We start from the raw sequence: 71,057 nt of genomic DNA, 5'->3' as shown, positions 1-71,057 counted from the left end.
GGTCCTCCAGCAAGTGATTTAATCTTAAATCACTTAATCTTAAAGCTCTCCGCTTCCTTAACTCCAAAATGGGACCGTCTTGTGATTTGGGGATTGAATGCTTATGACACACCGGGTCTGCTCAGGGTGAAAATCTGGGGTCCTGTCCTCCAGCTCCCATCTCCACTTCTCACACATGCAGAGTCTGGGCGATCACAAAGGCCACCACGACCCTTTGGGTCAGAATTTCTTTTCCTGGGCACCATCTCACCTGTAAGCTTCTGAACCTGCTCTGTAGCCTGTTTGCTATGCCAGGACCTATGCCCCAAAGACCCCCTCAATGTGGGTTCTGTGGAGGATCCACCAGGTCAGCTAGCTGGAAGGAGCTATTCTGTGCCCCTACCCCCTAGAGCTCTGCCCAGACCACCTATCCTCTTGTGTACAGAGGGCTCTAATCCTCCACAGACTTCTCCACAGGATGCAAAGTGAAAGAAAGGCCCAGTTTTCCTGCTATGCTTATTTTGTCTAGAACTCAGAACCAGTTATCCCAACAATCCAAGCTAACTCACACTTCCTGGACATGTTCTGTAGGCCCAGACCTTCCTGGCATCAGTTCCAACCCTGGGCTTCTGGTGGGGTCTGTGTTGCCCATTATGTATGTTACAAGATGCATTTGCATGGCCCACACTTGGGCTATCATTTGCTTAGAGATGGTAGATGGTGCCACCTGTCCAGCTGGACATGAAGGCCTGGGAATGGAGATTGAATAAGCTCTTCATTCTGATATGATGCCTTGGGCCACACTCTTGGCTCTGGGTACTTTGTGCACTCTGACCTTCGGACCTCAGGCTTGAAAATCTCTTCTGGGCAGAACCTCAGGGAAGTATAGGCCATATAGCCACATGAGATGTCCTAGATTCATCCCAGAAGAGCTCTGAGTGGGTGGAGGCCATGGGTAGAGCTGTGGGTTAGGGCAGTCACTTGGGAGCCAGGCTGAGAGGGCTGGGGCCAGATGCCAGTGGGGATGGTGTTGCCCCGGGGCAGCAGAGCTTTGGTTCCACAGGGCTGCAAAAGGCTGTGGGGGAGAAAGGCTAGTCTGCAGGGGATTAAGGAATGGGCAAAGGTGAGGAAATATAGAGTAAGTGTGGTCTACAGGTGTAGACAGTTAAAATCCTTCACTGGGTGGGGGACAGAGAGAGAGTTGAGTTGCTGGCCCAGTGGTGACACCTTGGAAGGCACCCAGATGCCTTTTGAGGTGAGAGGGGACATTATTGGTGTAACCTGCCTCATTTCACACCCACCTGTCAGTCTGGGGTCCAGGCACCCTCCTGAGCTGCCTCCTCACAGGGCTACTGAGTGGCAGGACTGGGCCCCAGGCCCATAGCTTCTCAGCCTTGCCTGCCCCGCCTGCCCTGCTTATGGCAGGTTTATGATGTTTTTCTCCCTCCTGAGTGGTGTTTGGCTTTTGGTTTCTATGGTGAAGCAGGAATTTCCTAATGGCCTGTTTCCCATCTGGGCTGGGCAGACACTGGTGATGACTCTGCCTGCAGCAGGAGGGGAGGCGCACCCCTCAAAGCCTTTATTTCACCTCCCCCAGAGCCCATGGATGCCTGACCTCCATGCCAGGCCAGAGGGTCTGGATGGAAGAGGATAAGTAAATGGGCTCCTAGCTGATCAATGTGTGAGGCCTGGCTCGCCCTGCTATGAGCTCGCCCTCTTTATGCTGAGGCCACAGAGAGGGTGAAAAAAGTGGGGAAGCTGCAGGGCTTCTGTTGCATCCTCCCTGGGAATGAGACCAGAAAGGCATGGAGCAGCTGGTGGGGAAAGAACACACAGCCCCACCCTAAGTGGGTGGCTGACCTGGAGCTCTATCTCCTGCCGTAATGACCACCATTCTGGTGCAGGGGCAAGTGCTGCAGTGGTGTCCTTTGCCGTGCCCGATGCCAGTCCTGGTCCTGGGGGGCTCTGGGTCCAGAGCCCAGCCCCTCTTGGACCTGGTCCCAGTCATATTAGGCACACTAAGCAAACATATCTGACCATTCTAATTTCTGCCACAGGCCTGAAGGCAGGAGCTGGCCCAGTACCCCAGAAGACAAGGCTCAGGCACAGAGGATCCACATTGACCCTGAGGCCCAGGTATGTACGGACACCACCTGGCCTGGCCTGGTTCAGAGCGAGCCCAGGGCAGAGGGGCCGGGCCTGGTCTATGGGTTAAACTGCACTAGATGTCTTCACCATGGCTTTCATATGCCCAGGCCAGAGACTGAAGCAGCAGACTTCTCTAGGCCATGTCTGTACCCCATCCTGTGCTCCCCAGGTGATGGGCATCTGCTGGGGGCTCTGTCTATACTCTAGGCAGTCCTAGATTCTGAGACAAAGGGACCTCTAATGGGCAGGAACGGGGCCAGGCCTTGGCTCAACCCTACTACTCACCCAGCCGGGCTTTACTCTGGTGCCTAGTGATGCCAGACCAAGAGGAAGTCACCAGGCTTGGGGCTGGGGTGGAGGGAAACGTTGAGCCGTGGAGTGACTTCAGACTATTTAGGTTCTCTTCTGTCCCATCTTAGCCTTGGATGCCTGGCTAGAGCCAAACTCAGGCCTGAAGACTGACTTTAGAATATAAGGCACTTCCTTGCCCTATCTAAGACTACAGTTTTCCCCTGGATGGCCTGTGATTGCACCTAGCAGACCTCAGTCTGCTCAGTCACCTCTCTGCGTATGATAGGACTCTTAGCTATGATACTGTCCTCAAGTGGAGGAGGGGGGCAAGGAGAAGCTGCTCTAGGGCTTGTTTTGCCATGGGCTTGAGGGGTAGCCAAGTGGACAGGGCTGAGGTATCCAGAGTCACCTCAACATCTCTGGGCCACAGAGTTTGGACCAGGTGGAGCAGGACTAGTCTTTGATGGTGCCAGAGCTGTGGGACTCAGCATCTGGGGCTACGGCCTCCTGGGCCTGCTTATTCTACTTTCTCGCCACAGAGGCTTCACTATATAGAAGGAAGGATCCGCTATGGCCTCTCCCTCACCACGTATCCCAGTCCTTATCTTGCTCTGATATTTGTTCCCTACCTTGCTTTTGCTGGAATCTCTGAGGCCAGATGCTTACTACATTCCAGGGAGTGCCCATTCTGAAAATGGAGAGGCATTTAGCAATTCTCGGATGGCAGAAGCCAGGGCCAAAGGAGTCCAAAGTAGGCACATTAGTCACCCAAGGGTTCAGAGAGGGCTCCCTGGAGGAGGGGGTATCCAAGCCAAGATCTGAAAGACTAGGAAGAATAAGTCCGGCAAAGGGGCATGGAGAAAGGAGGTGTATGAGGAACCACAAAGGCCCAGAAGTGAGATTGTGCATCATAGGTTCAGAAAAAAGAAAGCTCCTAGGTGGGAGTGCAGAGGCAAGGGATGAGGTGATAAAGCAGAACCACAGAGACTCTCTCGGTTTCCTTTCTCCAGGACCTCAGCTGTTCCTGCAGAGATTCATGGCCACACTTGTGTGTCCGAAGCTTGCCCTGGTAGTCCCTTGGACCTCAGGGGAGGTGCCAGGGGAAGGCAGGGGTTGACAAATTGACCAGACTTGACGTGGACCGGGGGAAGGCAGCAGCACAGTGTAGGCCCCTGGCACATATGTGAGGCCCAGCTCTCACATGTGAGTGCAGGATGGATAGAACAAGAGGGTCTGAATTTTGGAATTTGAAGCTCAGCTCTGTTCAGTCCTTCAGGAGAGGCTCAGGGCAGGTGGGCTTGGGGGCCAAAGAGCAGCTGCCCTGCCCCCACACTTTCCCTTTCTGACCTCCTTGAGGACTAGGCTGCCAGTGGCTCAGGCTGGAGTCAAAGGAATTTTCTACAAGCAACGGGGCTGCCCCTCAGCTGCTGCCCGCCCCTTGTACTTAAAAGTCATGAGCTCCGTGGGTGGCAACAGAAACACCCCCATCCAGCCCCCACAGGGCTATGTCCTCAGTAACACAGACACAGGGCTCATTGTCCCCAAAGTGCTCCCATCCTCCGCCTGCAGTGGGGAGCGGGTGGGCCCAGCTAGAGCCATCAGAGGAGGAGAAAACCACAATTGGCCCTGAGACCAGCACAAGGTACCCTGGCACGCACCCCCGAGTGCAAATAGGTCATGTAGGTCATGCAGGGTTATAGGAGAGAGACCGTTCTTCCTTCAGGCCTTACGTGGGAACACAGGAGGCATGTGGTCCAGCCCAGGGCTGAGAAAGGATTATGATAACGGAAGCTTTCCCAGAGAGGATGCCATTTAAGTTGAGAACCTGGTGATGGGTTAAGGCAAGCCAGGCAGAGCAGGCAGCCCTAGCACACCAGCCTGTTCTTCCCAGACCAGCAGAGAGCTGGAGTTTGGCCTCTAGGAAGTTCTACCTGCTCATCTGGATTCAGTACCCACTTCCATCCAAGCTGAGTGTCCCAGATTCTGACCACACTCATGTGGGAGCTGATGAGAAAGCAGGCAGTTACTCCCAATCTGCTGATTATCCCACTGAGGCTTCAAGAACCAAATCAACAGCTGACGGATACCCAGAGAGAAGGAGCACATGGTACCAAGTGCACCAGCACAGAGAGGGGGGAAACCAGGAATAGGAAGAGGAGCTCAGGAATGCCCACGATAGCCCTTTGTTCAACAAGCATTTGCTGTGTGCCAGGCAGTATGTGAAGTGCTTTGTATGCAACTGTCTCATTTTATCCCAAGGAATTTATGATATAGATACCATTACATTCCCCATTTCACAGACGAAGAAATAGATTCAGAGAGGTGATAGAGCTGGGACTCAAACAAAGACTGAGGTCACCATGTGTATCCTAACCACTGAGTTCATACCTAGAGAGGCGGCTGCATGGGAGGCCGTGGGAGGGGCAGTGGCTCTGATGACCCTGCATGGACTCCCACACCCTGATGGGTGAGTGAGGGCCTCCTTCCTCCAAGACCTTCTGACTCCCCTTCCTGTTGAAGCCTCCTCCATACCAGGCTCAGCCCTGCCCCCACAGCCCATGGCCCATCTGGTCCCCATTATAGGCCAGGCCAGCCTTGCCTGCCTGTCTGCCCTTCAGACACATGTGCAAAAGTGCTCAGGTTTCTCAGGGGCTTTTGTTCGGCCCAGTGGGGACAAGGGCTTTCCTACTGCTGTTTGCCTCATTGATGGGGGCCCACGTGGGCAGAGAGACCCTCCCCTTTGACTGTTGGGGTGGGGGAAATGGGGTTACCACGCCCACTCAGTGACTGGTCCACCCATTCCCCAGGCTCCCGCCCAGGTCAGAGGCTGCAGAAAAAGCAGGGGCAGTCAAGATAAAGCTCTGCAGCCTCCACTGTGCCCCAGTGCTGGAGGCTGTCTGGCATGGGCTCTTTCCCCCTAGAACAAACATCTAGTCTCTCCACCCCCACTGTAGAGCAGAGGAGAAATTTACATGTCATCTCCCAGGCTGAGGCTGAGACCCACCTTCATAGTCTGGACTCTTGTTCCTTATCCTAAAGTCAGACTGCTCTGGCCACCAATCTCATCCCAGCCATGGAGGCTACTATAGTCATCTCCAGGGTGACCAGCCCTGGCTCTGAGAATGTGAGACTGTGTATGTGTGATTAGGTGTATGTTGGTGGACTGGCTGGCACTTGTGTGTTGTCTTCGTGCATGTGTTTGCCTGTAAAAGTCCTTGTGAGAGTGTGCATACCTATATGTGCCTGCAAGCTAGGGGCAGATGGCCCTGGACTCTGCAGGGACAAAGATCCCCAGTCCCCATTCAGATCCACACCTATGGAGATACTGCCCTTTTCTCATGAGCTGAGGAGGCATTTTCAAGGCATTCCCTGAAATGTTTCAGCCAAGGGCACCAGGCTGGCCATGGGGTGATGGGGTGGGGATCCTTAAGCCCTGACCCAGCCGCTGCCCCTCATCTACTCTGCCTATAGAAATCCACCCATATTGTGCTAGGAAACATGAAATGGAAGCAAAGGTACAGACCTAAAGGGGGCTGACCTCACAATGACACCCTTGAGCCTCAGTCTGCTCCCACTCCCACTGTGTGCTTTGGGCACACAATGATTGATGACTCTTCCTGGCTGCAGGACAGGAGTTTGTTTTTCACGTTCACGACTATGGGCCCATACAGTACCCAGCACAGTTCTGGCAGGTAAGAAGGCTTGGCACCAGAACCATCTCTGCAAGGAAGCCACACACTTCGCTCCAGTCACACTGGCCTTAAAAGGCTTCTTGGAATGGTCCTACCCCAACACTATCCCTTACGGGCACTGGTGGTGAGAACCACCACACAGTTCATGTGCCAAGGTTGAATCTAAAGGCACTCAGATTTTTGTGTCTGCCTTTCCATGGTCATTTCTCACTTCTGCTGGGGTTGAACCAGTCCCAAGTTTCAGTCCTTCCCTGTCCAGGCACCACAGCCCAGAGATGCCAGAGCCAGGGTAACCAGCCAACATCTAGGAAGGCCTGGCATAACAGGGTAAGGGTGGGATGTGTACGTAATGGCCAGAGACACTACCCCAGAGGGTTTTTCAATGCTTAGGCCCCTCTCTCTTGTAGGATGGCAGTCCGGCGACCAGCAGGCGGCCCTCAGCCACTGGGATTGGGCTAGAAGATGGCAGGCCAGGCCTGGGACCTCCTTATGGGCAGCCATCTCACCTCCCATTGCATCACAATGGCAGCAACAGTGAGGCTACCTTAATGACTCAAATGAGCACCCTGCATGTGTCTCCACTTCACAGGTAGTACAGAGAGATGGCCTTTGAAGCCACACCCAGATCCCATCTTAATCCCTGATCCCTCAAATCTCATCTTGACCCCTGACACTTGATCTCTGGGTCTCAGCTGGTTTCACTCTGATCCATGAAACCTCACCAGACCCCTGAGCTGGCAGAGGGGAAGGTTGGTACCACAACCCTGTCCCTTGGTGCATCTTTTTCACGCAGCACTGACCCAGCCAGAGGCCTCCCGCGGAGCCGAGACTGCGGAGTGGACCTGGGCTCCGAGGTGTACAGGATGCTTCGGGAGCCGGCTGAGCCCTTGACTGCAGAGCCCAAGCAGTCAGGCTCCTTCCGCTACTTGCAGGGCATGCTAGAGGCTGGGGAGGGCGGTAAGACTCCTGCCAACTTGCCCCACCTGCCTTCCCACTCCCTCAGTTGCCTTGAATTGCTCCGCCCCCTCTCTTTGCGTCCCCATGCCCTGCCTCCCAGCTATCTGCCCCTGCCTTGTCTCCTCCCAGCGTTCCCACACCCCTCAATGCAACTGTGAGTGCTGATTCTCACTCCACCCTTGTCACATTCCCTGGTCCCATGCCCTCCAAACCTTATCCCCAGTCGCAGTGCTGGTGGTCCCTGAAGCAGGGCCCAACCCACACCGCGTAGAACTGAAGTTATTCCCTTTTCTCACCTCTGCACCTGGCTCATGCCACTTGCGCTCCGGCTTTCAGGGGAGCGGCCCGGGCCTGGCGGCCCCCGCAACCTCAAGCCCACCGCCAGCAAGCTGGGCACTCCGCTGAGTGGCCTGCAAGGACTGCCCGAATGCACACGCTGTGGCCATGGCATCGTGTGAGTACACACCCCTGCTTTCCCCACCCTGACCCGGGTACTCCCTTGGCCCCGCCCGAGGCCCTGAGGCCCCGGATGGGCGCGCTCACGAATGCGTCAATCAGTCGCCGGAAGCAGCCCTCTCCCCCCCCGTCTCCCCATCAGGGGCACCATCGTCAAGGCTCGGGACAAGCTTTACCACCCGGAGTGCTTCATGTGCAGCGACTGCGGCCTGAACCTTAAGCAGCGCGGTTACTTCTTTCTGGACGAGCGGCTCTACTGTGAGAGCCACGCCAAGGCTCGCGTCAAGCCGCCGGAGGGCTACGATGTGGTGGCGGTATACCCCAATGCCAAGGTGGAACTCGTCTGAGCTGCTCCCGGAACTTCCAGTCTCTGCTTCTGCTTTTAATGCCCCCACTCGGCCCGTGTAAATATGTTTGCCCCCTGCCTCTCTAATAAACTCCCTCAGCTCGGCCTTGAACATGTCCGTGCCCTGGCCTGCCTCCCTCTAGCACAGGCCATGACTCCCGAGTGCTGCCTCTATGTCCTAGGCACTGGGTGCATTGGTGAGCAAGACAGGTGCTGTGCTGCCTTCAAGGAGGCCACAGCCTAGATGGCTGGCAGACATAAATCACAAGGGGCAGTTATATTAGTAGGGAGGTGCGATCTGGGGTGCTATGACTGATGTCACACCAAGGGGTCTGATCTGGGTGGAGTCAGAGAAGGTGTCAACTGAGGACTATACAGAGAGGAATCGTGTGTGCAGAGGTATGGGACAAGTAAGCACAGAGAGGAAGGGTCTCCTCTGGCCACCAGCAGAGAGAGGGCAGCCCCTAGCAGCTGCAGGTGGGATTGCTGAAGGGTGGGGGGTGGGGGTGGGGGGTAGAAATCCCTGGGACTGCTGATGGCGGTACCTGCCCCCTGACCTTCCGCGTTCTCGGCGTTCTCCTGTGTCTCTCCCTCCCCCTGCCCACTATTCTTTCCTCGACCCCTTTTTCTTTCCCCTTCACCTCTCCCCCCACCAGGGGGCGCGCCTAGAGAGTGTTGGGGGAGGGCCTGTGAGAGTCAGGAGAGGGACTGGGGAGGGGGGGCGAGGAGGCGGAGAGGGAGAGAGAGAAAGGAGGAGGGCCTAGGACCTCACCCTTCACGCAGCTCCAATCTCCAAAGCCCAGGGTAAACACAACCCCTTCTCCAGACCTGGCGGTTGATTACCGGGTGGTGGGGCGACCTGGAGCCTTTAATGGATCGGTAGCTTATGCCGGTACAGACTGGCGCTTTTTAAAAAATATAAATGATATCAGAGTTGGTGAGTTGTGGCCGTTCACAGGCAACAAACTGCCCTGGACTCCAGGTCACACGGATCTGAGCTCTCCACAGCTTGCTCCCGGCCGGAAGCAGCCTCATTCGCCGAGTCCCCGTTTACTTAGCTAGCCCTCAGTAATGTACCTTTGTGCTATTTTCAATTTTGTACTGTCACAAAAACCACAAAAGATTTATCGTTTCCCCCTCTTACTATCAGCACACGACAGTGCCCGTTAACTCACGCTCTTGCTATCACAGGATAGTATCTCTCTCTCTTTTCATTTTTTGCCAACCTGATGAGTAAAATGCGATACGTGATTGCTTTAATTTGCATTCCTCTGATTACCGGTGATGCACATTCATTCGACAAATACTTCTGTTTGCTGTTGGGCGCTGAGTGAACAGCTGGGAACAGAATGGTCTTCTCCCTCCAAGACTTCTCCTGTGAATTGCCCTAAACCCTTTACTCATTTTTCAGAGACTCATTTACTTCTTGTTGATAGGACCTTTTCATACTTTTGCAGGGGTCTTTGTCACTTGACTTTATTCCACTATCACGTTGACTTAATTACTACTGTTGAAGAGTGTAATATGCCAATCTCTCCTTGTTCCTGGTTTTTACAAACATGTCAAGGCTGTTCTTGTACATTTCTAATTGTCGAGGTTTAGACTCAGGATGCCAGACTCGGAAAAACAAACAAACTTTTTTGAACTATGACCCTGACTCTCCAGACTCATTTGGCAAGAACTGGTGTAAAAGGTAGAGTCCTGTCCTGAAAGATACTGTAATCCGTGTTTACCCTGCATTTATTCAGGCATGGTGTACATAATCTCGTAAATTTTTATTTCTGCTTACTTCTTGTAGACATTGTGTTCCTGCTTTAATTTGTTCTCCTCCCGCCGCCTCCTCCCCACCCTGAGGGAACACAGGCCAGGACAGCGGACAGGTGCCCCCTGAGAACTGAGGGGAAAAGAGACAGGGCTGGAGTCCAGAGTCCTGGTCCTGCGGACGATCCCGGGTTCCGCCTCGCCCGCGTCTTCTGCTCCTCGAGGGGTCAACACTGAGCTCGCAGCCAGGCCGGGTCTGGAGCAGACAGAGGGTGGGGGCCGCAGGGCCGCACGCAGGAGCTCACTCGTAGGCCACACGGGAGTAGGGTGGGGCTGGTGGAGACTGCCGCTTTCCTCCCCACCCCGCCCTCCTGCAGACAAGGTCCCCGTCCCACCCTCTCATAGGCGGGAGCCGAAGGGATGACGGGCAGCCAGGGAAGCCATTCGGCAGCCAGGGAAGCCATTCGGCAGCCAGGGAAGCCATTCGGAGCTGGAGCCGGCGGAAAAATACCAATCCCCCATCCCTAGGCCAGGCTCAAACCCTGGAGACTCAGGTCCCCACTCCCACCCGCCTCTGTGCCTCCAGCAGCCACTTCGGCTAGCCTTAGTCCTGGGACGCGCAGTCACCTCCAAACCCCATAGGACTACCAGCTCACACTGAGAAGCCCTTGAGCCGCGGTGGCATCTTCTGCTCCCCCAAGACCAACATCTCCACCCTGCAGGGCTTGCAGCCATGACAGCAGCCTTTTTGCCTGGGAAGGCATCCTGGAGAGAGGTTGCGGGGACAGGAGCTAAGAGGTGTGTTGCCCAGAGCTGCGAGGGTTCTTTATCCTCTCCCGGTTTCAGGGCCCAGTCGCCCAACTACCTTCTGTGCCCAGGGGCCCTGACTGAGTCCATCATGGTGGGACAGGGTCCCTGCAAGGACAAGATTTCTGTGACCCGGGATCCCAGTTCTGAAATAAGGCAGCAGATGCCTTCTCAGGAGGAAACACAGATCCAGGACCCCCAACTCAGAGTGCCCCAGCCCACCTGGCCCAGATGGAGTGCTCATTATTGACCCCAAACCTGCTCCCCTCTCAGGTCCTTACCCCAGAGGACTTCAAACCAGAGATGTGGATATCATCTTCTGTATCCTAACCCCAACCATCCCATCCTACCCATCACTGTGTCTGGCATTCTGCCTCCTAACCGTTTCTGGGGCCTATTTCAGGGCAGCTGGAACATTCTCTCACTCCCTTGTCTCATGGACACCTTCATGGCCCTAGAGCCCTCAGGATAGAATCCCTGGTGTATCAATTGTAGGCTTAGCATTTAAAGCCTCTCTGACCAGGGACACCTGAGTGGCTCAGTCAGTTAAGCCTCTGACTTTGGCTCAGGTCATGATCTCAGGGTCCACAAGTTGGAACCCCGTGTTGGGTTCTGTGCTGACAGCTCAGAGCCTGGAGCCTGCTTTGGATTCTGTGTCTCCCTCTCTCTTTGTCCCTCCCCCACTCATGCTCTGTCACTTTCTCTCTCAAAAATAAACATTAAGAGAAATTAAAAAAAATAATAAAGCCTCTCTGACCTATGTTGCTGGCTGCTTGGTCTCACTTCCTCTGCTACACCAGACAGTCCACCATTCTCCAATCTGTCCTGCCTTTTCATACCTCTCAGATCTTACCTCAGACTCAAAATGCCTTTATTCTTTCTTCTCCATCCAGCAAACTACTACTCACTCTTCAAAGCCCAACTCCACTGTCCCCTCTCTTAGGGCAAAGCCTTGGCTCATCCATCCCCCCCACCCAGAGTCAGTAATTTGCATCCACATGTCCTCCACCCCACCCTGTCCATTCCTGCTCCATGCTTCTGGCATGACCTATTATCATCTCCTTTGTCAGAGCCTGCCCCAGACCTAATCCGTTTTGCCTAGACCCCAAGCCAGGTACAGAGAGGTGCGGGAACCCTCGGGCCAACACCCTGCTCCCCACCCACTACACACACATACACACATGCACACACACATTGTGGCCTCCCTGCTTCCTACCACCTTCCTCCTCACCTTGCTGTCCTGGTTTCTGCTGGCATTCTTCCTAAACCTTCAAGGGGAGGTAAGTCCTGGATCCCTTCTATATCCTCCACAGCCTCCCTCTGGCATTCTCAGCCTCAACTCACTCATTCAAGCAATTATTTACTAGGAATCTACTATGTCCCAGGCATTGTGCTTCATATATGGAAAACATTCTGAACAAATATAAAGTAAGTACAGATTATAAGCACTGCCACAAAGGAAATAAATCAGATATTACAGTAGAGAATTAGCGATCCCTTTGTATATGGAATTTAGAAAGATCTCACAGAGATGACATTTGAGCAGAGACCTGAGGTGATAAGGGAGCACCTGTGCGGGTATCCAGGGAAACTGCACTGCAGGCAGAGAGGGAAGGAAATACAAAGGTGCTATGTGGGGCGGGGGAGGAGATGCGTGCTTGCCATGTTCTAAGAACAGTGAAGAAATGGGGTGCCTGGGTGGCTCAGTTGGTTAAGCATCTGACTTGGGCTCAGGTCATGATCTCACACTCTGTGAGTTCAAGCCCCATGTTGGGCTCTGTGCTGACACCTCAGAGCCTGGAGCCAGCTTCAGATTCTGTGTCTCCCTCTCTCTCTGCCCCTCTCCTGCTCATGCTCTGTCTCTTTCAAAAATAAATAAACATTAAAAAAATTTTTTTAAATATGGCTAGGAGTAGTAGATGATATCAGAGAGATGAGGGGTAAGAAAGCTGACCATGTTGACCCTGTAAGCCACAGGAAGGACTTTGACTTTTATGCTGAGATGAGAAGCCAGAGGAGTGGCATGACCTGGACTTTTATGTTTTAACCAGAATCACTCTGGTTGCTCTGTGGAGAATAGACTGTAAGGGGCAAAGGTGGAAGCAGAGAGACCAGTTAGTAGGCATGACTGCATTCATCCCTAACTAATCCCTAACTAACCCTTTTCCCTCTGCCTCCACAGTTCTGGCCAGCGCCCAGGTCCCCACCATCTCTTGCCTGGGTGCTACAATAGCCTCCTGCTTGGCCTTGCTATCTTCTGTCTGGCCCCTCAATCCTTCCTCTGCAGAACAGCAAAGGGAGCTATTTAAAATGCAAATCTGATCATGTCACTCCTGTCTATTAAAACTTCCATAGCTCCCCATTGCTCTTAGGACAAAGTCTAAAGTCTCAATCCCAGCCCACAAGGCCTCATAAGCTGTGGCCCCTGCTGATCCCTGCTGACAGCCCCGCCTCATGCCCTAACTGCAGTCATGCTGACCTGTAAAGGTTAGGTTGTGAAGCTCTCCTCCAGACAACTGCAGCCTTCCTTGACCCTCCAAGGAGCTTGAAATGAAAATGGAGTCCCTCTCTCTAGTTCTCTGTGTAACAAGCTTTGTTTGCCTCACCTTCATCCTTGAGATCCAAGGAAAGGACTAAGGACAGGAGAAACCCACATGCTGCTTCATGCCAGCCCTCCCTCTGGGCCAAGGATCCAGGCCTTCCAGAGGGCACGAGAGCCTGGCCCTGAGCTCACAGCTGATGAACAACTGAGTTGGGGGACGTTGTGACCTGCGCTGTGATGACCAGATGACTAGGCTGTGGGCCCAGAGTCCCTCTGCCCACCTTGGAAGTGACCTGCCCCCTCCTCAGCCTTGGGGTCTCCCTGCCCAGCTTACCTGCATGCTGGCTCCATTTCAGACTACTCGTTTTAACCCAGGGTAACACTCTTGCCATTGGGCCCCAGGCCAGACCCTGACTTGCTCCTCACAAGTCTGAATAATTTCCTGATTTATCATTTTCCCACATACTATTCAGTATTTTTCCACACAATATTCCTCAGCCCCTCTGAATGGAGTTGGAAGTCTGACAAGGATTGAGGGTAATAAAGGGGTCTCTCTAACAAGCAAGGACTATCCTCCTGTGCCCCCTTTACCACAAGTGGGAAACTCTATTTGAGTCCCCACAGAAATCAAATTTCTTCTTTGCTTCTATCTAACATATGATTTGCAACCATTTGTGGTTGAAGGCAGAGGCTCAAAATCCCAGGAAAGGCTGCCAGAGGCCTCACCTGTTCCCATAGGGTCTGGGGTCAGCCTGAGCCACTTGGGCTCAGAAACCTGACTGACCAGCCCTGTGAGGGGGTCTGTCTCCCCAGTTAGCCACGGTTATTCAAGTTCTCAGGCTGAATCACTGCACCACACACCAGCTTCCTCACAGACAAAAAGCAGCCATAGAAGGACACTCAGCTGCTTTCCAGGGCATGTTTGGTCTAAGGGCATGTTTTCATGGGAAGCCAGAGCACAGCCACAGACTTAGAGAAAGGGATTCAGATTGTATAATAACTATAACAAAAGCTGATGTGTCCCAGGCCTTCATCCCAGAGTCCTTAGTGAACTGATATTACTCTTCTTTAATCCTCACATCAACCGGAAAGGAAGTATAGTTATTATGCTCATTTTATGGATGAGTGCAGAAATGTTGAGAAACTTGCCAGTCTCACGTACTAGTGACCTAATCTTGATGGCAAGGGCACTCAGGGTAACCACAAGTACTCATCTTCCCTGGAGAGCACTGCCTGCCCTACCAATGATCTGGTGACTCCGACTAGGTCACTTCTGAAGGGTGTTAATCTGTCCATCTACTACCCCCACATCAGAAATCTTCCCTGCCTCCTCTCCCTCCCTGATGCCCATATCCGGCTGGTCATCAAAACCTGCCCTTGCCACCTGAAAAGCTCCAGAATCCATCTTTCTTGGCCACTAGCACCACCACCCTCTTGGATGCCTACAACATTCTCCCTGATGTCTCTGCTTCCACCTTAGCTCCCTTCCTTGCATTCTCAATTTGACCACCAGAGGGAACTTTCTAAAACACCGATCTCATTAGGGTTTGTTCTGACTCTCCTTGGCCTCAGAATTAAAACTAACACCAAGTAACAATTAGGAACTTTTAGGGGCACCTGGGTGGCTAAGTTGGTTAAGCGGCTGACTCTCGATCTCAGCTTAGGTCATGATCTCACGGCGTGTGAGATCGAGCCTCACATCATGCTCTGTGCAGACAGCAGGAAACCCGCTTGGGATTCTCTCTTTCTCTCCCTCTCTCTGCCCCTCCCCTGCTCAAGCAAGTTCTCTCTCTCTCCCTTTCTCTCAAAATAAATTTAAAAAGTTCAAAAAAAAGTTTTTACAGTTTAGCATGTTCTAGCCACTGCCAACCTTTCCAACCTCATCCCTCTGCCTTCTTCCACCACTGGTTTAGTGCTCACATGGGCAAGGGTCTGAGCTGGTTCAGACTGTTTTGGTGCCAGGAAGTGGCCCAAGACACACATTTGTTGACTGCAGGCCCTCTTAAACAGAACCAGCAGAAGCAGGAGTTCATTCTATTAATGAGGCAGCCGGGGCCCACCTTTCTCATGCTCCTGAGCAGCATCCCACGAGGAGCAGCACAGGCTGCATCCTCCCCAGTCATCTCCGACTAGGATGACCAAACACGGCACCTCCTCCTTCAGCTTCAGATCCTCCAGGCCCCCTGCTCACTGCAGGCACTGAAGCGGCAGCCAGCTTTTCTGAGGTGGCCCGATCTCACTTCTCACGTGGTGCTCCTGGACTTCTCTGACACTGAGGCGTGGAACACACACAGAAACCTGCCCAACACTCACGCATGTGCAATCTGGAAGTGTGGGGGATTCAGCAGGCGAAGGGGCACCCCTGAGCCAAGAAGGGATCAAAACCTATGGATAAATGTTGCCTACTTCTGAACCTGAGAAAGACATTTCTGAGACACGTTCCTCCAGTTTCCCACAACCGTAAACACCCCTATGCTGTACACTTGCAGTTGCATTTCTTCCCTCTGTCACCCTCTGCAGTCCTTTACTCCTGTTCTCGTAGGTCCATTCCCAAATAGAAGGCAGACATGCAAGGGAGGGATTCTACAACTGGAACATTCACCTATCAAACAGGGTTAAGGAGTCACTTAACCATTAGTGAGTAGGCTGGTAATAATCCCCGGCATGGAATGCAAAACTCCTATCCATGGTAGATTAGAATGACATACAAGTAGAAAATGAAACATTTGGCTTGTATCAGTGTTTTTTAACCAGAAGCAGTTTTACCCGACAACCCCCTCCCCGCCCCGCCCCACTCCCCACCCCCTCCCCAGGGCACTGTCTAGAGATATTTTGTCATCACAACTAAAGGGCAGTGTTACTGACATCCAGTAGGTAGAGGCCAGAGATGCTGCTACACACCCTAAAATGCACAGGACAGCCCCCCCCCCACAACAAACAAGAATTATCTCCCAAAACCTCAATAGTGCCAAGGTTGAGAAACCCCAATTATGGCACACAGAATGCATGAGGACAATGGTGATTACAAGGATCAAAGAGTTGACTAGCTTTTGCTAAGTGCTTTAGAAGCCTTGAAAAAAGAAAATGATAGGCCCAAGTCAGGCAACTATAAACTCAAGGCACACTGTGTAAGCCAGGAAGTCTCCATGGCAGTTCCTAAAGAGACCCTCATCTCCTGCAGCCACAGGGAAGATTGTGCTGGAAATCAAAACCGGGATTAAACTGATTTAAGAGTAGGACAGCCACATCAAAAGGCTGCCTTTACAGTTTAGATGGATCTCCTGTGACAAAGTGATGGCCCTGATAGAAAATGCATAGGACCCTGGAACACAGAATAGAGACATTTGGGTAAATTAATGTGAGAATTTTGAATTCCTAGATTTCCCTAAATCTTCAAGGTCAACAGCAGCAGCTCTCTTCCCCTTGCTATAGGAGAGTAGCTTTCCTATCTGGGAATCCTGCCAAGACTCCTCCTGAGGCAAGTAGCTCCAAAGATGATGCTTATCCTCCTCAAGATCCTCCCCTGCCCACCCCTCACCCCCCAACTGCCTCCAGACCAACAACCAAGGTGAAGTCTCAGCACAGCCTAGGTGGGAGAGTATGATCCCTGATCCACAAGGAAACGGCATACACACTGAAAAAAAAAACAAAACAAGACCTGTGTTTGGGTGGAAACAGGGGTAACATGTGGGACTTTATTAACCTAGGAGCACTCTCTCATTATTCTGGGTTTAACATCCAAGCAAGGATGAAGAAAAACACCTTCATTTCCTTTGTCAAAGATGGCTGTTTGACACTTGGACACAATTATGGCCTACAGAAATAAGGTAGAGAAGCCAGAATTTTCTTGACACTCTATGAAAGGAGTCAGAAGGCTGAGGGGAGTGAGCATATATTTATCATGCAAGACCAGAGAACCTATCATCAGACTGCATTCCCAAGGCAAGTACAGCGGGTGACTCCCTTCTCTAAGGCAATACACAATGCACAAGTGAGGACCCCTAGTGTCAGTGAGGATAAGCTTCTAGAACAGCAGAGGCTGAATAGTGACACAATCAACAGGGGCAGGGTGGAGGTCATTACAAGACCAAAGTAGCAATCAGCATGCTTTGGCCTATAGCTATGTGGTGATGGCTAATTGACCATGGTCTTCCTAGGACTTAAATAAATGGGAAGATGACCAGGTGTTCCTTGTGTAACAATCTCACCTCCAAAATCAAGAGCTAGTGAGCAGAAGGCTGACAGTGGTGCCACAATGGAAAATAGTTTTTTCTCATAAATTTCCCAGATATAGGCCAGTTCACAGGCTCCAAGCCTATTGATTGAAAACAAGTCCAAGTCTCCTTAAGGAAAAACCCACCTATACTACCAAAAGTATATATGAAAATTATTTCTCTAATCTCTTCCCACAAAGGATCTGTGGCTATCTTAGTCCACTCAGGCTGCCATAGCAAAATACCACAGACTTGGAGGCCTAAACGACAGAAATTTATTTCTCACAGTTCTGAAGTCTGGAAACTCCAAGATCAAGGTGCTGATGGATTCAGTTCCTCATGAGAGTCTTCCTGACTTGTAGACGGCCACCTTCTTGTGAGCTCTCCAGTGTTTCTTTCTTATAAGGTCACTGATCCCATCATAAGGGTCCCACCCTCATGATCTCATCTAAACATAATTAGTTCCCAAAGGCTCATTTCCAAATATGATTGAGGATTGGAGCTTCCAAATATGAATTTGGGGGAGACATAGTTCAGTCCATAGCAGTGATCTTTTACCAGATCAACTCTGGCCTGGAGAAAGGGAAAGTCCTAGACCTTTCAAAGGATTCAAGAGTATGAGCTAGCATTGATGCCAAGGGTTGGGAAACACCGTCATGGTCCCCCAGTTAGATTGGAGGCTCATGAAAGCCAGGTGGTAAACAGAGTTCTCATTCAAACAGGTCTAATAGATGTAAAGATCCATAGTGTAGTGGTCCCTAAGTGCATAACTGGGATAGCTATGCTGAGCAGCTGGCAAGACCCTAATACTTATTCCCTGCCCTAATAACTAAGAGCCATTAGGGTATGTAGGGACAACTAGAAGCCTCTAACGTGCCCACATTTTTGATAAATTTATTAAATCAGAAGTAATACCACATCCTGGGAGACGCTGCAAGGATTAGCACCAACACCAAAGATTTTCTTTTCAAAATCCCTCAGTAAGAGTATCAAAAGCTATTTGCTTTTCTGTGGGATGAATAGCAGTACATATTCACTTTCTTGCCCCTGAACTATGTCAATTCTCATGCTCTCTGTCACAATATAGTACTTAGTGACTTTGATTATATTGATATTCCCTAAAACATCATGATAGTCCATAATTGATCACATAATGCTAATATGACCTAATGAGCAAGAATAATCAAGTACTCTAGATCTCCTAGTAATACACATGCATGCCAGAATATGAGAAATAAAAAGTATGAAGATTCAGGGCCTTCCACACTGGTAACATTTTTCTCTTACCCTTTTGTTCTGCAATGAGTTAAATGTACATAAAAATAAACAAACTAGAAAATAAACCCGTAGATCCACCATCATGGCCAATTCTATTTCATCTATATCCTCATTTGCTTCTTCTATCCCATAGTATTTTGAAGCAAATTGGTAAAATTATTGGGGAACCAGTAGTATGGAGTATGCCAGGCAATCCCCTATAAGGTTAAGTCAAGTTGTTGTACCCTGTACCCTCAACCACTAATAAAGACTTGGTGCTTGGTGAGAATACTACTCTGATCCATTTATTGAGTGCCTTAGAAGGCTCCCAATTCTGAGTGAAGCCCAGAGCAAGAGAGAGCTCTACAGTGTGTACAACTATAGTACAAGGTTCCTTACTATTCTGTCCATATGACCCAGTAGAATCAATGGTGTTCATGGTGATAAGAATGCTGGGGGGGCGCCTGGGTGGCTCAGTCGGTTAAGCGTCCGACTTCGGCTCAGGTCATGATCTCACGGTCCGTGAGTTCGAGCCCTGCGTCAGGCTCTGTGCTGACAGCTCAGAGCCTGGAGCCTGTTTCAGATTCTGTGTCTCCCTCTCTCTCTGCCCCTCCCCTGTTCATGCTCTGTCTCTCTCTGTCTCAAAAATAAATAAACGTTAAAAAAAAAAAAAAATTAAAAAAAAAAAAAAAAAGAATGCTGGGATGCTGGGTAGAGCCTCTGACAAGCTCTAATAAAAGGGTTTCGGTACAGATCTCTAGAGTTCCAGGGCAAGGTCATGTCTTCTGCAGCAGAAAGCTATTTGTCTTTAGAAAAGCAGCTATTTGGCCACAGTAAAAAACTAAATGCTTGGCAGTGGGACATCAAGGGTCTGTACAGCTAGAAATGTCCAATATTAACTAAGTATTGCCAAATTCTATCAACTTACAACGTTGAGCAGGCACATTGGCAATTCATCATGTAATAGAAATGGTAGCGTTGTGACAGGACTGAGCAGGTCCACGGTATTCATGTAAGTTTACGAACAAGTGGCTCAGACTCCTATGACACCTACCTCAGCTATACCAGTCCTTTCCCCTCAGCTCAAACTTTGGTCTTGTGGGGGTGATTCTCTACAACCAAATAATAGTGGGGAAAAATATTCAGCCCTCACTCACAGACGGGTTAGCTCGATGCTAGCCAAAAAATGGATCCTTACTGAAACAAAGCCCCACTCTGGCCCTAGACAGTGGTGAAGGGAAATCCTTTCAGTGGGTGCACCTTTAAGTAGTGCGCTTGGGCATTTATTTTGTATGGGGGGCAAAATGGCTCAAGGTATGGATTTACATTTGCTGATGGGCAGTGTCAAACAGTTTACTTGGGTGCAACCTGTTCAGCTGTCACACATGTGCAATCTAGAAGTGCAGAGGAGTTAACTAATGGAGCCAGAACTGGGAAACAAATGCCTCCTCATTCCATATGGCTCTTTAGAAGGTCCCATTGGGATCTCTGTCACCCATAGCAGTGAGGTTTGGGGAAAGGCTGAGGCAAATGAAACTAGTGAGGCACTTGTGTCAGATGGAAAAATTTAAGGGGGCACCAAGAAATTCCATAATCAAAAGAAATAATATTTTAATATAGCATTTTAAAAAATCAAAATCATATAAAAATCCATGATCAAAGTAAAGATTAGGATCAGTATTACTAATTTTTTTCCTTTGGCCTCAGGATCCAATGTTTCAGCACAGCATAATCACTGACCCTGGTGCCAATAACCCCTCGGGTGTTACACAGTCTTTTCTGGGCTTACCTTCTCTCCTGTTGACTCTTCTGAGCCCCTCACTCCTTTTCCTGGGATCATTGCTCAAAATGAACCATCTTCACATAAATTCCTATCTCAGGCTTTGCTTTTATATTGAGGGAGAGGAGGAAGGATGAGATTCAAGCTAAGTAACACAATGGCCACATAAAATATTATTTAAAGGATACTTTTGGAAGTAAAGGGATGTGCTATTAATAATTTTGCAGGATTAGCATGCATAAATCAGACCTGTCCTAGCACATCAGGACATATGGTCTCATTACAGAAAAGGAAACAGGAGGAGAACCTCGGTGTCTCAGTTGATTAAGTGTGGGAGTTTTGATTTCTACTCAGGTCATGATCTCACAGGTACTGAGCTGGGGCCCTGCCCTGCACCCTGCACTAGGCTTACGCTGGGCATGGGGCCTGCTTAAGATTCTCTCTCCCTCTCCCTCTACTCCCTACCTGGTCCCTCTCTCTCTCTCTCTCAAAAAAATAAGCTTAAAAAAAAAAAAAAGGAAAGGAAACAGGTTCTAAAGGAGTGAGAAAAGGAATGAGAAACCAGCCTAAGAGGAGGGGTTAGACTGAAAACTACATAAACTGAGGCAGAAATGTCCCTCAGCCACTTAACCAGGACCTGGAAAGCAAACACACTTGCACACAATCTCCAAAAAGGTAGGACCTTGAACCTGTCAACCTCATCTGCCTGCCTTCTGCATCCCAGGACTCAGCCGACAGCCCCGGCTAGTTCACACAACAGCAGGGGGCCTTTGGCAGGCACTGAACTATTTGAAGCCCCTGCTCTGGTTTCCCTGCCAGATCTGGCCAAACTAGACCTTCTCCTCCTCCCTCTCTCCGTTCCTGGACTGGGGGCGGTCCCTTCTGCAACCCAAAGGCCTTCCAGTCCAAGAAGGCTCTGACAGTCAGCCCCAATAAAGAGCCCCGGGGGCATGGGGAGAATGAAGGGATCCAAATCAGACCCCAGAGGTGGTGACAAGAGCGCCTCCATTACTGTGCTCTCACACAGGGCCAGCCTTCGTGTTGAAGTCCTCTAGAAACCCCAGCGAGATCCTGGACCGACCCGATAGCCCCTGTCCCCTACCTCCCTTCCTCAGCGCCTGTCTCTGACGCAGTGTGACCTTGCTCATCCCTTCCGGGCTCTGGGCCTGTTCCCCCCTTTTCTTAAGGTGAAGCTGCAGGCTGGCCAGAAGACGCTTTCCGGAGCAGCGCGGGATGGTGATTGAGTCCGGCCGTCCTCGTCCTCGGACGGGTGGGGAGTGAGCGCCCTGTCAGCCTGGTGCCAGCGCAGAGGTCGCACTCCTGTCACCCTCGCGCTCACAGAGGCTTCTCCTGAGCACCGACTCCACGGACACGCCGTCCGCGCGGCGCCCGAGGACACCTGAACTCGGAACCAGGATTGGAAGGGCCACGCACGGAGAGACCCCTGCCCCAGGAGAGGCCTGGAGCGACGCCCACGGAGAGGGCCAAGGGCCGACTTCTCCAAGACCTCGCTGTCCAGCCTCGGCTCCTGCCTTTCGCCCGCTCTCCCCTTCGGAGCTTCGGCCTAGGACCTCCGCACTTGGGGTCGCGGGCGACTTAGGGTGCGAGGGAGCGGAGCTTTGCCTCACCGGGCCGCTGGGAGCCCAGGGCGGCTCAGGCGCGGGGTCGCAAGGGCAGGGGGGTGGAGCACCAGGCGGAGCCGGCGGGGAGCCCCACCCCTCCTGCGCGGCCGCCCTCCACTCCCCTCCCCGCCCCTGCCGAGAGGGGCGTGTGGTCCGTAGTGCCTCCCGTGGCTTCTAGCTTTGCGACCGGGAGAGTTCCAACGCACGCAGCCTGTTTCCCGGGAACCCTCCCCGGTCGTGGGCCCCAGTTTCCCGCAGCCTTCCACGACTCCGAGAACGTTCTGACACCCTCGGGGAACGCTCTCTGCTGCACGACTCGGTACGGGGACGGCTCTTCGCACCCCTTGTTGCTGGGGCAGAGCGACAGTGGGAAGCATGCGGGACTACGACGAGGTGACCGCCTTCCTGGGCGAGTGGGGGCCCTTCCAGCGCCTCATCTTCTTCCTGCTCAGCGCCAGCATCATCCCCAACGGCTTCAATGGAATGTCAGTCGTGTTCCTGGCCGCCACCCCGGAGCACCGCTGCCGGGTGCCCGACACCGCGAACCTGAGCAGCGCGTGGCGCAACCACAGTATCCCGCTGCGGCTGCAGGACGGTCGTGAGGTGCCTCACAGCTGCCGGCGCTACCGGCTGGCGGCGATCGCCAACTTCTCGGCACTGGGGCTGGAGCCGGGGCGCGATGTGGATCTGGAGCAACTGGAGCAGGAGAGCTGCCTGGATGGCTGGGAGTTCAGCCAGGACATCTACCTGTCCACCATCGTGACTGAGGTGGGTGTGTGAATGACACTTCATCTGCCTCATATCCCTTGAGACTCCCTGGCAGTGCCTGGGTCCGCGTTTCCCACTTGCAGTCAAACCTGACTGGCAAGCAACTGGGTTATGCTTCTCAAACACGTGTGTGCAGCGCATGAGCAGGGCTCGAGTGAGGCTTATTCCTGAGCGGTCCAGTCTAATATGGAGGGGATGGAGCAGGGAGTGTTGTCGCCAACTGTCTTTCCCTTTTTGAGTTTCACAACAGATGAAATTGTTTCCCAAGAGGCCCAGTCCCAGGCTGCTCAGATGTACAGTCTGATTCAAGTTCCTGCTACTCACATGAGGAAGGGTGTGGGGATCTCTGCTGAACCCAAGTGCAGACACAGAGAAGAGCCTTGTTGCAGGGCAGGCTGTGGGCAGGTTTGACCTGTTTCCTGGCCACAGAGGTCTGGAAGAATCAAAGGGTCTACTGCTCTGCCATACACATTTTGGTGAAGCTTTGGGTCCTATCTTGAGGCTCCAATTTCTCTGAAAAGGAGCAGAGGACCTTCTGATGCTGACTGGCTACAGGGGCCACAGGAGCCATAACTCTGGCCCCAACGTACTGATAAAGAGACTGACTCACAGAGACTCTTCTGAGCATAGGATGCAGGGGCCGGCAGGGGTTCCAGCTTATGCCATTAGCACCTTAGGATCCTAAGTGGTTTGATGGCAAGTTTTCTGTTTCAGGAGTCAGGCTACGCACATACTTTGTCCCTTACACTTCTTGCTTCACATGTGCTATGGGCCACAAGATGCCGCGTCCTTCTGAGGGGGGCATACCCAGACCAGTTTCCTGCTGTTGATCAGACAGGTAGGATTTCCCAGCTTCTGGCCCTGCCCCTGCTCTATGTTCCTCCCAAGAAAAACCCCAGTGTGGCCCCTCTTAGTCCTTAATCCTCTTGTCTCAGAACAATGTAGCAATCATCAGACACCATGTCTGGCCTTATGCTGGGCACTAGGCTAAAGACAGTTGGGGTGTAGGGGCTGCTTTCAAAACTCACATGCCCCTGGGGCACACTGGCCAGGTTACAGAGAGGGCTAACACTAACTCTGGTTAGTAATAGGATTCTGGAGCCTGAATTCAAATTTGGCTGACCTGCTGTGTGACCTGGAGCAGTATATTACTGTCTCTGTGCAGATAACAGGGTGAGGGAACCCTCCAAGAAAGAGTGAAAAATTAGAGCTGAGTCTGGAAATATGAGTAGAACTTGCCCAAGCAAAGAACATGGCAGATTCCGTGGAAGGAATTCCCGTAGATCCAGGCAGATGATGTTCAGGGGATGACAGGTGAGGCTAGATATGCCTACAGAGATCATTTCACAGTGGTCACTGTAAAAATGTTGAGTAATTGACTTTATTCTGAGAGCAGTGAGGAAATAATAAGGGTTCTAAGCAAGGGGTAACATGGCCAGATTTGGGTTTTCAGCAGAAGCTTACTCTAGCTGCTATGAAAAGCAAGAAGACCAGTGAGGAATCTGTGGGAGTTTCCTTGGCAAGAGACTGGTGGCCAGCCAGGGGTGGTGGCTACAGGATCTATAGGACCTGTGGAAAGTGGGCTCAGCCTGTGACCCACCTCTGGATCCCCCAGCATTGCCACCAGGCCTACCTTGGACCCTGAAGTGACTGTGCTTCTCTGGCATTGATCCCCTAGCAGGGGCTCCTAGTGCCCACCCCCTTCCCACAGCCTGGTCCTGGGGTATCTAAGACTGGGGATCAGCTCACTCCACCTCAATTCCTGGAACTTGAGCTAAAGCTGGCCCCACTAGCTGCAGCCCCCCTAAAAGCTGGTCTGAACTCTTTTCTCTTCCTTGCTGGTGTCATTGACCTCATGGTGTGAAGGGTGGGTAGCTGCTCACCTTCAAGGCCATAGCTCCTCCTGTTGTGCCCTACTAAAGGATCCTGTGGGCACCTCTGGGGATGCACATCATCACACACTCACACGCAGGAAAAGGGTTTGCTTTTCTCAGCAGGCTTTCCCTTCCTTGCTTCTTTTTTGGTGGAAGAGTAAAATAAAAGACAAATGGATACTGGTGTTTGGGAGGAAGGAGAGGAGAAGCACCTCTGAGTCGGTGAGTAGGGGGAGGTGGTTCTCCACAGACAGATGGTGACACAAGAAGAAGTTCTGGAGTCAGACTGGAGGGCCAGTTCTGACCCCACCCCTAGCCACTTGGCTGACTTCAGCAGTTACATCACTTTTCAAAGCCTCAGTTTCCTTAACTACGAGAGGAGATACAAGCATGTGAAAATCTGCTCGACATTACTAATCAGTAAGGAAATGTAATCAACACCACAGTGAGATATCACCTCACACCCATTAGGATGGCTGTTATATGGAGAAATTGGAATTCTTGTGCACTGTTGGTAGGAGTGTAAAAAGGTGTAGCCACTATGAAAAACAGTATGGCAGTTCCTCACAAAATTACAAGTAGTTTACAAGTTGGGAAAACTAGGCAGTCACTTCTGAGCTGGGTACCACTTCTCCTAGGCCCCATGCTCCAGAGGCCCTGTGAGAGCCTTTTTTTGGTAAGGACCAGCTTTCTGTGGCAGGCTGTCAGTGGCCTGAGGCGGGCATGCTTCTCCATCATCCAGGCTTCTGTCCTTTCCTGAAGTTGGCTGCATCCTTTAGGAATCCGTGGGTGGAGCTGCTGGTGGCTATGCCCTTGAGCATGATACAGCCTCCAGCAAAGGGCCTGGGCCTCTAGGGGCACTAGACTCGTGCCATCTTTCCTGGGACCTGGGGTCAGGGCACAGACAGAGGAGGACACACTGATTCTCCACCCATAACCCAAAAGTATGAGGTAGGAACATGAGGGCCTCATCCTCTGCTAATAGGGCGCTTATGGGAGGCATTGGGAGTAGCAGAGGAGGGACGATGAAATAGACTAAGGTTGATATCTGGTTGCTACTACCTGGGACTACATACCACAGGATGTGCCTCCTCTGAGGCCTGGGTGGCCTCTGGCAAAGGTGAAAACTTTGAGCAGTAGGCAGGCTTATGCAGTTTTCTTTCTGTCAGGCCTGGAAGCTACCAGGAAATGCTGCTGGTGAGTGTAGAGACTAGCAGCTTGGCTGTCAGGACAGCCTGAATATTATTAACCAAGTTCACACTCTAGCTCTCTGTCACATTCCAGAGGGGACAAGGTATGGGATCTACGCCTCCAGCCAACACCAGCGAGATTTTCAGAAAGATCTTGCACAGAAAACAAATAAAAGAGACTCAGGGGCTTCCCCTAGCTCTGATCTGAAATTGCTTCCCTGTTTGTTTATCAGCTGCCTCACCCCAAACAGTTTGCACGTTGCCTCTCAGCTGTGCTCCTCTGACAATGGCCACCAGGATCTCAGAATGTGCTTTTGTCCGGAGGCTTCTTCACCCACATCTCCTGCCAAGTTTCTGGATAAACAAACTTTGTCCATCCCTCCTGGTGTACAACAGAATGCTCACACAGAGTCCAAGAGGTAGGGTGGTGTATTGACAAAAACAAGGCTCTGGCAGGGTGGGTCACAGGAGCTGCACATGCCTCTGAGTGGACTATAATTTCGTCCTGGCAGCAAGCTAAATTCACTTCATATTCCGGGCTAATGCAGGGCTGCCTTGTTATCTGAAACTTTGGTCTGGTTTTAAGTATGTCTCTGGAGCCCAAAAGAAGAGCAAGAAAAGCACGCATTTGGAGTAGAGATGGTGGAGAGAGATTGGAGGCTCTTGGGAAGGGCCAGGTTGACTCACATGCCCTAGCGATGGCCACAGATAGCCTGAGGCTGGCGGCTTTTGCTGTGTATTTGTAGGACTGGAGGTCAGGTTCACAGTGGCATCTTCCATAGCTTCCCCTCAGTGCTGGAGGGCTGATACAGACCCCATCTCACTCACTTCTGTTCCCAGAGTGGAGCCTAGGAGATGTGTGGTGGATCCGATGCCAGGCTGCACGGGGGAGAGCCGGATCTCTGAGTCCCCTTCTCTTTCCTTCAGGTGCCTCCACTCCCATCCTTACCATCCCACTCAAACTTTTGCTTTGGTTCAGCCTCTAGTGACCACAGAGCTCTCCACTGAGGCCTCCCCACCTATGGTTGTTTTTTCTTTACCTGTAATCTAAAGAAGGAAGGATACTGAGGACATTTTAAGGTTTAGTGCCCCCCTTCCCCCCCCCCCCCACTATCCCCTGAGCTCCGAGTTGTAGAGGCTTTATGCCTGGTGAGTACAGCCAAGAGATTGGGGAATCCCATCCTCTACTTGGCTCCTACTCATATAGTGGCAGCTCAAGCCCAGATTCCACAGACTGAGAATACTGGGGCCCTGGTTGTGCTTGTCCCAGATTGTTTGTAAGGTAAGATGTTCCATCCCAGGAGAGTCAAGCCGAAAGGCAGAGGCTACAATCCTCACCCAGAATCCAATTCTGAGGGCCACTTTTCCTACTACCGGCTCTGGAGCAAGGGCTCAGAGATTTTGTCCAGGCAGACAGGTAGGCCATAAGAATGGAGCTCTGAAGCTGTCCCCACGGGAAATAACTGCATTTGTTAGAAGTTGAAGAAGAAAAGCACTAATCTACACAGCTCAGAAGCTCAAAGAATTCCAAGTAGAAGAAACAAAAAGAGTTCCACACACAGATACATTATAGTAAAACTGCTGAGACCCAAAGACAAAGGTAGAGTTTTGAAAGCAGCAAAGAAAATATGACTTGTGACATACAAGGGAAGCCTGATAAGGTTTACCCTTGACTTCTCATCAGAAACAATGGAGGCCAGAAGCCAGTGGGTAACATATTCAAAATAGTGAAAGAAAAAAGATGTCAACCAAGAATCTTAGTTCTAGCAAAACTATCTTTCAAAAATGAAGTAAAGATACTCCCAAATACAAAAACGCACAACTGAGAGAAAGTTTTCACAACTTATTCTTCAGGAATAAGTTTTTTTAAATGAACAACTTAAGCTCTGAAAACTAAAAAACATCTTTGAAAGAAATTAAAGAAGACATAAATAGGAGCACTTGGGTGGCTCAGTACATTAAAGGACTGACTCTCGATTTCATCTTGGGTCTTGATCACAGGGTTGTGGGATCAAGCCCCAAGTCAGGCTCTGTGCTGAGCATGGAGCCTGCTTGGGATTCTCTCGTTCTGCCCTCTCCTTCGCGTGTGCATATGCACTGTCTTTCTCTCTCTCTCTCAAATTAAAAAAAAAAAAAAAGGAAGACATAAATAAATGTGAAGACATGTCATGTTCTGCTCATGAAGTAGAAGTCATAATATTGTTAAGATAGTAGCACTCCTCAAATTTATCTATAGATTCAACACAAAATTTGTTCAGTATTATTAGTCATAAGGGAAATGAAAATTGAAACCACAATGAGACACTTAATACCCGTTGGGATGGTTAGAGTTAAAATGACATACAATAACAAGTGTTGGTAGGAAGATGGAGAACTGAAACCCTTGTTCATTGCTGTTGGGATTGTAAAATGATGCAGCCACTTTAGAAAATACTTTGGGAGTTTCTTGAAAGGTTAAATGTAGATTTATCACGACTTAGCAGTTCCACTCCTATGTATATACCCAAGAAAAATGAAAACATATATCCATACAAAATCTTGTCTGCAGAAATTCATGGCATCATTATTTTTTAATGTTTTTTTAAGTTTATTATTTATTTTTGAGGGAGGGGAGAAGGTCAGAAAGACACAATCCCAAGTAGGCTCTACACTATCAGAGCTGAGCCTGATGCAAGGCTCAAACTCACAAACCATGAGATCATGACCTGAACTGAACCAAGAGTCAGATACTCAACCAACTGAGCCACCCAGGCACCCCCATGGCATCATTATTCATAAAAGCCATAAAGTGGAAACAACCCCATTGTCTATCAACTGATGACTGCTAAGTAAAATGTAGTCTATCCATACAGTGGTGTATTATTCAACTGTAAAAAGGAAAGAAGTACTGATACATGCTAAAACGACATGAATGAACCTTGAAAACATCATGCTGAGTGAAAGAAGCCAGTCACAAAATACTACATATTGTATAGTTCCACTTAAATTAAATGTCCAGAATTGGCAAATCCTTAGAGACAGAAAATGTATTAGTGGTTGCCAGAGGCCGAGGGAAGAGAATGGGAAGTGACTGTTCATGGGTATGGGGTTTCTTTCAGAGGTGCTGAAAATGTTCTCAAATTAGATAGTGCTGATGGCTGCACAACTCTTCAAATAATGCCAAAAACCACTGAATTGTACACATTACAAGAGTGAATTTTATGGTATGTAAATTGTATTTCAATGAAGCTATTATAAACACAAAGAACAAAAAACCTAGATTTCCCCACCCCCATCCCCATCATGTGGCTGGGAAATTTCTAGCTTAGTCACAACAAAGTTATGAAAAAGAAATTGGAGTGGATGTGTATTCTGTTATTAACTAACTACTACTTCCTATTTTTCCCCTGGAATGAAAAGTGTAAGATGACACAATGGAAACCTATTTTTCATTCTTAAATGGACTATTGCTAGCTTTTCATTCACAGTAATCTCTGAGATTGATATCCATTTATAAAAGGATTTTATGCTTTCTGGTAAAAGCTTTTTTGGTTTTCGGTCACTGACGAAGAAGTTCTTATATCCAAGAATCTCTGTTGGCTAGTCGGGTTTAAGTGTAACCTGCTTTACTTATTCATTCATACTGTTTGTTCTAAGTCATGATTTTGCTCTGAGGACAAAGGCATGAGCTTAGTAGAAAGTGAATGACCATTTAATGAGGCCTGAAATGTGTCAGACACTGTGTTAAACACTGTACTTACATTTCCTGTGCTCATGACAACCCCAGGAAGGGGTGTTCTTGTTACTTCTTTGAAGATGAGAAAGCAGGCTGATAGAGGTGGATGAATGCCCAAAGTCACACAACCAGAAGTGGTAGAGCCCAAGAGAGCCTGTGCTCTTTGCTCAACGTCAGGCTGCCTTCTGGAGTTCTCAGTATTATGGAGGTCACAGGGATACTCTTATCTTTATGTTCTTTTATGGCTTTGGTAAAGGGTAAAACTGCTAGCTAGACTGGCTACTTTCACAGTTCAAGGTTAAAGGTGATTTTCAAAGGACAGCGTGTGATACCATGGTTTTCCCCAAACTCATTTTCCATTACACCTGATTGTTCAGCATTCAGCATTCATTCATGAACAATTTGTTGAATATACACCATTTGCCTAGCCTGGTGCAAGCGTTAGTTATCTAAAATGATTACCTGATTGAGTTCAGGTTTTAGAACTCTGTCCATCTGAAAGAGGTTGAGGAAGGGGTGTCTCTTTTTCTCTCTAGCCAGAGATCAAGGGCACAGTGGCCCAGAACAGAGCCTGCCCTGCCCAGGACTACTGGGCTCATGCATGTACATATGCACACCTGATCTGTCCTATAAAGTATGCTTGACCTTGAGCTTTGTGGAGGCAGCAACCATGTCTGTTTTGTGCCCCACACAGAGTCTGGCCCAGAGCAGGTGCTCAATGACGGTTGAATAAATAATTAAGCAATTCCTTTTGCCAATCCACTAGAACTCGAGCTGGTTGCTTCATTGCCCTGTGCCTTCATTTTCTCATTTATAAAGTAGGGATAAAGAGAGTACTCATTTCACATGACAAACTTGAGATCCCATGAGATAATACAAGGCACACAATGAGCACCCAATACACTATAGTCAATGTTTCTGTGAAGGGGCATGAAAGACATGCATTTCTATGCCAAGAGTGGCCTTCCGTCTTCTATTACCTTGTGACCTGGGTTTTTGTTTCTTAAAGCAAAGCTGAAGGGTGGGTGGCCCAGCTACAACAACTCACTCTGCTATGTTAAGGAATGTTAAGACCCTGAGGTCTAAGACCCTGGGGATGAGGCAGACATGGTAACCCTGAGAAGGCATATCCGGTGCCCCCACTCTACACAGCTTGGGCCAGTTAGTTCCTACATTACACTGTGTCCAATGTGGTGTGTGTGTGTGTGTGTGTGTGTGTGTGTGTGTGTGTGTGTGTGGAGGAGGGGGTTATGTTTTGGAAATTTTAGTGCTTGACCTGAAATCACAGCTCCAGGGCAACACCAGCCAGCTCCTCACCAGACCGTCCACCACTAGTCTCTGAGCAAATCACGTTATGCATGTTTGTGTGTACATGTATGTACACATATGTGCAGAGACCCAAGGGACAGTTCTGTCTTATTTAAGAAAAGACTCTCTTCAGGACTCCTGGCTGACTCTGTTGATTGAGCGTCTGATTTCGGCTCAGGTCATGATCTCCAAGTTTGTGGGTTTGAGCCCTGTGTTGGGCTTTGTGCTGACAGCTCAGAACCTGGAGCCTGCTTTGGATTCTGTGTGTGTGTGTGTGTGTGTGTGTGTGTGTGTGTGTGTGTGAGCGTGTGTGTGTGTGTGTGTGTGTGTGTGTGTCTGCCCCTCCCCTGCTCTCTCTCTCTCTCAAAAATAAACATTAAAAATATTTAAATAAATTTTTTATTTAAAAAATTTCTCTCAAAATAAACATTAAATAAAATAAACATTTTCTTATTAAAAAGATTTTTTTAAGACTATCTTCCACTCAGCCTACAATGTCATTGCTAACCACAGGGAGTTCCCTGGGCTCTGGCTAGTGGGGCACCAAGATGCACCCCTCAAGTCCCAAGGGGCTGGTCACAGGTAGGGCCTGGCCTCCACAATAGCCCCATGGAGAAAAGGGCCCTTCTTTAGGCTGGCAGCTGATTTCTAGGACTCTAGTCTCATGAGCTGAAGCTGGAACTTTGTCTACAAATCCTATATCCTATTACTAGGTCTGCTTCAGCTTTCCAAACAGATTTTCTGGGCATAGTAACTTCTCAAGAGAGGGCCCAACCTTGGAATGAACCATGGGTAGCTATGATGTCCAGCTGCCTTCCTCTGCTGGGTATGAGCAGGAGTTCCAAAGGCCAAAAACACCCTCCATGAACCCGCAACAGGTGGATGCTATGTGCACATGACTACCTCCTGTGCCACATGATGCTGATAGGGCTTCTTGGGCCCCTCTTCAGGGAAGAAGGGGGACCTAGAGCCATGGCTGTGTGGGCTCCAATAGGAGAGCAATGGGGAGCTGGCCCTTAACCCATCCTTCCCAGCACCCCAATTCAGAACTTGTCCTGCTCCATTCCCTAAATGGACCAGGCTCGACCCACTGCCAGGCCTTCTTTATGGGCATGCAAACTGTGCATTCATATGGGGCTCCAAAGTTGCTTGTAATGCTCTGCTACTAACATCTTGAAATTCTTCATAGTTTTTGAACAAAGTGTCTTGCATTTTCAGATTGTACCAGGTAGCCAATCCTGCTCGCTGCCTTTGCCATGTAATCCCTGGCTCCACATATAACAGTCTTCTTCTTTCCTTTCTGTCTTTAATTCTTTCTTTTTCCTTAATGTTTATTTATTTTTGAGAGAGAGAGAGAGAGAGAGAGCAGGAGAGGGGCAGAGAGAGACACACAGAATCCAAAGCAGGCTCCAGGCTCCAAGCTGTCAGCACAGAGCCCGACACAGGGCTCAAATTCATGAATCGTGAGATCATGACCTGAGCTGAAGTCAGACGCTCAAATGACTGAGCCACCCAGGCACCCGTCTTTAAGTCTTATTTATCCTACTCTAAGGCAAAATCCTGACAGAAAAATACTCAAAAACCACAAAGGAGAGCACATTCTCTTTGAAGAGCTTTTCTGCTTGACTGCAGATGGGATGGTGACAGTGAACAATAGACACATCAATACCCCTACCACACTTGAGAGTTTCTCAGCTCTGCCCAGCACTAAAGGCTGTGGTAGAGGTCTTTTGCCCTTGGTCCTACTGTCTTCCATGAAGAATTATAGGGGATGGTATTTAATAAGCTCATTTGCCTGACCTTTGGAGTTCTTGTCCAAAGCATGACATGGGTGCAAGGTTGGTACAAGATCAAGCCTGAGCTGGTATCTAGCAAGCCCATTTACTGCTATGACTTCAGACAAACCCAGTCTCAGAACCTCAGTTCACTCTTACACAAAGCAGGCAAAACAACATGTTAGGAGGCTTGGGAGTCTCAGTTTTATGAATCTGAGTGTTGGGGCAGATTCCAAGCTCTTTTCTGACACTTTGGCCAGTGATTTTTCAGAAGTGGGTGGCCACTAATTCAGGTGCATGTCCTGTCTATGCCTTCTAACCCATGGCATGACAGGGCACATGAATCCAGGCATACAGTTTTGGAGGGTTTGTGCCCTTTCCCCTGAAGCCCATTCAGGAACCTCAGTTGAAGAAAAACTGTACTCTGGACATGATCTCAGATTCATCCTCTGCTTGTGCCTGGGGGACAGAGAGTCAAGTTCCTGGCCCACTTTGTTTTTCCTCTGCAGAGCTATGCTTGGGCTTTCTGCCTATAGCCAGGATCGTGGGTGCCAGGAGAGGCGGCCTCATGAATCTTGTTATTGTCTTTAGGACGGGAGTGTTCTCAAGGACCTTATCCTCAACATCACAGCGTGACCCCTTTGTGGAAGGAAGTCTACAGGAGAGACTTCTCTCAGGTCTTAGTACTTAGAAAAACTAAATTCTGCAGAACGAGTATATCACTTTGCCTATGCGGATCCTGTGAGCTGAGCCACAGGGATCTTCAGAGCTGGATTTCAGAGCGTCTCTGGCAAGCATGCAGGCCCCTGGGCAGGACAGCTGGCTGTGGGTCTAATCCTGGCTTGGTTATTTTGCAACCCTTCCTCCCCTCTGTTGTGTGCCCTGACTCCTTAGCCTTTTGTTTTACACTTTTCTCTTGGATGCGTCCTGCTGGAAACTGAAGTGTGATATAAATATGTGAATTCATTTTTAAATCTATTTTAGGGAAGTTGTGAGGATTAAGAACTGAACTGCTTAATGAATGTCATGGAAGCAGTTCTACCACCAAGTGGAGGGGGGATTGGGTAGGAGGCAGGGGGTTTTCCTGTAGACTGGATCATCTTGCCACACATAGCAATCCCTTGACCCAGAGCCCCCAAAATATCTATGGGTACCTGCAGTATATATGTGTATATGGATGTATATATATTTCATATATACATATATATACATACATATACACATATATTTCATTCATATATATATATATATATATATATATATATATATATATATATGAAAGCTCACTGAGCACACTTTGAAATCTTTGCAACTTCCCTTGAAATTTTGCTGACTTGACTAAATTGAAGAGCTGGGAGCTGAAATTCCTGCTGAAGCCCTCATGTTATGGATCCACCAGCAGGGACTTGTTAGGGGTGTGACAGCCCACAGGCCCTGGGGAATTGGAGGAACCACCTTTCTGGAAAGGCTGGGTAGGAAGGGTAGGAAAGAGTATGGAGGAGTGTAGAGGGGAGATAAGGGGTGCTGGGGAGGTACAGATACCCACCCCCCACCACACAGTGGGCCCTGAATTTAGGCTCCAAACTCAGCCTATGGTGTGAATAGAGCAGTGAACACAAGGTTTTCTGGAGGAGTCTGCTCAGAAAATATAATCATAGACCACTTGCACTTTTCAACAAGGCAGAGGAAACTTCTATGCCTGGACCAAGGGACCAGGCCCTCTGCCCTGCCCCTGGGGAGTTTCAAACACCTTCCCTCCATGCTTGGATGCCTTCTGAAACAGAAATACTACCTTGCTTCATACTGCTTCACAACTGAGGGGTCACCGGTCACAGCCGTGGCCTCGGCTAGCTTTTTGCTATGGGACGCAAGAAGAGCCAAGGCATTACCCTCCCTTACCTGGAGAAGAGGAAGGTGAATCTCAGGGAGGGCAGTGACTTGCCCCAGTAAATGCTAGAGTCAAGAGTCACCCCCAGGGTGAGACCTAGGCCCTTAGCACAAAGTTGACAGCCTGTCACAGGGGAGGAGAGCCTTTTCCAGCTGCCATGCTACTCCCTCAGATCTGGGCTGGGACTGGGCCTGCTGGAGGGCTGGGTCCATGCTTCATGTTGTCTTCTCTGGCAGTGGAGTCTAGTGTGTGAAGATGACTGGAAGACGCCCCTCACCTCCTCCCTGTTCTTCCTGGGTGTGCTCTTTGGCTCCTTCGTGTCCGGGCAGCTATCAGACAGGTAAGGAGGCTGGGAGGGAGAAAGGGTGGGATAGAGCCCCTTGTCCATTCACTATCTGTCTGGGAGTTGAACTGAATTTCGGGTATTTCTACCCAGAGAAAGAGAGGCCCCTCATACCAACAAGTCAGTGCAAGGAGGAGCCCTAATATCTCACATCTTCCCTGCCCTCATTTCCTTATTGGAACCTTACTTTGTTCAGTTTTCCCAGCCTTGCATTTCCAGGGTTTTGCCCAAAGGTCAGGAGGAGGCAATGGTCCCACTGGAGACTGCAGTCTTTATATCACCAAACTTCTCAAAAAAAGAACACACACACACACACACACACACACCCTGCTGGCATCACCACTGCCTCCCCATCCTATCCCTAACTTTCAGATGGCACATTATCTGTCCACAAACAGCCATCAGTCAGAGTAAGGGCCAGACAGTGAGTGCCCACATCACTGCTATGCAGGGCACCAGGGCCACAGACTGACCGAGGCTGGTTGTGGACCTCCTGGATCTCAATCTAGAGGAGACAGCATCGCAGCTCCAGGAGAAGTGCCTCACTGGCCCCTGAATGTTCTATGGGGACCAGAGCAGGAAGGTGGGAATGCTAAACGGCAGTGTTGAGAAGGCTTCCCAGAGGAATGCCTATCACTCCGCCACTTACCAAGTCCAAAGGGACAGCAAACCCTACAGCCTGAGATCTGATTTTGGAAAATGAGGTAGGAGACAGTTTTGCCCACGCCTGTGCTCCATTCTACTCATTGGTCACTATCAGAAAGCAAAGTGAAGGCTTAAGCCAATTCTCAGCACGTCTACTGCTAAGAGCTACTTTTCCCATAGAGAACTGGCTTGCAATTTTGTTTGCACATTAGACTCATCTGGGAATTTTTTTTAAATCCTGACATGCAAACTGCATCCTAGACAATAAGAATCTTAGGAGGTGAGATGCTGACGCGGGCATTTTTTGGCACCAGGGGGTTTCAAGTATAGCTAAGGTTGAAGACCACTGCCATAAAGGGAGTCTTCACTCTGGATTGACACAATTCCCATATTGCTGATAGATGTATCTGTAATCTGTACTTACCAATTTGCCAGAAATGTGGTGGCAGCTTCTTCCTGTGGCTTGTTCTAAAGAGCAGAATTCTATGTGGTCCTTGCATGAGCTGCTCTGTGATTTCAAGATATGGGGACTTTACAGAAGGTTTTGAATCTCAGAAGTCACCTCCTGGGTAGATGGATGCCCAAGACCTCACCAAGGAAGAAGTGGGAGGATGAGACAGGGAGAAAAGTCTGTCACACAGCCCTGAAAACAAACAGACAAACAAACAAACAAACACAAAGTCTGCAGTGATGCCTGACTCAGGGTTTGCCACATGCCCGGCTGTGAACTGCACATGCCATCCTTTGTGCTGTGCTGTATTCTACAGGTTTGGCAGGAAGAGCATCCTCTTTGCGACCATGGCTGTGCAAACTGGCTTCAGCTTCCTACAGATTTTCTCCATCAACTGGGAGATGTTTACTGTGTTATTTGTCATCGTGGGCATGGGACAGATCTCCAACTATGTGGTGGCCTTCATTCTAGGTAAGAATGTTTTCTGATGCTCAGGCCTTCTCCTTCAAACCTTTTGAGAGGCCAGGAAGAAGGGACCACCAAAGAGGAGCATAGGGAGTGTTCTTAGGACAGCAGGAGGCTCCTCAACCCATGGGCTGTGCTTCTAAAACATGATCGGCCTCATATGTGTGTTGGGGAGGGGGCTGAAGCCTCAGGTTCTTTGATCTGGTTGCAGGCAAGGCAGGCACCCACAAGGCTGGGCTCTGGAATGTAGTGGTAGATAGAAGCTGGAGCTAATAGGAACCAGCCACACAATAGCTGAGCACAATTCAGCAACACGGGGCTTGGCAAAGGCACAAAGTTGGGGTGCTGGGGATGTCTTTGACTTGAGCTTTGAAAGCTTGGGACGTCTGCCTGTGTCAGGGCAAAAGTCTTCCTGGCAGCTGTGCATGGCCTGTGGAAGAACTTAGGGTAGATGGTGTAGCCGGTACACAGGTAGAAGAGGCAGGCATGTGCCAGACAGGAGTTCAATGCCAGTCTGCCATCCCTGGGCAGGTCTGGTGGAGCTCACTCCAGAGCATATCAGCAGTGTGCAGGATGAAGTCTTGCTGATAGTTGTCCTACCTCCTAACAACAGCCTTGCTTCTGGAGTCTCAGGCTGCTGAGTGGGACACACAAGCTAAAAGACATGAGGAGGCCCCCAGGGCCCTCACCAGCATTTCCTGAGAGGAAGTGAGGTGAGCTCCAAGCAGGCTGACCAGGGTCACCCATGAGAGCAAGCACCCCAACATGCTCTCTGAGCCCACCTGCTGACTCTGACCAGCTGAGAGGAGGGGAAATGAGGGGCCCTTCTGGAACAATAGACAACAGTTCCTATAATCTCTAGGCTGACAATATATCCTTGTTGATTCATTGCTGACCCAGTTTGCCCCTATTGTCACAGTGTAATTATTAACATGCCCTTTTAATGTAAGTCTAACAATTCTTCCTGCTGCGTCTGGTAAGATGGATTCTGATTGCTTTTAAGAATCTGAATGACTCCCTGGATTTGGAGATGCTATGCTCTTAGTTGAGGACGTGTACACTCTCTGTGAGGTTGTTAAGATGGAATTGCTCACATTCCACTCCTTTAATGATTTGTGAAGAGCTCCCATAGCCAAGGTGTCTGAAGATGGGGGGAGGGAAGAGCATGCTGGAGCCACATGGTCCTGACAGTTAGCACCCTCTTCAGCAGGCCCCAGCAGGAGGGGGGCCTCCCTCTTCCTTGTGGGGAAAGAGGGGAGCCAGATGTTCTTTTTTTTTTTTTAAGACAGACAGACAGACAGACAGATAGACAGACAGTGTGAGCAGGGGAGGGGCAGAGGGAGAGGGAGACACAAAATCCAAAGCAGGCCCCAGGCTCAGAGCTGTCAGCACAGAGCCCGAGACACAGGGCTTGAACTCACGAACCATGAGATCATGACCTAAACTGAAGTTGGATGCTTAACTGACTGAGCCACCCAGGTGCCCCAAGAGCCAGGTGTTCTTAAAGAAGGTCCTTTGTGTAGAGGACACACAGCTTCAGGCCAGTAGTGCTAGAAATGAGAATTGGAGGAATTTAGGATGAAATTGCAACCTCCTAATGCTTCATGGCTGCAAGGACACAGGGCTCTTGAATAAAGCCTATTTGTTCTCATGGGCAAAATCACCCAGAATCCATCTTCCTAGGGGTGATCCTCCCTAGGTCCAAAAAGCCCAATTTGTGGCTATACTTGGGCCAGACACATACCAGAGACTAAACAGGTCTCCCCAAAGCAGATGATTCTGCCCGAGATTGGCAGACTCCTTTAAGGAGGACCTAAAAGACCATCTAAAAGGGAAGGGCAGAAAATCATGGTGAAGCCAGAGAAACCCTATCATTGGGATTGGGAGCCAGGTGGGGTTTGTCCCAGACCTGGTGTCCCCCAGGTTCTACTGAATGGCCAATATTGAGTCCTGCCTTTCCAGGGGCGTAGGATGCTTCTGGAGCCTTGGAACCTCCCCCGAGTGAGTGGATGAGGCTGGAAGAGCATCCCACAGGGAGATCCTGTCCAGCTGGCCCTGACACTACAACCTACTCCCCTCCCTGGTCCCCGTGTAAGAGAAGTGACAGGGCCACGGGGAAAGTAAGATCATGTACAATCAATCAGAGCCCACATGTACAAGCCAGCAATCAGTGAGCTGGATGCTGGGTGCAACAGGCTCCCCATCCATCCACCTGGGTCCCAGAGCCTCCTTGGCTATTGCGCTTTCATTGCACTTGCAGGAAACTGCCGATTTTTGTATCCTCGTATGAGACTCTTTTTGTTGGGTTCTCTGGATGCACATTTAAGAACATCACTGAAAACCAATGTGCCCCCTGGAGCAGCAGACTTGTGTCAGTGCCTGGGGCCGGGTGGCATGGTTGGCGCGGAGTGCGAGCACTACTTGGTGGAGGCTGGCTTCTCCTGCAGCACAGCGGCGCTCTCTAGTGTTCCAGGGCTAAAACAGCGAATTCCGGGTTTCAAGTAAAATAAACTGAAGTTTGGGGTCTGGGCCTTCTCTTTTGCCCTCTGGCACTAGGGAAGGACTGGCAAGACTCTGTGATGATAATCTCATTTTAAGAGGCTTCACGTTAATTCAGGAAGCTGAATTACTCCCATTCTCAAAACGATGCAGAAGTAGACCTTTTAAAAATTGTAAAACCTGGCAGAATCTCAGAAGACAAGAAAAGGAAGGGAAGGAACAATGCTAGCCAAAGGAACATGAAGTGGATACCCCTGGAAGTGAGGGCACTGCCACAACCATGCTAGTTTAGGAGGAAATGACCACTCAGGACCAATGACACTGACCCTTTCTACACTCCAGCTGCCCCTCACCGTCTCCCACTGTTTCCCAGAAATTATGCCTTCAAGCCGTCCACAGCCTTCTGGGTAAAATGCCACAGGCTCCTCCTTTATCCCTCATCACTACCTGTTCAAATTTATTTTGCACAGTTAACTGCCTTCCTGTCTTGACCAATCCATTAATTCAGTATTTTCCTAGTACTCCTAACTTCAACCTCCTATGCAATATTTGTGCCAGCATGCCGAACGATTTAAAACTCTGCTTCCTCTGGTGTTTACATGTGTTTTTCCTTTTCATAAGTATGTAACTGATGGCATCTTCCTTTATAGCTCTGGCTACCAGAAAGCTCAGGCAAAATTGAAATTTCACTATATCAATTGTGCAGTCTTTTTTAGCCACATATTTTTAAAAAAAATTTTTTTTTTTTTGAGAGAGAGAGAGAGAGAAAGAGAAAGCGTGCATGCCCACACAAGCTGGGCAGGGGCAGAGAAGGAGAGGGACAGAGGTTCCAAAGCAGGCTTTGTGCTGACGATGGCAGAGAGCCTGATGCAGGGCTCGAACTCACGAACCACAAGATCATGACCTGAGCAGAAGTCAGACACTTAACTGAGCCACCGAGGCACCCCTAAATTGTTTTTAAATTAAGGTGTAATTTGCATACCATACTATGCACTCTTTTAAAATGTGTATTTAAAACTTTTTAGTGTTTATTTTATTTTTGAGAGAGAGAGAAAAAGAGAGAGACAGAGCATGAGCAGGAGAGGGGTAGAGAAAGAGGGAGATACAGAATCAGAAGCAGGCTCCAAGCTCTGAGCTGTCAGCACAGAGCACAACATGGGGCTCGATCTCGTGAACCACAAGATCATGACCTGAGCTCAAGTTGGATGCTTAACCTACTGAGACACCCAGGTGCCCCTAAAATGTGTATTTTAGTGGTTATTACTATATTCACAAAGTTGTACAACCATCAGCTCTTTCTAACTCCAGGACTTTTTCATCACCTCCCCCCAAACTCTGTACCCATTAGCAGAGACTCCCCATTTTCCTCTTTTCCTAGCCCTTGGCAACCACTGATCTACTTTCTGTCCATATGGATTTATCTATTCTGAACATTTCAGATAAGTGGAATCATACAATATGTGACCTTTGTGACTGACTTGCTTCACTTGATGTTTTCAAGGTTGGTCCATGCTATAGCATGAATCATTATTCCATTGAGTGATTTACTACATCTTGTTCATCCATACATCATTTGATGGGCATCTGGGTTGTTTCCACTTTTTGGTTATCAAAAAGAATGCTGCTATCAACATATGAGTACAGAGTTTTTTGTGGATATGTGTTTTTCGGTTCTCCTGTGTATATACCTAGGAGTGGAATTGCCAGGTCATATGGTAATTTTATGTTTAACCATTTAAGGAAGTGCCATAGTGTTTTTCAAAGTGATCAGTTGCATATTTTTTGTTCTTTTCTCCAAGGCATAACTTTTACCTTTCTTTGTATTTTACTTTAATGTTACCATTTTCTTATTGTATTCAAGTTATTAGCTACCTCAAAGACTTCAAGGGATGAGATGGGATATAAATACATTAAAAAGATGCAGAAATTTGTTGTCACCCCTTTTGTGCACTGCATCATGTGAAGAAAGATCTGGAGGGACCCAGGGAGGAGCAAGGACTCACGCTTGTCTGTTCTCAAGGAGTTTACATCTGGTCAACAGAGGCAGTCAATGCAGTTGTTACTGAGGACATGAGACATGGGTGAGGTAGGGGTGGCTATATGCTGGATATATGCAGGGATAGGAAATGTTACTTTTAACTAGAATGATCTCTTTAGGTTCATAGAAGGGAGAGAAGTAGCCCTGAGTAGGGGAATATCGGTTAATTTGGAGAGAATTCTGAGTATTTTCCAGGGAGCAAAGAGAGGTTCTACTGTCTGACCTCTTGATCAAAGGCACCATACTTCCCATCATTCCTCTGACATCCAGCATATTTCAATTGTTTGACAAGGATAAAAGAATTAGCTATTTCTGAGAACCTGTCATATGCCAGATGCTCTACTAGGCACTTTACACACAGTATCTCAGTCCTTGTAATAAGAACTCCATGAAGTAGGACTTATCAAAATTACTCTAGTAGTAAGCGAGTGTCAAGGAGCCCAGGCTTTCTGCAGGTGCCACTCTGCATATGGTTTCTGTACTCACAACCCAGGGGCCCCTGCCTCCTACTCCTGATTCTGGCAACTGCCCCACCTTATTTCTTGAGCTGGGGTCTGCCACAGGCCTGTGTTAGTCATTCATGGAAGAGCATGTCCTGCCTCCATGTGGAATGGATTCAGTGGTTCCTGGGATGACTCCCACAGAAGGGCCTTGATCAATGCAGAAGTGAGCCTGGCCCTCCCTGAGTCACCCACTTGGACAGAGTACCCTCTTGGAGAGAGTACTTAGCTTCAGGGGGTAGTGACAGGCAAAAGGCAAACACTCCTGGCCAGGACAGGCCCTTCTGGCTTAGATGACAGAGACTTACTCCCAATAGACACTCCAAGAACCAACTAGACCAAGACCAACTAGAAGCAAAAACCTAGGGTGTAAACAAGGCCAGGAGAGGCATTCCCAGCCAGGAGAACCAGAAGTCACTGCTGTCACCTGTGGGGCAGCTACAGCCTGTGAAAGGTCTGCAGGAATCAAGGCTCCTCTCTTAGCGTTCCTCTGAGAGGGCTGGTTGGCCTCCAGTTGGTTTGAAGACCAGCCCAGGAAGGGAAAACACAAATCCTCGCTTCTTGAAAGGAGACCATGGCCTGACCCATCTCTCATGAATATCTCCTTTAGGAGTCTCAGGTGAAGGACTGGTTGAGAAGGCCCAGGCTTTGCCCCCAGGTGATTTTTTATACATGGTGTGAAGTGAGACCATTTGCTTGAACTGTTTAAGTCTCAGCTGATTATGTGTAAAACAGAAGTAATATTCATTTTTGCACAATTATTGTGATGCTTCAAAGAGATAATAGATGTAAACACTTAGTCTAGAACCTGACTCAAAGTGCCGGCTCAAAATAAATGCTAGTGTGAAGATGATGGTGATGATGAGGACAATGATAATGTTTACAGAGGGGTGATGGTCTAAAAGTCACAGAGCAGGAAGCCGTGCTAATAAGGAACTCTTCAGGTTCATGCCATCCATGTGGCTCCACAGAAAGGCAGAGAGGTAGATTTAAAAAGCTCTGTCTCCCATGGGTACTCTGCAAAGTCAGAACAACTCTGTTCTGCCCTGACACTCGAGCTTAGAGACAGAGATTATCCAGGAACCCAGTTGTGTCGCTTCTCTTTCTTATCAGGATCGTGGAAGTATGGGGGAGCTCCCTTGCTTCACAATTCTGCAAGATTCTCCCTTGGTCCTGTGCACTTTCTCTTTTCCACAACCAAATCCTCTGCTACTTCACTTCTGAATCTCTGCTTAGGAATAAAGCACCCCCTATCCATTCTTACATCACAATAATTACAGCTGAAGTGTTTAGAAACATGGCATGGTGAGTCTGCCTGTGGAGTGGTAGGAGGGTCCTTAGTGAGGTAAGAAAATACCTGAAATTAACACTCATGATCTTCAAAGAAGTCAGGCCCTATTTTTGGAAATTAGTTGAGAGGCTATAACAGGCCCCAGGTGGTTAGGGCTGTTGCCCACAGTCTGGGATGTGAGAGACGCACATTTCCAACAGTCTGCTTTTTAGAAATGGCTGTTCAAGAGGGAACCACTGAGGCAAACCTCTGAGTCATGCTGAGGAAGAAATGGGTTGGGGATAAGGAACAAGTGGTGAGAATGGGAAACTAGGAAAATACAACTGACCCATGAACAAGGGGATTGGGGTACTGACCCCTCCTTCACCCGCACAGTCCAAAATCCCATGTATTACTTTTGACTTTGCCAACACTTAACTACTAAGAGCCTACCATTGATCAGAAGCCTTACTGATAACATACACAGTCAATTAACATATGTATTTTTTTAATGTTTATTTATTTTTGAGAGAGAGACAGAGCATGAGTGGAGGAGGGGCAGAGAGAGAGGGAGACACAGAATCCGAATCAGGCTCCAGGCTCTGAGCTATCAGCACAGAGCCCGAAGTGGGGCTCGAACTCACTAACTGTGAGATCATGACCTGAGTCGAAGTCGGATGCTCAACCGACTGAGCCACCCAGCGGCCCCACAATTAACATATTTTTTATGTTGAATATATTATTACTGTATTCTTATAATAAAGTTAGCTAGAAAAAAGAAAATGTTATTATGAAAATCATAAGGAAGAGAAATACATTTACAGTACCATACTTATTTACTAAAACAAAAACAAAACAAAAAACAAAAACCTTGTGTATGTGGACCCATGGAATTCAAACCCATTGCTCAAGGGTCAACAGTAGTAATTGTACTGCTTCTCTGGAATTAGCCCTTAATTCTTTAGCCTGGGCTCAGGGCATATCAACACATCTGAGAAAATATCTCTTTAAAGACAAGCCTGAACGGTCCTTTGAATGCTGTTTTGTTTCCTGGGTTACTTTTCTGCAGTGGTGGGCAGATCTCAAATAAAAGGCAGAGCCGTTGCCATTGGCCAGATCTCTGCCTAAGGGCAGAGGACCAAGAGTGGACTCCGGAAAGGGCCTGGAACTCTGTGACAACAGAAGGAGCTTCTTCTCAGACTCCCCCATATCAACCGAGAGCTCCAAGAGTCAGGGAATGTCTCTGGAAGACCTGTGGCACTGAGCACAGCAAGAGCCAACAGCCAACAGCCAACAGCCAACAGCCACCTGTGTGTCCCAAACTAGGGCCCAACGCCAAGCAGTCTTGGCCCTTTGTGGCGCTCTGGGGAGGCTCCATGAAGTTCCCTGGGTGTGTGGCCAGCTGTAGAGCTGCCTGTCACCTGCTGGGCCAGCAAATCAGCTGCTTCTTTTCTTTCCATGGTCTGAATAGACTATTTCTGCCTGGGGCTGATCTCTGGACACAGTGTGGCTGAGGGGAATTCAGCTCTGGATGCTGGAGCCTTCCCTATGTACCTCAGGAGCCAGCTGGACCCTATTTATCACTTCCCAGAGCTCAAGGGTGGCTAAAGGTATCCTAACGCGACTCAGTTAACTATGAACTTCCCACTGTTTCCCAAGACCCCGTGTCTGTTTATAGTGCAGAACTCTGGGAAAGGCTCCATGCATCATGACCCCACAGAGCCCCCCAGAAGAGCCCCAACTGTCTCCTGGAGCACCCTGTCGGCTCCTCAACCTGGGACACTCATTTTGGAAATGTGGCCTTCTCAGAAGATATTACCCCTCAGGGCTGGGCATGATATTTCTGTGACATGAGATGGCCTTCAAAAGATAAATCTATGGCTCCTTTAAAATCTCATGAAAACTCATCCTTCTCTAAGGTGACAAGTCTTGGGTCACTTCCCGCTTTCCTTCACCCTGATCATGCCTCCTCCGGGCCACACGGCAAACAAGTGCCTCTTCCCTTTTGCAAGTAATTACAGTTCGAACTCTAACTGCCAGGTAATTGATGTAAAACAACAAATATTAAAGTAAGTTAAAATGCTAATACTCCTCCCTTGTTTTGAACAGGAACTGAAATTCTTGGCAAGTCAGTTCGTATTATATTCTCTACGTTAGGAGTGTGCACATTTTTTGCAGTTGGCTACATGCTGCTGCCACTGTTTGCTTACTTCATCAGAGACTGGCGGATGCTGCTGCTGGCGCTGACGGTGCCGGGGGTGCTGTGCATCCCCCTGTGGTGGTGAGTGTGGCTCGGTCCCAGACAGCCCCCTGCTGCGGGCCAGCATGCCTGGAGCCAGAGCCTGGTGTGGATCCTCCTCGCGTGGGCTTGCGTGACCTCAGCGCGGCTGGCTGAGGCTGGGGTTTCGGAGCCCGTAGAGTGTCTGCCTCGCTGTGGGTGGGCCTGTGTGCTGGGGTTTGATTCTCCATGGTCCCCGCAAAGCACAGTTCTCAGGAAACCCCCCTCCCACAGGCTCCCCCCCACAGGCTCACTAACTTGATGTTGGTTGTTGATATTGCTTGTGGAGTTGTTACTGTGGGGTTCTGTTGTTTCCAACTCTGTCCCACCGTGCTCTTTCCACACTGTTCTGTCTCTGGGAAATCTCTTTCTCCTTATGGATTCATCTAGTGTCATTTCCTCAGGCTTCTCTATCACAAGGTGATTAACATGTAGGTTGCTCCTATTTATCTGCTTTGTCTTGAAGGGCGAAAGAATTACTTTCGTTTAATAAGTTGTTAGAGAAATGTTCTCTCCTTCCATAATCCTGCCACCCAATTTTGACACATTGGTGTGGGAATAACCAAGTTTGGAGATACTGGGTCCCAGTTTCACCCAACATGATTATGTGGGAAATTTCAGGTGAGAGAAGAGATTAGAATCATGGAATAAGGTTCCAGTTGCACCCTCTTTTGGGGGATTCCCCGATTTCTTTGTATTATGGGCCCCCCCCCCATATTTAAGTAAAAGGAAAGGGGATTTCTTCTACTGGTGGGTCTCTCTCTCTCTCTCTCTCTCTCTCTCTCGTTAATCCTTCTTGGTTTGGTTTCAGGTTATCAATATCAAATCTCCCCGCAGTGACAGGTTTTACCAAACTGCTTGATCTGTACCTGCTTACACACAATGAAAGTTTCTTTGACCGGTTTTAAAAACTCATGGTTTAGACTAGCTCTTATGGTTTCCCTGTCCTGTGGACACAGCCTAGGAAGTTGCCAGAAGGTCTTTTATCTTCCTGCAATTGTTAGACAGCCATACAGACTGACAGCACATTTTGGCCTCCTTGGACTGGATAGCTCAGGTTGGACCACTCCAAGCTACTGTCTTTTTATCACCTCTAAGACTGCTATGTTTTTCAGTGTAAATTCTTGGCATACATGTGCCTGGGAGGAGAAAGCACTTTTTTTCCTTACTTCTCTGGAATTTGAGAGACACTGTTTTCAAGGTTAGCTACTATTCTGATTTGGAGGTTTCTTCTGGAACCCAGTCTGAGGGTCAGGAAAGCTTATGGGAAATCAGGACAGGCCATTAACTACAGAGCTCTGTCTCCAAGGAAGCACCCCAGATTTACAAGAGAAGGGCAATTTCCTGGCATGAGAGTGAGCATCATCATTATCATCAACATTACCTTCATCACATCTTCTGTCCCTGTTTCCATAATTCCCTTGCTAGCTGAATTTATTATAAGAAATGGTGGTGACCAGAGATTCTCTCAAGACACAAGATAAGATTATTCAAAGGTTATTTTCTGCCTCTTCACACAAATGATGTTAATAATCTCTGATTCCTGGTTGCTGTTTTGGCATAAGACACCAGTACTTCTAAAATATGGTATAATAATATGTTATTGGTATGTGCTCCTATAAGAGAGAGAGAGAGAGAGAGAGAGAGAGAGAGAGAGAGAGAATAAAAATAGAAGGGCCCTGACTGACCATTAGAGATTAGTATGGATTTTAATTTCTGGGGCTTGGATCTTTGCCTCAGGCCCAGATACTGCAGCAAGAAACCACTCTGGTAGGTCAGCCCCTTCAGTTTCCAGCTGAGGAGGTCCATCCCATGAGGAGCTGCATTACTCTTGCCCTAAGGAGAGTTCTTGCTTCTGTTGGTTGCCCATGGGCTGAACCATGAGCGCTCCCGGCTGTGGGCACACTGTACCTGGGACAGGACTGCCCTAGACAGAGGGCAGCCCCGGGCCAGCACTACAAAGCTGAGTGCTTATGCTGAAAGTTTAACAACAGTCTTATCATTCCCCTATAAAAACAGAATAGCTTTCTTATGAATGCCTCGTCCCTGAGGGTGGGACTTCCGGAAGCCATACTCATCAGTCTAGGGGGGTTGGGGTGATTGGGGGGTCAGGTTAGGGCTGCTGCACTTCCTGCTGTCTGCTCAATGTATGATAGAGACTCTCTAGCAATGCCCTTCCCCTGTTCAACTTGAATTCAATACCTAGAGAGGCTACGGTGTATAACCTCATATGGTACTCCATTAAATTTTGAAATAATCAGCTAGACTTAATTCTCCATGCAGTAAAAAGCCATGGCAATCCAAAAATAGAGATCACAGCAGCCCTGAGTATGGTGACCTGGAAATGGGAGTAAACCCATGCAGAGCCCTGCAGGTAGTCTGGGGAATTTTTATGTCCCAGGTTCCTTTTTTGTTTGTTTGTTTGTTTGTTTGTTTGTTTATGTTTACTTATTTATTTAGAGAGAGAGACGGGGGTTGAGGGGGGGGGCACACACGACCAGGGGAGGGGCAGAGAAAGAGGGAGAGAGAGAATCTCAAGCAGGTTCTCTGCTGTCAGCACAGAGCCTGACGTGGGACTTGATCTCACACACTGTGAGATCACGACCTGAGCCGAAATCAAGAGTCGCCAACTGAGCCACCCAGCCACCCCTGTCCCAAGTTCCCTTTAAAAGGTTTAGCAAAGGGCGCCTGGGTGGCTCAGTTGGTTGAACATCTGACTTCGGCTCAGATCATGATCTCACGGTTCGTGGGTTCAAGCCCCACGTCAGGCTCTGTGCTGACAGCTCAGAGCCTGGACCTTGCTTTGGGTTCTGTGTCTCCCTCTCTCTCTGCCCTCCCCAACTTGTTCTCTGTCTCTCTTTGTCTCTTAAAAATGAATAAATGTTAAAAAAATTATTTTTAAAAAGGTTTGGCAAGAAGTGACTACAGGTATGAATGGAGTATGTGTATAGGGGGTGAGAAAGAGCCAATAGATGCAACTTGAAGAACCAATAGAAGCTTTTCAATATCTAGCTGACTAAACATTAGGAACTTGAGGTCAATGATGGCCCTGAAAGCCTGTGGAAGGAAAGGTAGAGTATTTCTAAGAACAACCTGGTGGGGGAAAGACATTGCTCAGAATCAGAAGTAAAGCATACATGTATATATACATGAAGTATACAGTGGCTGGGAAGTAAGGCCTCAAATTCTGCACTAACACAGTAGCCACTAGCCACATGCAGCTATGTAAATTAAAATTAATTAAAAGTAAATAAAATTAAAAATTCATTTCCTCAGTCACACTAGTTACACTAGCTCAACAACATGTGGTTACTGGCTACTATATTGAACAAAACAGCTATAGAACACTGCAGAAAGTTCTCTTGGACAGCACAGCTCAATTACTGAAGGTCAGTGACCTAACATCACAGTTGCTACAAGGACCAACTAAGAGTAGATTCCAAAAAATATAAACTGGGTTCATTTTTCAACTGATGTGCTAATAGGCTGGGGAAGGAGGCTGAGGGTTGACCATTTGATAAGTTGTGTTTTGCTCTGAGATTAATTCCTATTGAGGCTTTGGAGGGGCACATGTAATTATAGGAGGCCCCTATACCTGCTACATGTGATTTATTTTCTGGGATAACTGAGTACTGACAAATAGGTGAGAAAAACAAGAGAAGAATGGCAGAAGAATGGCTAAGAGATTTTGAGAAATAAAAAGTAGAAAAGAATAGAAAACATAAATAAATATAAGTATGAAAAAATAAATAGAAATAGAAAAAATAGAAAAATTAGGAAAGAATAGAAGTCAAGTGTGTGTAATAAAAAAAGTTTCTAGGTGGTTAAAAAAAAAAAGATAACATTGACTGTCTCCCGAAAACTGGTTTGGTTACTCACTGGCCTGGTAGTCTGTTGAGAGCCACAAGGATAGCCCATCGGAGGGTGTCCATATGTACATCTTCTCCTCTGACTGTAAGAAGAGCCCAGAAAGCACAGATGCCTTGGCCACCCTTTACCTGATAAACTTTTGAGCTTTGTCAGCTGGGGCCCCAGGAATTCTTCAAGGGATGGAGACACTAAAAAGACACTAGATTGTGTTTCTTTTATGACCCACCCTGGCTATTACATTTGAGATGACTTTCTCCCACTGCCCTGGCTTACACGCACCCACAGTTAATGTTACTCCTTATGGTCTGGTCCTGGCTTCAAGTACAACTGATGATGATTGGTCTTATGGTTTGATCAAGACTTTGAAACTTGGAGGTGCTTTTGTTTATTCCTATTATCAATGGAAATCTTATGAGGCGCCCCCCTTCCTGATTTCCTTTAAACAGGCACACTACAATTTCACAAAATAAAAATCATTTGGGGGGAACTTGTGGTGAATACTATCAAAGCTTGCTATTCTGAAAAGTTATAAACCCTTAAAAATTTATTCCAGGTTTATTCCTGAATCTCCCCGGTGGTTGATATCCCAGAGAAGATTTATAGAGGCTGAAAATATCGTCCAAAAAGCTGCAAAAATGAACAACAAAGCGGCCCCGGTGGTGATTTTTGATCCTATGGAGGTAAACATTTGCAGATGTGCCCTCTTGAGGTCAGCCATGCATTCTTGATTTCAGGGAATGTAATTTAATCCGATGTGTTTTGAGTGCCCACTATGTACCACGTGCTGCATGAGTCCTTAGAGACATAGTGATGATTAAGTTCTGAGATGAAACCCACATCAAAAGGCTGTGTATGAATTAGGTGCGATCATGTATGTAAACTGCTTAGCATACAGGAAGTGTTGATTAAATACTAATTCCCTTTCCTTTGGCAAGTTTACTTCCAACTTTTTACTGGTACTGCTCCAAACCACTGGTGCAGTTGCATATCACATAATCTAAATGTCCACATTAAGTGGAAAAAAATGTAGTTGAGGGAAATTCCATGCAGGATTTACCCACTGTACTCTGAATCGTACCAAAGCTGCTGAGGAAGCTGTATATGCCTTTAGTCTTGCTGTGTCGTGTCTAGAACCTAAAGGTGTGAAAGCACAGGCTCCAGGGTTCAACCCAAAAGGCTCGAAGGTTCACCCCTGAAGGCAAGAGACCATGCGAAAAAGATATTCCATGGTGGCAGCCACACTTCCTGACAGTCAGTGAAGACTCGCAGTGTCCCCATTCATGCCCTGTGCCACGTCCTAGAGAAAATAAGAAAATGAGGTACAGTTCCTATGCTTAAGGAGAATAGCATGTAGCTAAGAGTGTCACCAAGATTAGATGAAACATAAATGATGCCAGGAGGGAGGAAATGCTTATGTATCCAAGGAGTAGATGCTGTGTGCCAGCAGAGAAAGGGAACAGACAGACTCAGAGCTGAAGAGGCAGGTCTGAACCAGGGGTGGGGGCCCTTAGATGAATGGAAAGAATGGAGCAGGGCTTTCCTGGCTAGGAGAAGGGTAGGAGTCTGCCCAGGAAACCCAAAGAAGACTAGGGCAGCTGCAGCAACAGTATGCCTGCCCACATTGAAGTCCGCACTGCTGGCTTCCACAGAAAGCAGAACTTTCAGAGGGTGGTGGGCACACCACTGCTCCACCCCAAGGGCTTCCTCCGTCCCTGGCCTTTGGCCCCTCTGTCAGAAGCAGATGTCCTGGCAATGGCTGGAGCGTTAATTACAGTGCCAGGAACCCAAGGTCCCAGAGGGCTGCTAGGACAGAGATTGCTGAATCCTTCACTCTTCACATCAGGAATTCTGTTCCCCCGGTGGCTCAGTTGGTTAAGCATCTGATTTCAGCTCAGGTCATGATCTCATGGTTTGTGAGTTTGAGTCCCGCATGAGGCTCTGTGCTGACAGCTCAGAGCCTGGAGCCTGCTTCAGATTCTGTGTTTCCTGCTTTCTCTGCCCCTTCCCCTCCCCCCCCCCCCCCCCCCCGCCGCTCTCTGTCTCCAAAAATAAACATTAAAAAATTGTTTAAAAAAAAGAATTTCATTCCCAGCCTTAGATAATTTATTGGACATGGGGAGTGTCCAGTGAACTCTTCTGCATCTCAGGGCTGTGGTGGTTGTTGATATTTATTGGATATGTGATCTGATTCCTGTGTTTGAGGAATTTACAGTTTAGTAGTATAAGTCAGACTTACAAGAGATAGTTAGAGGCAAATAAGAATAAAGTCCAGTGTCAAAACACATGCTTCTGATAGAATCTTGTTTCTTCCTACCATGAGGCATTTGGAGCCTGAATTGGACAAGCCTGTTGGAGGAAAAGAGAGCCAGTGTTCATCTCTGCTGCTCACCTCCCGGTGACAGTGGAGAGGGGTCCTCTTAAGGAGGGTCCACAGAGCCCTGCGTCAGCAAGTGCGGCCTGCTCAGAATGATAATGGAGAGTCTACCAGATGCCAGGCATGGTATTCAAATTATTTGATGTTCATTCAAGCCATAGCTCGTGGATACTACTCTAGGCTCTTTTTTTCAGGAGAAGAAATTGAGGCACAGAGAAGTTAAGTAATTTGCCTAGAATTACACAGCTAGAAGTCTCACTAGAGCTGTCTGGTGCCAAAGTACATGCTCTTCACAACTGTGCTTTCTTATCTCATGGTAGAGGCAGTGGACAGGAAAAAATACAGAGTAGTATCATCTTGGAAAGTGATCTGGGGCTTCTCTGGCTTTCCTTCTCAAGCACCTTTAACCTGCTCATCGAGTCTGGTTCAAAGGCATTTTGGTGACTCCATACAGAGGCGAGCATTGGATATAAGAATATTCTTGTACTGAGGTTTCCGAACCTGGCTGTCATCAAAATCACCCAAGGAGCTTTAAAAATACCATCCTTGGAATGCCTGGGCGGCTCAGTCAGTTGGACGTCCGACTTCGGCTCAGGTCATGATCTCATGGTCCGTGAGTTCGAGACCCACATGAGGCTCTGTGCTGATAGCTCAGAGCCTGGAGTCTGCTTCATATTCTGTGTCTCCCTCTCTCTCTGGCCCTCCCCCACTCATGTCGTGTCTCTCAAAAATAAATAAACATTAAAAAATTGTTTTAAAAAAATACAGAATCCTAGGCTTCAGGGCCCACAGGAAATATTCAGATTCAGCAGGGCCAGGGTAAGACCTGGCGATCTGCATTTTCATAAAGCACCAAGTGTTAGCATAGACCTGGTGCCCAGGTCCTATCCATGCATGGCACCACTTCCAGAACCCCCATGAAGACTTCTAGTTCCCACTAGTCTATGCAGGGGCTTTGCTTTGTCGTGATAACAGGGTTCTACTGCCAGGGGCATGTTCTAGAGCTGCACACTCCAAATACTGTAGAAGAAGAAAGGCGATATGTCTGCAAACTGCAGGAGGGAGTGTGGTTATTCTTGGGAAGACAGATGCTCATATTTGGGGAGCACTTGCTTCAACAGCCAGTCTGGCAGTCTTACTCCTTCATTGTAGACACTCCTTCCTCGGCCTCTTATTTTTTTAAATCTTTTTTTAAAAAATGTTTATTTATTTATTTTTGAGAGAGAGAGAGAGAGGACACAAGTAGGGGAGGGGCAGAGAGAGAGAGAGAGGGAGACACAGAATCCGAAGCAGGCTCCAGACTCTGAGCTGTCAGCAGGGAGCCTGACACGGGGCTCAAACTCACCAACTGTGAGATCATGACCTGAGCTGAAGTCAGACACTTAACCCACTGAGCCACCCAGGTGCCCCTCAGCCTCTTATTGCACATGCACTCTATGGCCTTGCACTTTATCCCAAAAAGATTACCCACCTCAGGGCCTTGTAACTTTTTTTACAAGTTCCACTGAGCTTGGTTATCTAGACTCCTAACACATGGCAAGTTCACTTTAGTTAAATTAAGAATAAAGGAGGGAAGCCCATTGACAGCAGTAAGAAATTGCCACTAGCCAAATAGCACCTTTTCCTCAGTGATGCAGTAGTAGCAATAATTATAGTTAAAATGCATTGGGTATTTACTATGGTTCAAGTACTATGCTAAGCTTTATATACATATATATGATCTCATGTAATCTTCTCAACTCCCAATTATTATACCTTTTTAACATGCAAGTAAACTGAGGCTCAGGGGGAATAGTCACTTGCCCAAGGTCCTTCAGTCAACCCAAATCCTTTCTGACTCTGAGACAACAACAAGAAAAATATAAAAAGCAGATATGGATCCCAAGGCAGTTAGGGGCTGCTTGGCCCTAAGGAGCACAGATCCTAAGGATCACAGCTCCGTGTGATTAAGGTCACCACAGTGATGTGACCATGAGTCAAGAAAAGGCTGTTGGCAATCAGGCTTTATATGAAGAGACAGTGAAGCCAATGTTACATATTTCAAAGGCTTCTGTCTAAAATGGGCCACAAGTATTTTAAAGTGTTAGAATAAGCATCATATATGTAGATGCCCTTATTCCCCTCAAATTCCAGACTTCTGAGCATACTCAAGGCGAAGCAGAGTTATAAGCATTAGTCTTTCCCACGCTGTCATGGTTGAAGATACTTCCTTACTAACCTCTTCATCTCCTGGTTATTTGCATTATTTTAGCTACAGGAACTAAAACTCCCAAGCCAGCAGAAAATTCTCATTCTCAGCCTGTTCAGGACTCGGAATATTGCCACAATTACCATTATGTCTTTGATGTTGTGGTAAGTAACAAGTGATCTAGAAATGTGACATGCAGCACATAAGTGTACAATTGATTTTCTTTAATCCACAGGGAACATCAGGGCATGGCCTGAGTTTTCCTGAGACAAAATAAAAATTATAGAATTCTAAGCCATTTGGAAATGTCTTCATTCAATTCACAGAACTGGATGCTGAAAAAAAGTCACAGGGGATAATCTTTAGGTCTGCAGTCCTGTGGCCCGCATGGAAAGGGTCTGCCAATCCTAGGGTAGTTGAGATGAAGACCATTAATGTTCCTGGTGCCTGAGACTGAGAGGGTAATTCAGTTCCTGCTTCTCCAAGCTGGACTGGCAGCTGAACAGTGACGTCACAACATCCCCACTGCATCGGACTTCTGATGAGCTTTTCACCCTTGCCAATAGCAGACTACCCAGTGATTTTTCAGGCATAGAAATAATGAGTTGAGTCTGTAGACTAGATTTGATGATGTATCTACCAAGAAGTGAGGAAGGAGTAAAGAAGACCTGCCTACCCGACAGGTGCAACACAAGAAATTGTAGGTTCAGAGACTGCAGTGAGTCTGCTTTTAGGGCCATCCTGTTTTGCAGTTAGAAGAGATCAGTGACAATTATGCCACTTGATACAGCAAGTGTGTCACAAGCACATGGCTTTCCTCACTCTACACCTGCTTACTTCTTCTATGTCAGTGTATGTCATTGGTGCAAATGTATCTCGAGTGCTACTGAACCAGTACTAGTCCCTAGTTTTGCCTGCATTGTACTTATTACCAAATGCGACCATCGCGAAAATCATCAGACTGATAACGTTCCATTTTTTCTTTTGTTTTGCATTAGCCCTTGTGCTACCCAACCCAGTAGAATATGTATAAAAAGATCCAACATTGTTCCTGAAAACATTTTTCAAATGCCCTCTGCTTTTCGGTCATGTCAATAATAAGCAAATTTCTGCACAGAGGAGTCTTTAAAGGGCAGTTGTTTTTTGCACAGAAAAGCTTCACAGTTATGTGGAAATTCACTGTAATGACGGGATATGGGGTGTGTACTGTGTGATACTTTGAACCATTATGGGGACTTTCATTCTTTTCCTCAAAGTGAGTTTTAATAAATTGATAGGAATTTACCGTAAGTGAATCCCATAGTATTACCTATGTATCTTCGTTTTTCTTTTTGATAAGAATGAAATCTGGATTTTATGTTCACTGACATGACTGACAATCTTTCTTCAAATTATAGTTGTAAGGGAATGAGGATGTACACAAGCTGTTCAGGAAATAACAAAATTTGAAATTCATTAGAACAGGGTAGGTATTGTTGAATGTTGGTATATCTAGACTAGGGCTATCCAATAGAACTTTCCACAATGATGAAAATGTTTTATGTCTTAGTTGTCCATTTTAGTAACTACTAGCCCCATGCAGCTATTAAGTGGGTTGAAGTGTGGCAAGTATGACTGAAGAATTGAATTTATAATTTTATTTAATTTTAACTTATTTACTTTTAAATAGCCATATGTGGTTAGTGGCTACTTGTAGGACAGAAAGATCTAGACAATTTCTTGACCATCATGGAATTATTGAGTGGTTCGGGTCATCCTCTCATCACTTTTGTGTTTTTCTGTGGTTTTGCAGGATGCTTACCTCAGTGGGTTACTTTGCTCTGTCTCTCAACGCTCCTAATTTACATGGAGATGCCTATTTGAACTGTTTCCTCTCTGCCTTGATTGAAGTTCCAGCCTACATTACAGCCTGGCTCCTGTTGCAAACCCTGCCCAGACGCTATATCATAGCTGGAGTACTGTTCTTGGGAGGAGGTGTGCTTCTCTTAATTCAACTGGTACCTGAAGGTAAGAAGTTAACCAATTTTAAGAGCTTACTAGAGGGGTGCCTGGGTGGCTCAGTCGGTTAAGCAGCCGACTTCGGCTCAGGTCATGATCTCACGGTCTGTGGGTTCGAGTCCCGCGTCGGGCTCTGTGCTGACAGCTCAGAGCCTGGAGCCTGCTTCAGATTCTGTGTCTCCCTCTCTCTGACCCTCCCCTGTTCATGCTCTGTCTCTCCCTATCTCAAAAATAAATAAAATGTTAAAAAAAATTTTTTTAAAAAAAGAGCTTACTAGAAAAGCTCCACACCTTGACTAAACTCATCATTTGTCACTGTGCTCTGTTGTTATGTAGCCTTTAGATCGTAAGTTCTTCATAAGTCAATCCAATCAGATAAGTGATAGACAACTACATAATTTTCCTGTGTTCGTAACAACCACCCCCCCCTCCCCCGCCCAAACAGGAGTCAGCCTGAGAGAATCAGAAGTCACTGAGAGGAAGAACAATACTTTCAATCATCCCCTTGGTACTTTTATGTGAGGCACATATTCCAGTGTTGTAGTTTGTAGTACTTGCCAGGTCCAGTGTAAGTCAGTGATTTTTTTTTAAGATTTGATTTGATTCATTATTTTGAGAGAGAGAGAGAGAGAGAGAGAGAGAGAGAGAGAACATGAGCTGGGGGAGAGGGGCAGAGGGAGAGAGGCAGAATCCCAAACAGGTACCACACTGTCAGCACAGAGCCCAATGTGGGGCTCAATCCCACAACCCAAGGATCATGACCTGAGCTGAAATCAAGAGTCAGATGCTCAAATGACTGAGTCACCCAGGCACTCCTTAAAGTTGTATTTTTAAGTAATCTCTAAGTGGGACTTAAACTCATGACTCCAAGATCAAGAGTTGCATGCTCTTCTGACTGAGCCAGCCAAGCGCCCTTAGGCCAGTGATTTTTATGGTCTGTAATCTTTAAGTTGTTAAAGAGCACATAAAGACATTTGCTTCTTTTTTCTCTTTATATCAACCTTTATCATATTATTAAAATGTTATCAATAGATCATTGATACATAGTATTATACATAGAAATATATATTTCTTAATAATTAACAGGATAAAAAGGATTGGTTCTTCCCTTTGAGGATTAAATTTAACTATATTAGCGTGCTAACAACTTACTCTGAAACTGTTGTTACACATAAAAGTGGACAAAGGTCACTGAAGGAATAAATGATCTAGAAAAACAGTACAGAAAAACAGGAAGGAACCTGTCACTCTCCACCTTTGTTTGTGTCTAATTATTAAGATATTTGAGGGGCTCAATTGGTTGAATGTCTGACTCTTGATTTCAGCTCAGTTCATGATCTCAGGGTCATGAGATTGAGCCCCATGTTGGGATCCACACTGGGCTTGGGGCCTGCTTAAGATTCTGTCTCCCTCTACCTCTCATGCTCTCTCTCTCTCACTCTCCTAAAAAAAAAAAAGAAAGAAAGAAAAGAAAAAGATATTTAAAGAAAAAGTGTTACTTGAGGAATATCTTTATACTATAAAAACAATCCCCAAACAAGCAAAAAGGACAACAAAAGCAACTGAGTTAAGAAAATCTCACTTCTAAAACCACTTTTGAGGAGGGAGTGTGGGGCAAGTTGAGGGCAAAGTACAGACTAACAGTAACCTACCCACCCCAGGATGGGATGTGTGTGATATTCCTCAGACACTCCTGCCTACCCAAGAACAAAGGAAAGGGGTTTAAGTGCTTACCATGGTGATGAGGGAAGTTAAGGCAAATGAAAAATTAGATTCCCTTACTGCCTACAGCCCACTGACAAGTCCTGGAAACCAGCAGTGACCTTCCTCTAGGAGCTGCCTCAATGATGACCCTTTGCTAGACCCTTTGCTTGGCTTAACATTCTCCTGCCCCACCCCACACCCCAGGGTCCTGTAAGTCTACTTTAACATATAAAAATTCCCTTGGGGCACCTGGGGGCTCAGTTGGTTAAGTATCCATCTTCGGCTCATGATCTCACGGTTCGTAAGTTCGAGCCCTACATCAGACTCTGCTGACAGCTCAAAGCCTGGAGCCTGCTTCTGATTCTGTCTCCGTCTCTCTCTGTTCCTCCCCTGCTCCTGCTCTGTCTCTCTCTCTCTCTTTCTCAAAAATAAATAAACATTAAAAAAGATTTTTTAAATTCCTTTGGTAACTTCCTTTATCTCACCCCCAAGATATATGCTGGCAATCATACTCCAAGCTTATGGCCCCCTGATATACATATGAAGCGTCTCATGACTCAGGTTTTACTAAATGGTAATAAATGGCTTATTTTCGTAACAACACTCAGTCCCTTAAGGGACTGGAAACCTTGCTTCCAAAATTCCTTAGAGACTTACTCTATCCCTAACCCCCTCCCAACCTGAGGGTATGTAACTAGCAACTCCTCATGACCCCAAGGTAGCTCTTCCTGCCTACAGGTCCTGTCCCCATGCTTTAATAAAATCACTTTTTTGTACCCGAGATGTCTTCAAGAATTCTTTCTTGGCTGTCAGCTCTGAACCCCCACCATCACCCCAAAACCCCACCACCTCTATTTACACTGGGTCTCTTTTCCAGATTACAACTTCTTGTCCATTGGTCTGGCGATGTTAGGAAAGTTCGGAATTACTTCTGCTTTCTCCATGCTGTATGTCTTCACTGCAGAGCTTTACCCCACCCTGGTCAGGAATATGGCTGTGGGGGTTACATCCATGGCCTCCAGAGTGGGCAGCATCATTGCTCCCTACTTTGTTTACCTCGGTGAGATGCATTTTGTCAATTTGTTCTTTTTTTTAAATATAAAGGAATAACTTTTTCATTGTGAAAAATGCTAACAGCATAAAAGGTACTGGAAAAAGTGCAAGTTTACTTCTTCACTCTCGGGCAGCCCAAATCGCAGCCCTAGAACTAAAAGGAGCTAATATTAACACTTCAGTGAATAGCCCTTCAGTTGTTTTTTATTGCAAAACATACACACACACACACACACACACACACACACACAAAGACTATATATTAATCCCCAGGAAAGGTACACTCTAAATCTTTACAGAGAAAATGAAGCATTTTCTTGTTTTAAACATACTCTACATGGCTGCCCTGAACAACACCTAAGAAAGCACATTATTATATAGAATGGTGTCATTTCTCCTTTCTTCCTCCCTATACGTTCAAACCCTGCTCACTTGGTCTAAAGGGTGGACCATTGGTGCCTAAGAAACAGAGGAATCCAAGACAGAGCTTTCTATTCCACAATAGCTACTCCTGTTAGTGACATAGACGCCTCGCAGAAGATTCAAGTTTAACATTTTCTGTCAAATAAAATTCTTGGGTGTGTTGTTCCTCTGTAATCTCTGTATGCAGAAGGGAAGCAAGGTGAGGATCTATTATTCTCCTGTCCAAGGAATGCCTGATAAGGAAGAGGTGGAATGGCTCATACAATTACATACAAAACCAAGACATGCAAATGTTGCAGAAAGCAACCAAAGCCAGGCAGAATTCACGGTGCCTAACATTTAGTGATTGAAACTGGATTGAACGTATTACTTAGGTTTTTTTTTCTGTAAGAGTTTCATGGCTCTTTAGGGGCATCTGGGTGGCTCAGTGAGATCGAGCCCCACATCGGGCTCTGAGTTGGTCATGGAACCTGTTTAAGATTCTCTCTCTCTCTCTCTCTCTCTCTGTCTCTCCTTCTACCATTCATGCTCTCTCTCTTTTAAAAAAAATATTATTAAAAAAAAAAGAAGAGTCTCATGGCTCTTTGGACCTAGCTGTCTACTGCAGCCCACTTTTGCTGGCAAAAGCAAAGGTCACAGCTTGTCACACCAGTCATAATGGCTAGTATCTGTCCCTGCAATATGCTTTCTCTCCTTGATGTCCTCTCATCCCTCCTCTCAAATTTCTTCCACCGTAAGAGGGAAAACTTGGTAGGCAAATAGTTCCATCAAAGGAACATGGGTCACACATGGTTAAACAGTGGCTTAGAGAATGGAACTGGCATGAAAGACCTTATGCAGCATCATGTAAGTAAATGAGTATGGAAATCATGAAGGCAATGACATCTGCCAAAGAGAAACTGTGATTGTGATATTTTACATATCTTTTTCCTTCTGACAATGTTCAGATTTAAAACTGCTCTCAAATACCATTGTTCACCATGAGAAAAGGATTCCCAAGAGCGTCTGAAGAATCCCTATATGTAATTGATGTTCTTGTTCCTTACAGGTGCATACAACAGAGTTCTGCCCTACATCCTCATGGGCAGCCTGACTGTCTTGATTGGAATCATCACCCTCTTTCTCCCTGAAAGTTTTGGAGTAACTCTACCAGAGACCTTAGAGCAGATGCAGAAAGTGAAAGGGTAAGTGGAACTTTAAAAACTGATACCAAAATTCCTCAGAAGGAATAAACATCCAAGAATAGCTAGGAAGTTTCTGAAAAAGAAGGGTGGTAAATGGAGGGTAGCTCTATCAGATAATAAAGCATATTACTAAGCAAAGGTAATTAAAACAGTGTGATACTGGTGTATGATAGAAATCCCTGGAATAGAATAGAGTTCAGAATTAAATCCAAGAAAATATGATAAGGCAGTATATGCTAAAAATTAGCTATTCAAAATCAGTGAGGAAAATTAGATTATTCAGTAAAAGGTGTTAGAGAACTCAGCTAGCTATGTTGTATAAATAAAAAAACTTGACTCCTACTTCAAAATACATCAAGATAAATTGCAGAGCAATTAATGTAAAATCATAAATGTTCCAGAAGGAAAGATATATATTTTTATAACCTTAGAGAAGGCTTTCTGAATATGGTATGAAAAGCAAAGAGAATATGAAAGGAAAAGATTGCTATGTCTGATTGTGAAACTTTAGAAATTGTTGGCACAGCAAGAAAAGAAACCATAACTAAAAACAAAGGTCAAAAATCCAGGGGGAAAATATTTGCAACACACAATAGGTACCTGGGGCTAATATAGCTAATACACAAGAAACTCTCAGCAGTCAGTCAGAAAAAGACAAACAACTCAGCAGGAAAAATGCCAAAGGTCATCAACAAGCAGTTGACAGAAAAGGAAATTTCAATGGCAGATACATACATGAAAAGCAATACTTGTCCATATTTATAAAGAGATACAAAATAAAATAATTCAATATATATTTTTTTGTCTGTGAGATTTTATGAGAGTTTTTGCCCTGATACCAACCACTTCTTACCCAACTAGGTGTCCTGTAATTTAATTCAATTCCAACCCTTACCACCCAGAGTTTCCATCAGAATCCACAGGTTTAAGAGCTCAGTCCCATAGGACTGCCCTCACTTTAGATGCTGGTGATAAATATCAGGTCCCCAGATTATCCACACTTCTATCCAACTTGGCTTCAGAGTCTGATGTTTCCACAACCCCTGTGCTCAAATTCAGTAATTGTCCAGAATGATTCACAGAACCAGGATAACACTCTCCTTACCATTTCAAGCTTATTATAAAGGATACATATGAACAACCAGATGAAGAGGTGAGGTACAAAGAGGTGCAAAGGGTGAGGTCGAGAAGAGTCCAGGATACAGGAAACTTCTGTCCCTGTGCAGCTGGGGAGCACTGCCATTTTGGAGCATGGATGTGTTCACCAATTCAGAAGCTCTCCAAACCTCAGTGTTCAGAGGGTTTTATGGAGGTTTTATCACAGAGGCATGATCAATAACTAATGCAACCTGTTGTCCCTCTCTTCTCTTGGAGGTTGGAGGGTGGGGCTGAAAGTTCCAGGCTGCTAACCAAGGCCTAGTGTTTCTGGTGACCAGTCTCCATCCTGAAGCTATCAACTGACCCACCAGGAGTTGCCTCATTAGAACAAAAGACAAGACAGTCCTATTTCCCCTATCACTCAGGAAATGACAAAGGATTTAGGAGCGCTGAGTCAGGAACCAGGGACAAAAACCAAATATCTTTATACAGTATCACAGACTGGCAAACAATTAAAGATGAGTGGTAGTGTGGGAGAAGTTTAGATTCTAGAGTGAAAATGTCTGGCTTCAAATCCCAAATCTATTGCATAAATTAGGGAAAATTACTTAACTTTCGCTGAACCTCAGTATTTGCATCTGTTGTACAGGAATAGTTCATATGGCTGTTGTGAGTTTACATAAGATAAAGTGACTTTAGCATTAAGCCATGAAAAACATAAATCTGTATGTGAGTAGATTCTGGTCCCTGAAGGAACATGTACAACAAAATGTACCCAAAACGTTGTTTCTTCTAATGATAGGACTATTTCAATATTAACTTTAGCTTGCCAAGAATTTCATGTTTACCACTCGATCCTTTCCTGAGGAGAATTGTAAAATTATAGAATACAAACTCTAGACTCCTGAGTTATTACTAGAGTTATGTTCATTGACTGGATAAATGTTTTTCAGCATCCCTCTAGCATTTTAAGGAGAAGAGTCTTGACTAATTTTCTTTACTGCTTATCTTATTTTCAGGTTCAGACTTAGGAAAAACACAAGAGATTCAACGGAGAAAGAAGAAAATCCCAAAGTTCTCATAACTTCATTCTGATAAAATTTCCACCCCATTTGGTGACCTGAAAAACAGATGCATAAGACTCTATGGAGAAACCAAAGTCTTTCCTGATGAAATGGACCAACCCTAAGGATTAACACTAAGATGACTTTGCTGTTGAGAAATGCTTGTCACATAGCACAAACTCCAAGCCACTCTTCCAGATAATCCCCTTATTTTAAAAACAAACCATTTCTAGATAGTCCACCTTCCTAATTAATTCAATGAAATGGGTTCATAAGATTTTTTTGAAAAATGCATTGGTCAAGGACTGGTAAATTCATACAAAGATGAACCTTCATTTTCAAACATACAAATACTATTCAAATAAAAAGAATGTCTTTGTATTAACACAACTATTAGGTGATAACAGTATATGTGTGTATGTGTATAAGTGAACTAGTACATTCAAAATTAGAGTAATTTTTGAAGTGAACCTATATATTGCTGTAACTAAATGATTATATGCAGTATTCCTATCCAGAGAATTTCATACAATCCTTTGAGGGGAATTGATGGCAGATATTAATAGTGTTTTACAAGTGAAACACGGTAAGAGATCAAGAAACCTTGACATGCGGCTCATATGACCTGTTGGCCTTTACGAAGGAAACCCAGACAGTTCCCTGCTAAAATTCAGCGGCTATAACTCACAGTGTTTTGAATGGTCTGTATTTGTTGTGATCTTTTGAGGCACATGATTGAACTTTCTGTTTCTTAAGACTGGTTGAAAAGGTATTTTGCTAGTAAACAGATAATCAGGAAAGCCACAAACCAGTTAGATTGGTAAAGATGGTTTGTATGCCCCATGGCCAAGAGACATCAGCACTCAGGAAGAAGGCTGTCCAAGCCAACAATCTGGAAAGACTTTTAAAACAGTTCTTTCCATTAATAGATTCCTTCCTAAGCACGGTATGCAGCTACATTCTCTCTGACCAGGGGTGCATCTGGTTCCATGAATGAGCAGTGTAAAAAATAATGGTCACTAATGGGGTAATGTGTTATCATAAGCTCAGAAAATAAATGTCAGGTCTCTGTCTCAGCATGTTTTAGGCATGCTGAGATGATAACACAGCGAGGAGTTAATCCTGGAGACTGAGGCAGCATGCTTTCTCTGAAAGTGGCTTCTGCGACAGCAGCACAGCGAAAAGCAACTGAGCCTTTGACATCCCCAGCACTACAGTGTGCTCATAGAAGGAGGTAGCTCTGGTTTTTTATATGATGCTTGGTGGCATCATCTCCTAAAAATACTTATCCCCAAGATTAAATTTTCACTAAATATTTTGTAGAGGAAATTTTGATATAACTTCTTTAATAAATGGTCCATGTTATTTCAAGTTTCTTATCTTGAACTTGTCTGATTAACCCTAAATTCTTTCTCTTTATTGTTGTATTTCTAACACATATTTTATATCCTCATGACACACTGATCCTAGCTTTTGACTGTTACTTTAAAATCCACTAGAATATCCTAGAATAGTTTATGTCATGTCATTTGCACAGTTTCATCCACCCAGTGCTTTTGTCTCCCCCATGGATGCAGCCTGTCTGGATAATTTTTCCACCTACCTTGCTGGGCACTAGGTAGCCTGTCCCACAGACAGCAAGTCACGGTGTCTCCCAAGAAGCTCTCCTTGAACTTCCTTCCCACCGGTAGTGGCTGTTCCCTCCTCTGTGCTCCTCATGCACTTACTCAGTTGGGCTCTTGTCTTATTGCTTTCCAGAGGCTAGGGACATTACCTTGTTTGTCTTTTTATCCTCTGTAGATCTGTTTAGCATAGTGTTTTCTTGCATTTAGCAAGCATTGATAAATATTTTAGTTGAAAAACTTTGTAAATCTAGCTTGGTGAATATGTTTGATACATAGACATTAAAAAATTTAAATTTTTTAATGCTCTCAAATTTTTAAATGCTCTCAAAGCTTTTTCTAAATGTGAAAAGTGAGGATTTTATAATTACCTTTTATTGCTGTTTGTGCAGGTGCTTTATGTCTTCTGAAAATCTGTTTATATAAAGGCAACAAGTACAGACATGATTATCTTTTCGGTAGTTCAAAGATCAAGTAGATCAATACGTGCCCAAATACTATTTGATTAAACTGAAGGTGCATTGCTGATTTTTAAAAACTACTTTTATTTATTTTTTTAAGTTTATGTATTTATTTTGGTAGAGAGAGAGAGAAAGAGAGAGAGGCAGAGAGAGAAGGAGGGGTCAAGAGAAAGAATCTCAGGCAGGCTCCACGCTGAGCATGGAGCCCGACTCTGGGTTCAATCCCACCACCCTGGGATCATGACCTGATTCAAAATCAAGCCACCGACCAAGCCACCGACCAAGCCACCCAGTCACCTCTAGAAACTACTTTTAAAATTAGGTGTACAAAGCACTATCCTGCACTTATGAATAGTAATCTCAGACTGGCAGCCAATCTTACACCACATGTTCTAGAATCTAGTTTCTTGCCTGGATTCTGTTAGCATCCTAACTAGTCCCTCCTCCTTAATTCTGCTCCTGTCTTCCTTGAATCTATCCTCAGCATAGCAGTGTGGGTGATCTAAATGAGATCATGTCTTGCAGCACCTGGGTGGCTCAGTCAGGTAAGCATCTGACTCTTGACCTCTGCTCATGCATGATCTTATGGTTCATGGGATAGAGCCCCACATCCGGTTCCCTGGCTGACAGCATGGAGCCTGCTTGGGATTCTGTCTCTCCTTCTCTCTCTACTCCTCCCCTGCTGACACTCTTTCTCTCTCTTAAAATAAACTTAAAAAAAATTTTTTTTTTAATGAGATCATGTTACTTTTCTACTCCAAACCTTCCAGTAGCTTCTCCTCTCAGCCAGGTGCTTTTCTTCCCCCCTTTATGCTCCCACAGCACATACTTTTATTATGTGAGTTATGTCCCACATCAGTCAAGTTTTTAAAAAGTCAAAGTCTTTACAATAATCTATACAGAGGACGACTACATGTCTCAGTTTTCCCAGAGGAGCCACAGCTGGCCCAGGGTGATTATTAATACCCCCCACAACCTTTCATGCTAAAAATGCTCCAGTTTGATATATAGCTCCTAGTTTGGAACATATATAGCTCCCAGTTTGGAGTTATATATGCTCACCAACTGATAGGGCCATATTCTGTGTGTCCCCACCCTATGTCTTTCTTCATATGTCACCTGCTTCCTAAATACTTATCCGACCACCCAGTCTAAAATTGCATCCTGTTTTCTGTCTGTCCTCAACTCACCCATCCCTGCTTCATTTTTCTTCATAGTTCCTATCACCCTCTAACATCCTAACTAATTTACTTCTTCATTTTTTCAAATGTTCTTCTTCCTCCTGGAGCTTACATTCCATGAGGGGCACTTCTGTATCCCCAGAAATTAGAACAGTGGTTGGCACATAGCAGGTACTTGATGAAATATTTGTCTAAAAATGAATAAATAGGGGCACCCAGGTGGCTCAGTCAGTGAAGCATCTGACTTCGGCTCAGGTCATGATCTCACGTTTCGTGGGTTTGAGCCCTGCGTCAGGCTCTGTGCTGATAGTGCAGAGCCTGAAGCCTGCTTCAGGTTCTCTCTCTCTCTCTCTCTCTCTCTCTCTCTCTCTCTCTCTCCACCTCTGCCACTTGCACTCTGTCTCTCTCTCAAAAATAAACATTAAAAAAAAGTTTTTAAGTAAAAAAACATTAAAAAAAATAAAAATGAATAAATAGGGGTGCCTGAGTGGCTCAGTTGGTTGAGTCCCACTCTTGATTTTGACTCAGGTCATGATGCCACCAGAGTCATAGGATAGAGCCCCATGTCGGGCTTGGCGCTAAGTGTGGAGCCTGCTTGATATTCCCTTTGCCCTTCTCCCCTGCTCTCGTGCTCTCTCTCTCTCTCAAAATAAAATAAATTTATCAATCAATAATGAATAAATATATCATGGTCATTATTATAGTTAAATTGGCAAAAGTAATTACTAGTTTTCAAATAAAAAAATGTTGGTCAATAAACATACCAAACAAGCATTCTGCTTTACAAGTAATTGAAAGAATACTAATTGAAGTAGCAATGTGCTGCCATTTTGCAACTAACAAAGATTACAAAACGATAGTGTTCAATAATAATGATTGTATGAGGAGATATACTTTCATATTCTTCTGGTGGGAGTGTAAATTGGATTATTTTTTCTGGAAAGTAAATTGGCAAAGCATTTCCAAAGCCTTAGAATGCTTGGATTTTTTTTTTTAAGTTTATTCAATTTGAGAGAGGTAGAGCATGTGTGTGAGTAGGGGAGGGTCAAGGAGAGAGGGAGAGAGAGAATCCCAAACAGGCTCTGTGCAGTCAGTGCAGAGCCCAATGCAGGGCTCAATCCCACAAACCACAAGATCATGACCTGAGCTGAAATCAAGAGTCAGATGCTTAACCAACTGAGCCACCCAGGCACCCCTGGATTTTTTTTTTAATTTATTAACTCCACAACTAAGAAATAGTCAGAGATATATGAACTCTTTATGCAGAGATGTTTATTACATTATTATTTGCAATTTTAAAAAACTAAGTATGGCCTAACAAAGGAGGTGAAAGACTTATTCATTGAAAATACAAAACATTGCTAAAAGAAATCAAAGAATATATATATAAATAAATGGTAACATATCCTGTGCTCATGGAGTGGAAGACTCAAATATTATTAAAATGTCCAACTAATCAGAGTAATCTACAAATGCAATGCAATTGCTGTCAAAATCTCAGTGGCATTTTTACAGAACTAGGAAAAAACATCCTAAGATTTATGTGGAATCTCAAGGGAACCCAAACAGCTAAAACAATCTTGAAAAAGAACAGAGTTGGAGGCTTCACACTTTCCAGCCTCAAAATATACTACAAACAACAGTACTCAAGACAGTGTGGTAGTGGCATAAAGACAGATATATAGATCAACATAAGAGAATAGAGATCCCAGATAAACCCTTACATATATGGGGAAATTATTTTAGACAAGAGTGTCAACACTACACATTGGGAAAAGGACAGTCTCTTCACCAAATGGCTTTGTTAAAACTGGATATTCACATGCAAAAAGTTGGATCCATACCTTACACTGTAATACAAAAATTAACTGAGAATAAAGACCTAAATGTAAGACCTAAAAAACTCTAAGAAGAAAAACTTCAGGGTACTGAATTTGGGGATGGTTTCTTGGACAGGGCACCAAAAGCATTGGCAAGAGAAGCAAAAATAGACAAATGGGACTATATCAAACTTAAAAACTTGAGTGTCAAAGGCAACAGAGTGAAAAGGCAGCCTATGGAAGGAAAAAACATGTTTACAAATCATATATCTAATAAAGGATCACTATCCAGAAGGTAAAAGAAACTTCTACACTCAACAACAAAAACAATAGTCTGATTTAAAAATGGGCCGAGGATTTGAATAGACAATTCTCCAAAGAAGATGTACAAATGGCCAGCAAGCATATGAAGGTGCTCAACGTCACTAATCATTAGATAAGTGGAAACCAAAACCACGAGATACCATCTCATACCCAGTAGGATGGCTGCTATAAAAAGAGCAGAAAACAAGTGTTGACAAGGATGTGGAGAAATTAGAATACTTGTTAACTCTTGGTGGAAATGTGAAATGGTGGAGCCACTATGGAAAACAATATGGAGGTTCCTCAAAAATTTAAAAATAGAATGACAATATGACTCAACAAAACAGTTCAAAGCAGACTCTAGGAGAGCTATTTGCACACTCATGCAGCATTATTTACAAAAGCTAAGAACTGGAAGCAACCCAAATGTTCATCAACAGATGAATAGATAAAGAAAATGTGGTGTGCATGTACAATGCAACATTATGTAGCGTTGGGGGAAAAAAAGGAAATCCTGCTGCATGCTGTAACACGCATGAACCTCAAGAACACTATCCTAAGTGAAATAAGCCAGTCACAAAAGGGCAAATCTGTATGATTCCACTCACATAAAGTATCTAAAATGTCAAAATCATAGAAACAGAAAGTAGAAAGATGGTTAACAAGAGCAGGGAAAAGGGAGAGTTAGCGTTCCATGGGTTTCAGTTTTGCAAGATGAAGAAGTTCTAGAGATCTGTTCATAACAATGAAAATATGCATAATACTGCTGAACAGTACACTTACAAATGGTGCAGATGGCAAAATTTAATGTTATGTTTTTTTACCACAATAAAAAAAAAAGTTAAGTTGGATACAGTTAAATAAATCAGTAATGGTGTGTTTTTTTGAAAGAATATTATTCAGCATTTAAAAACAGTATTTAAGAATTTTTTTTCAAGTCTTATTTATTTAAGCGATCTCTATACCCAACATGGGGCCCGAACTCATGTCTCTGAGATCAAGAGTCACATGTTGTCATGACTGAACCAGCCAGGTGCCCCTAAGAACTATTTTTAATAATATGATAAAATACTTGTGATATAATGCAAGTATTAAAAAATAGTATGTAATAGTATTAACCAAATAATGAATGCATGCTTGAACAAAATATGTGTAAAATACAAAAAAAAAAAAACAACTAGAAGGAAATATTTCAAAGTGTTAACAGTAAGTATGTCTGGGTGGGGGATTTTAGATGACTTCTGTTTTAGTTTCCTTTTTGTAGTTTTCCATACTTCACAAATGTTTCACAAATATATTACTTTTGTAATCATAAAGAAGTTAAAAAATATAAACTTTTATTAAGTGTCAACTAAGTATGAGGTCTCAGGGACCAAAGATGAAGAACATGAAGAATACAAAATTCTTGCTCATAGTGGGCTCAGTCTAGCCAAATTATAAATTCCTGTCTGTGTGGCCTTGGCAGCTAGCCCAGTGCCCTGACCTGGGGCTGAGCTCTGTGGAGCTGAAACTCAGGTCAAAGTCATTTTCTGCTATCCAGACCTGGGCTTTTAAAAAAAAAAATTTTTTTTTTAAATGTTGATTTATTTTGGGGAGACAGCGAGAGACAGAGTGCAAACAGGGGAGGGGCAGAGAGAGAGGGAGACACAGAATCAGAAGCAGGCTCCAAGCTCTGAGTGGTCAGCACAGAACCCGACGTGGGGCTCAAACTCACAAACCGTGAGATCATGACCTAAGCGGAAGTTGGACGCTTAACTGACTGAGCCACCCAGGTGCCCCAGACCTGGGCATTTTTATACCTCTCCTCTCTGCTTGAGCAGCTGTCACCTACGTCTACCCTGATTTGGTTTCACCAAGCCACACTTGCTCTGCTGAAGCAAATTACCTCATCACTGGGGTTCTATTTAACAGACCGCCAAATGGCTTATAAAAAGTTATGAGGACTTGTAAACAAATTATAAGGATGTGAACTATCAGTGTCTCAGTTTGGCACAGAAGTCTTCAACCTGATTTTGAGAACCGTGAGACTTTTATCTAATGCTGCAAATTTTACCTTCCTTGTCAAACACTCTCCTTCTAACTTCCCTCTGTGCTCCTGTCCCTGCAAAGCCCACCATTTCACGCTCCCTCTGTTGCCTTCCTGCCATTCTGTTCCACTCTGGACAAACATCTGTCCTCCTTGAAGTATATCTCTGGGTGCTTTCTCCACATCCTCACCCTGACAGAGACCTAGCTTCCCCCTGAGCACCTCACTTCCTTTCTGGTCCTGTCTCACTGAGGCTATTTATTTCCCACTTCCTGTGAAATTCAGAGCCAGGTGAATTCTCGGCATTTACCTAGATGTTCACTGGCGGTTCCAAACTAGAACCCCTTCTCCTTCACGTACATGAAATACCTCCTTCAAGGTTAATGCTGTACCCTTATGGTTGTTGTTACCAACAATCTGCCCAGTTGCTTATCCACATTCTGTGAGCTCTCTGGAACCCAGTCTGAGACACTGATGACTTTGTGCTCAGGAGCATGAGTAATTGTACACCTACCTCAGCTTCAGGATACTTGACCTTTACCTGTACTTCAGTCCCTCACTGCCAAGGACACACCCTCGTCCCTGTCAACAATCACAGTAACTCCGCCTCATTCCAGTATCTTTTGTTTTCCTCACAACCCTTTAGTTCTGACCTTGGTTCCTTTTGTTTCCAGTTTATACTTCATGATCCCCTCAATTCAGTCACCTAACTCTGGGCCTTTTGTTTACTCAAACCATTTTACTCTTCACTCTCAATGCAAGATGCTGAATGAAGATACAGGAGAGGGGACAGGCACCTGGGTGGCTCAGACGGTTGAGCGGTTGAGTCTCCGACTTAGGCTCAGGTCATGATCTTGTGGCTTATGGGTTTGAGCCCCACATTGGGCTCTCTGTTGTCAGTGCAGACCCTGCTTTGGACTCTGTCTCCCTCTCTCTGCCCCTCCCCTGCTGGTTCTCTCTCTCTCTTTCTCTCTCTCTCTCTCTTCTCTTCTCTTTCTCAAAATAAATAAACTTAAAAAAAGATACAAGAGAGGGGAGATCACCGAGGGGTTGGAGGAACGTGTCGGCTGGGAGAGTGACGAATGGGTTGAGGGTCCAGCTGTGATTGGAAATGGAAATGTGTAGAGATGCCAATTCACATGGTTGTGTGATTTTTCTCCAATATCCCAGGGTAGGAGTGAAATGCACACCTGGTTGGATTTGGGGTTTGTAGTTCAGGTGAACAGAATGACAAGACAGTGGAAGAACTGAGACTGACTGAGCCAAAGGACCATAGTATCAAAGAGGAAAGGGAAAAAAACATGACAACTTCTGTTGTGCTAGTATGCTGTGTCCATCCACTTTTTTTCTTTATTTAAGGTGTATGAGAACCTGGCACAGTGTTAAGATCTAGAGCTAGAGTGCAGATCAGCCTAAGGTGTCAGAATCTGCCCCATCTCTCTTAGACTATTCACCAAGGACGTGACCATGTTTATATGAAACCTGAGGAGACTGAATGCGGTCACTTGGCATGGGCAAAAGGTTAGATTTCAGTTTTAAACATAATGAGATGTAGCGTTAATAATTAAAAGTGTAGGCAAGGAGGTAGACCCACCAGAGTTTTAATTGGGACCTGTCACATACTAACCAGAGCAACTGCATAAATTATTGAACCTCCCTTTGGCTGTAAAGTGAGGACAATGAGAATATCTACCTCATAGAACTGATGTGAGGACTAAATGATGTCACAGGCTATTGATATTATTATTATTATTATTATTATTATTGTAACATCGCAACAGCAAAGAGGATGGATACTTGATCAGGACTAATTTCCACCCTAACTTGGC

The 71,057-nt window shown here is 46.4% G+C and overlaps 2 protein-coding genes and 1 long non-coding RNA gene across 5 annotated transcripts in view; 2 read left to right on the top strand and 1 right to left on the bottom strand.

Moving 5' to 3' along the window:
* The window catches only part of LOC109250896 (uncharacterized), a 14,034-nt gene extending 12,448 nt beyond the window's left edge, over window positions 1–1,586 (bottom strand). The window contains exon 1 of the long non-coding RNA XR_002073238.2: window positions 1,281–1,586. This is a non-coding gene — a long non-coding RNA (uncharacterized LOC109250896). The remainder of the gene's footprint in view (window positions 1–1,280) is intronic.
* Window positions 1–7,981, top strand: part of PDLIM4 (PDZ and LIM domain 4) — a 15,399-nt gene extending 7,418 nt beyond the window's left edge. The window contains exons 3-7 of one of the 2 annotated variants that reach the window (XM_019422059.2): window positions 2,037–2,115; window positions 6,518–6,699; window positions 6,904–7,067; window positions 7,404–7,521; window positions 7,666–7,981. In XM_019422059.2, coding sequence (XP_019277604.1) covers window positions 2,037–2,115; window positions 6,518–6,699; window positions 6,904–7,067; window positions 7,404–7,521; window positions 7,666–7,870 — 748 coding nt within the window. In that variant the 3' untranslated portion in view covers window positions 7,871–7,981. The remainder of the gene's footprint in view (window positions 1–2,036; window positions 2,116–6,517; window positions 6,700–6,903; window positions 7,068–7,403; window positions 7,522–7,665) is intronic. The other variant, XM_019422060.2, reaches the window with a different exon arrangement.
* A 13,987-nt stretch (window positions 7,982–21,968) lies between these two features.
* LOC109250894 (solute carrier family 22 member 4) lies at window positions 21,969–63,677 on the top strand. Of its 2 annotated transcripts, XM_019422055.2 has the most exons (10): window positions 21,969–22,620; window positions 34,607–34,710; window positions 36,126–36,280; window positions 44,691–44,862; window positions 49,283–49,409; window positions 53,355–53,455; window positions 55,084–55,298; window positions 57,871–58,053; window positions 59,518–59,653; window positions 61,771–63,677. In XM_019422055.2, the coding sequence occupies exons 1-10, from the start codon at window positions 22,228–22,230 to the stop codon at window positions 61,844–61,846; spliced, it is 1,662 nt and encodes a 553-aa protein (XP_019277600.1). In that variant the 5' UTR covers window positions 21,969–22,227; the 3' UTR covers window positions 61,847–63,677. The 2 variants fall into 2 exon arrangements, with proteins under 2 accessions (XP_019277600.1, XP_019277603.1); XM_019422058.2 differs by lacking the exon at window positions 57,871–58,053 and having other exon boundaries at window positions 21,970–22,620.
* Window positions 63,678–71,057: the final 7,380 nt, after the last annotated feature.

Source organism: Panthera pardus, unplaced genomic scaffold (assembly GCF_024362965.1).
Source record: "Panthera pardus isolate Hobbes unplaced genomic scaffold, ASM2436296v1 HiC_scaffold_2, whole genome shotgun sequence".
NCBI classification, from domain to species: domain Eukaryota; kingdom Metazoa; phylum Chordata; class Mammalia; order Carnivora; family Felidae; genus Panthera; species Panthera pardus.
This window is presented reverse-complemented; position numbering and strand designations above follow the sequence as displayed.

What these genes read in the sequence shown, in the direction of transcription:
- LOC109250894 (XM_019422055.2), top strand. Translation starts at nt 22,228, where the DNA reads ATGCGGGACTACGACGAGGTGACCGCCTTCCTGGGCGAGTGGGGGCCC. An exon ending in TGTCCACCATCGTGACTGAG is followed by an intron (nt 22,621 to 34,606) that starts GTGGGTGTGTGA and finishes CTTCTCTGGCAG; the next exon opens with TGGAGTCTAGTGTGTGAAGA. An exon ending in TGTGGTGGCCTTCATTCTAG is followed by an intron (nt 36,281 to 44,690) that starts GTAAGAATGTTT and finishes TGTTTTGAACAG; the next exon opens with GAACTGAAATTCTTGGCAAG.